Raw genomic sequence first — 72,089 nt, forward strand, 5'->3', positions numbered from 1 at the left:
ATTCTACATTTTTAATGTAGATTTGCATATGTGTGTGGCTTTTTGATGTTTAAGTTTTGATTTTTTAATCTGTTCTGTTTGGAATGCATTATCCTGTTTCAAGGGTAATGAAAGGGCTTATATTTATATTCTTTTTTAGAGATTGTAGACTGCTTGCTTCCAATGAGAGTGATTTAGTAGCAGGTCATTTGAAGTCCTGATCTGAAATGGAGTAAGTATGATTTAAAAAGACAACATCAGTAGAGTGAGGTTCAGAGTGCTAAGGAAACATTCATCACTGTTCTGCTGCTTGCATCAGTTCAGTTTCATTGCTGATGGCTAAGCAGCTGCAATGAGAAAACTTTAGGAAGAACGGGAAGAGGTGAAGTCTTTGTACTCCTTTGTAGTTTTTAAAACCTGCTGGTGAGTCAGAGCAGCAGAGGCTTGTATTTTAGCTTTGGAGCATATAACTGGTTCTCACAGCATGAACAATTTTTATTTGCTCTATTCAGAAAAAGACTTGCACTTCCCTGTTTTTCAGTAGTCTAAGCTATGCAGTAGCTCACCAAAAGAAATAACCAAAAAAGCAGACAGTGTACTTTTTTCGTATACTTCTTGAAAAATCAAAGAGGCTGAACACCCTGGGGTTTTCAGAGGTGCTCCACCAAAGATCCTGCTAGCTGCAGCATGGGCTAGAGAGTCCTGTTGGGAATGCACGTTTGCAGCTAAGCAACAACGCAGAATTGTGTCAGAGTAGCTGCATGGCTGATGGTTGGCCTCCAGTTTGTGCTTGTTATTTCTCCAGAGAGCCCCTCCCTCCTTGTAGAAACAAGCAAAACTGACATTTTTGATGGAAACAAGGAACTATGGGGACCTTCAGCCTCTGGTGTGAGTTGAGGCGGGATTCTGGTTGCAGCTCACAGTGCCTGTGGCTCACAGTGACAGTTGTCTTTGTCAGTGCCCATAAGGAAAGCTGCTTCAGCTTTGCACGGGCCAGAATTCACTGCAACAACACACTGAAATTTTGTGTTTTTTTTTCCTTTCTGTTTATAAAGCAGAAACTTAATTTATCATCACTTTGTTTTGTGTTGCTGACAGGCAGCTAGCTAAGAATGATGCCTTTTGGACAAAGCAGAGGGAGGAAGCAAATTATTTTTTCACTGCTTTAGTCTAAGAGATCTGAATTGTAAACAAGTTTGTTATATTAAATTACTTCAGTGGTTCTGTAACATTGTATGCTAATATCAAAAAAGGCAGCTTAATTATTGAAGGAATGAATGACAGTTAAATTCCTGAATCAGTTAATTTTAGTTTCATGTGGGCCAACAAAGTTGCTTAACCTTAATTTCCTGAGGTAGCCTTTATAGGTCTCTATGCTATTTAAAAATAGGTAGAGAACCTTAGAATTTCAGAAGGATACATATTTTTTTTAAATAAAGGAATAAATAGGAAAGAGTTATATGAATGCATAACTTTTGTTCCTGGATGAAATTTGTTGTGAATAATATCTCATGCTTTTGTTATAGCTAATGAAAAAACCCCAAACCTGTTTTAAGGGGATATATAAAACAGTTGAAAAATATAATTATCAAAATAAAACCCTTCACAATGATGCAGACAATTATTTGTCTCAAATATTACATTCAATATTTATCTTAAATGAGAAGAATTTACATTAAAACCATAACCCTTATCTCTGATTATATCTGATTATATCTCTTCCATAAAGGTCTGATTCACCACACTTCAGATGAGACCTTCCTGCTTCTTGCTCTCAGCTTAATGTTTTGGAAATGAAGGAATTTTAATGTGGTGCAGAAACTAATAGCAAATGAGAATCCATAGTTAGAAGGATTTCCTCAAATTATTCTTGTAAAATGCTTGTCATATTTAAGGTCAAGTTGCACATTTATAAAACAAGGAATACATTTCACTGATTGAGATGTATCATGTAAGAAAACAAACAGATCCTTTGCTTTTAAAATGCCTTCTTCCTTTCTGCAGCAGATGGTGCTAGATTGTGAATATATGTCAATTTGATTTATTTATAGTCTGAAGAATGTACGGTGAAAGACATGGCATGTACAATGTTCAGATAGACTACACAGAAAACTGATCTTTATAAACTCATTTGTTTTGGCACAGTCTTCTGTGGTGTGCATGCTTTTCCTGATGTCTCCTCTGCACCCTTCCAAGACTTTCAGAATCGCTATCGTGCTTATGAAAGATGTCAAACCTAACTGAGTTAGCCACTGAGTGACAGAACTACAGTCAGCTCTAAAAGGTACCTTCTAGCTAAAGAATAGGTAGGGTAGAGGTAATAGTAGTTTAGACCAACTTCATTTATCTTTTGTACTACAGCTTGAAGTGTCAGCAGCATCCCAAAAGCCTGGCAGTGTTCCCAGTCCAGGTCTGTGTGTTAGCACTCCTGGACTCAATCGTACCAGGTACAGCTATGCTGCTGAAAAGACAAACATCTGCAGAAGAGTGCATGTTTACACCTGCACTTAGACTACCCCCCAGCAGGTCTTTGGGCTCACCTAGAGTGCCTGTCTGCAGCCTGGCACCTAAAGCTGCCAGAGGTGAGAGGGCTGCAGGATGTCAGTGCACAACTCTCAAAGCACAGAATGCCACATGGCTTCTGATGTGATTCTGCCCTGTGCTCTCCTGCCCCCATCCAGCACGAGCCACTGTCAGAGCACAGTCAGCTCCAGTCACATCACCTGTACCTCAGCATAATTGGATTTGTTGGCTGAAGCATTACTCAAGGAGCTTGGTGTCTCACTTTTGAGGGATTACAATGGACATTTGGTGTCTAAGTTTTCAGGGCTCTTTGGAATATTCCAGATGCAACAGTATGCAAAATATGTGGTTTTGTCCCTTGGTAGTGGGAACCTTTGTTATAGTCTGTTAGCTTAGATCCTGACTTCTCTTTTACGAAGTGATAGATCAAGAAATATGCAAAGTTAGAGCTTATTTGCCTCATCCAAGACCTCGAGGATGAAAGAGACAATGTCATTGCAGCCTTTCCAGAGGCCTTTCCTGGACTGGAGAAATACCCTTTTGGGATCCTTCAGGTGCTGATTAGAAATTCAACAGAGAATAAAAGCTTGCTCAAACACAGAGAAAATCTAGTACATATTCACTAAGACATTCTCAAATGTCACCCCAGAAGTCAGGTCCTGAGGTCAGTACATTGGTAAGTATGAAGAATTATTATTACTAAATTAATGCATTAGTAATGCAGTTTCCAAAAGAGTGAGAGAATGTTTAATCCTATCTATCCTTCACTAGAAGTGGTTACTAAGGCAACTGCAGGAAGTTTCATCACTAAACCAGAGCTAGTGTCAGTATAACCAGATGTTGCTGTAATTCCTAATAAGTGAGGCTTCAACACAACAATGGCATAATTATTTAGTGACTCCACAGATGGGGAAAACAATATGGAAAATAGTCCAGAGTGTTGGATTGCCTGAGTAATTTTCTCAGAAAGACAATTAAAGTGTTGCTCAAATTCATATCTTATTAAGGCTTTTAAATATCATTGGCTCAGTTTGAATGTTTATGGAAAAAATTCCTTGTACTATAGCTTCCCACATACAGTTCAGACTCCTTGCTTCAAGGTCTTGCACAAATTACTTCCCATCTGTCTTTTCCCCCTATCTTCTGGCCCATTTCTTGCCTGCCTTGTCTGGCTCAAACCTACCCCTTTTCCTACTTCCCACCTCTGATTTCTGTCCTGGTAATAAAAAAAATATATATTTTTTTAATTTTGCAAGTTGCTTTATGGGACCACAGGCATCTTGTTTTCCCTTTTGAAGAAGATTAAAGTGTAAAAACAAAAAAATAATAAAAGAATATGTGTGTTCTGTATGAAACTTGCCTGAATATTGAGAATGGACTATATGTAAGTAACAACTCTACTTGGTAGATAAAAAGTGCTTAACTGTGCAGCATACTCATGCTGGACCATATTATATTGTTAACAATGGAAATCATCTTGACTGAGTTCTTGTCAGGGGATTGGTTGGCCTTTGAGAACAGGGAAGGTATCACAGAACCTGACTAAAGGAGAAGAAAACAAACTTAGGAGAAAAACAACCAGTAATGGTGCAGAGCTAAAGCTGGCTGGTGCAGATATTGTTGAGGAGTTACAGCACCATATGATTACACCCTGGATGTCATACATGAAAGATTTCTGAAATCTTAAATAGAAATTACTGACAGCTTTCTTCAGGCCCCTCTCAGCAGAATTAGTGCTTTTGCACTCTCAACTTGAGTTAGAATTTAACTCAAGTTTTAGCTCTTCAGTAAAAGTTTGAGTTAGCTATTCAGTGGAGTTAGCTCTTTTGAAGAAGTCAAACTGCTTTGTAGTCTTCATTTGAGTTACTGGGTAACTCAAACTTTTAAGTCCTGACAGGCAGGATTTATTAATTTGGATCCTTTTCTTGGCTAACACATAGACAGACTTACCTAAAGTCAACTTGCACTTTCCCCCTTCCATCTATTCCCAAATAATTTTTAAAGCCATTTTTTTTCATGCCAGGTGATCTCATTCTACATTTTCTATTGTGAAACACTTCAGAATGTCCAGTGGCATCAGTGTCAAGTGTTTTGCTCTGTTCTAGGGTAGGCTCTTCCGGTTTCTAAACACTGTTTAAGCAATCTTAACTTTGTTTCTACAAAATTGTTATATACCCAGAAGAATTTCATTGCAAACATGAAATAACTTGCCATAACTTTTTTGGCTATAATTCTGTTTTTTTCAGATGTCTTCAAATTTAGCCCATTCAGGAAGATGTCTTAAGTGTGCACAATAATGGAGCACAATATGCTTGAATGAATAATTTCCAGTTCTGCCCTTCTGTAGCTCCAAGCTTTGCTTTGTGCCCATTCCTGCTTGTCCCCATAAGAGATGTTCTTTCTCCTTTGTGGATTCTTGTAGAAAAAACATTGCAAAGTTCCTGGGAGAAGTTGGAGGACAATTATTTTTTTCAGTGTTCATTTTGTGTAATGGGGTAGCTTGACTGAGATCGCTTTAACAGCTTTTTTCCCCTGTCTGCCTTGCCAATTAGTCCTCAGGTTTTAACAGCTGAGAAGAAGAGATCCTGCTTTTGTGGGATTTGTTTCCTTTGAAACGAATCTCCAGCTCTGGCTGTGTTTCCCTGCATCTCCTGTCCTCAGCTCAGTGGACTAAGTCCAACTCTGTAAGTGACCGACCTCAGGGTGTTTGACACCGAGAGGCAGATCACTCTCCATGAAATAAATTAGATCATCATGGGTATTAAGGAGATATTAAGAGGGTCTGCTCTCTGCCCATGATCTCTTTGAGTAAGAATTTTGCTATCAGACTGCAGTAGGGGTTTCTGGCAAAAATAAAATATGTTGTACGTGTTGACATGTGTCTTGTCCCTTGAATCAGTGCCCTGGGGAAGGACCTTAGCTTCAGGATTCAACCAAACATGCACTAATCAGAGAAGGCCCCTGATTCCCCACCAGCCTTGGCCATGTCCCTGGGTAACAGTGAGCACTGCTGATGTGGAGCCAGGCTCACGGGCTTCCTCTGAGGAGAGGGAACTCAGGCTTGGGGACACATGCTGGAAAGATGACAAATGAACACCATGAGATGTGACAGTGTGCCTCATCCCTGCAGGAGCCTCCTCTGTTGGGATGAGCCGGTCCTGTAGAGCAATCTTTGCTGCTCTGTAGATCTTTTCAATAATTCAACATGTGGGGAGAGCGCTGAAAAGGCTGCTGATCTGCTGATCTGTATTGTTTCCAGTGGTCTTGTTCCCTAGTCCCTGGTTTATAACAAAAAGTAATCTGTAATAAAGTCTGCTATAGAGGCTGTGAAGATGCACATGGTGTGGCAATGGCTACTGAGCACCCAGGACAGGGACACTTGCCCAGTGTGCAGTAAGACCTCACAGGACAGGTGAGATGTGTTTGAGACAGCACAGATGTGACTGAGAGCCTCCAAAAGTGCCATGCAGTGTGGGTAGAGGAGGATGGTGTAGTCATGGAGGCATTTCCAGGGACAGTTCAAATGGACAACCTGCCAGCAATATTAAAGTGATTCTTCGGGTTGCAGAGAGGGGGCAGACCTTAGTGCCATTTGGGTGTGGCTAAGTTGTTACCCTGTACCATGCACATCATCTGGGGGGCATGGTTTTGGGAAGAAGAGCTAAGAACAGTTCTGGAGGTGTGTCATTTTTTGCCTTGCTCTCTCCAGTGGGAAAGCTGTCAGCATCAGCCCTGCAGACTCCATCCTTTTCTGCCTCCATCCATCCTCTCCCGTTTTTCTGAGACACAGCTACAGATGTGGTGCTGAAAGGAAAGCATCACCCATGTGGAACTAAGTTGAGATGGTGAACACCTTTCTATGGGGTACGACATCTCTTTTGAATGCTTTTGTTATTAATATTGCTGCTGTTACTGTGTGTTTATTTAATTGTTTTTTGCTTTCACTTTTTTGCTTTAACACAACATTGCTGTTATGTTATCTCAACCCATAGTCTCTGCTTTTGTACCTCTCTTACCAGAAGGGAGTGGCTTACTTGGAGTTTAATTTCTGGTTGGTGTTAAAGCACTGCAGTGACCAACAGGACTTAATATCTGTTATATTTTCAGTCTGCAACAAAGTGACTAAGTGCCCCATTTCCCAAAACTCTCAAAAATGTTGTCTTTTTGAGATCTTATCTTACTTTACCACAGTAAGGAGGGATTTCTTGACTTCCTCATTTATTAAATTCTCATTTTTATCTGTTTGTGTTCAACTTGACTTAGTCATATTTGCACAGACGTTCATCTTTATATCAGGTGCTGCCTTAATTTGTTCACCAGCTATCTGCTTTTGCAATTTATGGACTTACGGTAACATTTTCTCTGCTTTTGCTTTTCAATTCCCTGTGCCATTATTTATAATCCCTTTAAAACTTCTGCTCTGGTTCTGCAACCTTTAGAAATCTAGATGAGGATCCTCTAAGAGCTACTTTTTCAATTTTGTGTTTCTTATTATAAGTGGATTCTGAGTGAATGTTGCCATAGGCACTACAATACTGCATGTCTGACTCAACAATCTCAGCTTTGTTAAATGATAACAAGAAACCACCAGCCTGAGACTTTTTAGGAAGAAAAAACATCTAGTCTTTTTTGAAGATTTTTTTTAGGTTCTCATGTTTGTTCTTTGGGTTTCTTTGGCACCATCTAATAACTGCATTCCCTCCCCAGTGTACTGTAGGTTATTGAGAGCCTAGTGTCTTTGAGCAAATAATTGACAAGTATTAAAAAACCTCCAACTCTTGCAAACTGTTAAGTCTGCACCATTAGCAGTTCTTTTCTTATTTGCCTCTTTTTGCCTTTTCCCTTCTAGATTTATTCTCTGGCTGTCCTTTCATTCTGGCCACCAGGAACTGTTCTTTAGCAGTTGGGAAGGAGTGCTATCAGTCAGCTCACAGTTATCTGGGGCTCACCCAGAACATCTGGCTGGTGAGGCTGTTGTGAGGGGCTTCCACCCTTGGTGCAGAGGCTGCTGAGCTGGGCTGGTGCAGTATCTCAGTGATGAATGTGGAAATGTCCCTCCCAGCAGCATTCACTGCCCTCCTCTCTCCTGTCCTCCTTTTGTCCAACAGGAGAAGCAAGCTTGTTCCTTCATGGTGGTTCCCTGCTCCTCTCTGCAGCAGGAAGAGCCTAGCCCTGGGTTCTCTTCTTGGTGGGGAGCAATTCAGCTGTTTCTGCTGTAACCAAACATGTCATCATTCAGGAGGCCATCCAGTCCAGCATCCTGCACACAACAGCATCAGTGCAGGGTCATTCAGGCCAGGTTGCTCAAGGCTTGGGAGACTTGGTACATGCAGTGGAGCTATGTCTGGTCATAGAAGAATGGGAACAGAATTTCTTGCATAGCTGTTTATCTTGAGATCAGCAAGGCATCTTATACCTTCTCTTACAACATATTTATTGATGAACTGATGAAGAATGAACTAGATAAATGGAAAACCATTTAAACTGCTGGTCTTGAAAGGTTATGATCAGCAACTTAAAGTCCAGCTGGAGGCCAGTTACTAGAGGTGTGCCTGAGGAGGCCAATAATGTTAATCAATAGCATTTTAATTAATCACCTGAACCACAGAATCACAGAATAACCTGAGTTGGAAGGGACTCTCAAGGATCACTGAGTTCAGCACAGCCCTGCACAGCACCATCCCCAAAAGTCTCACCATGTGCCTGAGAGCATTTTCCAAACACTTCTTGAACTCTGTCAGGCTGGTGCTGTGACCACTTCCCTGGGGAGCCTTTTCCAGTGCCCAACCACCCTTTGGGGAAAGAATCCTTTCCTGATGTCCAACCTAAACCTGCCCTGACACAGCTTCAGGCCATTCCCTGGGGTCCTGTCACTGGTCACCAGAGAGAAGTGATCAGTGTCTGCCCCCCCTCTTCCTCTCACAAGGAATTTGTAGACTGCAATGAGATCTCCCCTCATTCAGGCTGAACAGACCAAGTGACCCCAAATGGTTGTGGTGCAGTTCAAAAGGACCTTGGCAGGCTCGAGAAACAGTCTCAAAGGAGTCCCATTAAGTTAAAAAAAATGAAATGCCATGTCCTGCCACTGTGAAGGAACAACTTCATGCATCACTACATGCTGGGGACAAACTGCCTGGAAACCAGTTTAACAGGAAATAACTTGGGGCTCCTGGTGGACAGGGAACATGATCCAGCGGTGTGCCCTCACAGTGAAACGGCCAAGAGCCTTCTGACCTCCATCAGGCACAGCATCAGCAGCATGGAGGTGATCCTTCCTCTTTAATCTGCCTTGGTGAAGGCCCAGTGCAAGAGAGACAGGGCCTTGCTGGAATGCAGCAAGTGAAAGATTATGAAGGTGATCAAGAAACAAGAGGAACATCTTGCATAGTGAAGGCTAAAAGAGCTGTGGTTTTTCAGCCTGAAGAAGAAAAGGCTCAGGAGGATCTGATCAATGCATCCATATGCCTAAGAGGAGCAGCTAAGGAAGGAAAAGCCAGGTGTAGGACAAGAGGCAATAGGCACAAACTGAAGCAGGAAATGGAATGATCATGCAAAGATTCCTTCTGAACACTCATCTTGAAACTGCAGCCTGTCAGTTGGGCTCAAAAGCAAAAATTAGCAATTTGTAATGGCCTATCTTAACCCCATTCTTCATATTCAGATACACATTATTTTGTTTGATTTGCCACCTTTCATGTTTTTTTATTTTATTATGACTTTGTTATTATATACAGCCTTCACTCTCATAAAACTTCAGTCTCTGCTTCTCTCTCAGCTCTACTCACAGGTAGACAAATGTCTTTTGTCAAACTGTAAATACCAGGTATTGCTTATTCCAGCTAAAGAAGACTGGTTGATATTTCTGTGCAAAGCCAGACATGTAAATAAGGTGCATTTTGTGACCAAACAAAGAAAAAGACATTTATTTGTAAATTCGTGTTGTGTTTGGTGTGTACCCAGTGAAAAGGGCTTATTGAAGAATCGGAGAGGTCTGTGAATACTTTTTCAGGTACTCACATACTTGTAATATCTAGCATGTGTATCACAGAACTTGATCTATAAGTTGTGGTTTTTTTCTGATTAACACATGTAAATCTGTAAGACCAACCTCTGTGCCCTACAGCAAATACTGAGGATGTAGTCACAGACAAATTTAAACTGCTACTTTGAGTTTTAAAATACAAGGTAAAAACTATTCTCATAAATCACTAAAATGTACACAGTTTTACTCCAAGCTTTTTGATGCCATTACAAATAAGTGATAGTTTCACAGAAAGTATTTAACACCGTGTGTAATCACAAGAGGAAAAGCAAGGCAACAAAATTATGCTAAATTAGGATGTTTAACTATTAGCCAGAAAGAAGCCACTTTAGTAATCTGAGTCAGCTAAGGATAGAGACCCTTCCCATCATCAGTGGAGCAAGTGGCAGATTTTCAAGAAGTCGAGTGAATGTGTTAAAAAAAGTTTATTTGCTATAATAACAAAAGCCTCCCCATCCCCTGCATTCTTTATAAAGAAGTAAAATGACCTTGCCTTAAAAATTAGGTATCTTTCCCACCCCCTCATCCCAGTACTGATGCCTTTGTTTCCCATTGTTAGCTCAGATCTAACCTGTAGCTTCCTGCTGGGAGAGAAAGAACTTCTGCCCTTGGGAGAGAAGTGAGATGCATCTGGTGTGACAGCATGGACCAGAGAAAAGAGTCACAAGTTTGATGGACTGCCATTGGAACTGGAAAGGGTCTCTGTCTGCTCTTCCACATTTTGAGTTATGTTACTTTTTTTGTTTGGAGCCTTCTGCTGCCATTGTGGCCCAGGGTAGCTCAGGACAGCAGGAATCCCCTGGACATCAGAGCCTCAGGGCTCTTGAGGAGATGTGTGTTGTTTTACATTCTGCCATCACAAAACATCTTGGGGGACTGGATATTTACCTCTGCATTTCTTGTGCTTTCTGGCTGTTTTTATCCATTTATGGAAGCATTACCAGTAATAGAAAATAATTTGCCTTAAAATAAATAAAGTTTCTGGTGGACTTGGTTATGACACGATGATATTTATGCACCCGATTCCAATTCCTCTCCCTTGAAATACAAGTCTTTCTCTCTTCTTTGTTCTCTGTATCACTCCTGCATCACTCCTCTACATTAATAATATTTAGTACTGATTTTCAGCCTCCAAGATATCTAGAACTGTGCACTGTGGTGAAGTATATATCCTAAATTAGCTCTCTAAAATCTGTCTAGGCTGTAGTTCATAGAGATTTGTGCATCTCCTAAGAGATGTTTATTCTTTATTTTTATATTCTTTCACTAATATGTTCCTACTGCTGCTTATACTCAAACATTTGAGATTGTACACGGGAATGAGTTCTTGACTAAGTGTCACAAATAACATTTATTTCATGAGTAATGACAGCAGGGAGCTGTTCTTGTTCTTTTCAGAATTTTGGTGATCTCTCTATGTCTTATTTTAGGCTTGTTGCTGGAGGTCAGTAGTTCACAGACATTTTCTAAACAAATGAGAGACTGAGAAAAGTTGAGAGCTTGAAATAATGCATCAGAGATGACAGGCATAATTTATTTCTTCATAGTAGAAAGATAGAAATTAATAATTTCTCAACACTGAAAAAGTTCAGTTTGCAGTTTTCAATAAGAGATCTTTTTCTTGCCACTTGCTTCATGCTGGACTATCAGTTCTAATAAGGAACTTTCAGTATTTGCATCTTTGTGATTCTTTCCGAAACACTAGCTCATTTGTTCTTAATAACATTACTGAAAAATACCAGTAATTATATAATGGCTGTAGAAATCACATTTTAAATAAATGAAGAGAGAAATGATTTTTTTTTATTATAACTCTCCAATTTATATGTAATTACCAGCTATAAAAGAACCTTCCTGGTATGCATAATAACAACCTTTTGTCCTTGCATGAAAAGTCGAGGTGATTTCATTCAAGGTTTTGTTCTCTTCAGCTTATTCCTGGCTGGTTGGGGAGACAGAGGCAGCTGTTTTTATGACAAGTCACACAGCCCTTCCCCAGACTATTGAAAGTGTTGGTTTGAAAACCAGCTGGGTGTATTCTCAGTCTGTCAAGCCCAGGCCATAGAAACAAGAATCCTGGGCAAACTAGTTGAAATGTGCCATTGTTAAAAGGGAGCTGTTCTTGATGTTGTTTTTTAATGTTAATAGAAACTAGAAATTGCTAATTACCTGTAACTGCTATGATTTAAGAGTAATACAATAGGAAACACACAGACATCATAAAGCGACACACGTTGTTTTTCCAGTTACTTTGGGCTCCACTAGAGATTTGATTCTCTGCCATCTTTTGTATAAGTACATATAAAATTCTACAAGAAAAAGATGCAGGGCTAGTCTTGCTGTATCAGTTGTTATGTATTATCTGCAAGATGCAGTAGAATCCATAATCAGAATGAAAAATACCTTTGTTTTTTTGAACAGAAGGAGAAAGGTTAATGTTTGTGTAGCACCACAGGGACCTTTATGACAGAAATTTGCCAGATAACTGACAGGGGATGATGATACTTTTGGCCTTCATCTTATTTGGACTGGAAGGATGTTGCTCAAGATGGAAAATGTAGAAAAAGATGGGGTCTGCAGATGATACAGTCATGGACTGCAGAAAATTGTAGTCACTGGGACAAAAGGAAAATGCTGGCCATAATTCTTGTGGAGACGTGAGACCTGGTGCTGACAGCAGCCTGGATACATAATCTCAAGGTGAAAGTGCCTCAGGTGATTGAACTTGAAGGTGGGAGGGTTCCTGTGCAGCAGTCTCTGTAGCTTACAGCTGGTTTTATACTTGACCCACATGTGAGAGTGCTCAGAAACAGCGGTCCCTTTGTCACTCCTTTTGTGATGGCATGGTATTACAGGTACAGCCAATGATGGGCACAAAAAGGACCCCTGCATCTGTCAGCTTGTCATGAACTTAACAGCGACTGAGATGAGTGCCTGCTGAATTTAGTATACATATTTGTGGAACAAAATTTGCTACCATACCAAAATTTGCAAAATATTCTCCTTCAAAAAATAGGGAAATGGCCAGATGTTTTTCCTGCTTCAGTGTCTATCACAGGTTTTATTCCATTCTGGCAGAAATATTCCCAAGAAGGTGGACAAGAAGAAAAAGTTGTCTTGCTGCAGTGCTATTTTTTCCAAATTTTAATAGTTCTTGGTTTTAATTTGGAATATGGGTATTCAGAAGAATACTGAAGCTTCACTTGGTTGTTCTGGTGTTTTCATCAAAATTTCCCCAGGCTTGGGATCTGCAAATTACTCTTTAAATCACATAAACTTTGTTTTGTACAGTGTGCTTTTTGAACAGTAAGCAATTTGGTCAATGATAGGTCTGCTTTGTCAGGGTAGACTTCTTATGTTGTGGCTGCCAGACAAGTGATATGAGTGGATACAGAAAGGGAAATTTCAGTTGAACAAGTAGCAATAAAATCTAAATGTAGAAACATCCAGTATCTAACTGTTGGTCCTTAACTGTCTTTCTACAGGTATGGGTCTTACAGATTTTGAAATTTTGTTTCAAGGCATTTTCTTAAAAGACTAAATCTAGTCCCAGATCTGAAACACAGAAAGGTGGAATAAAATGTTTAGTTTTAGCCACCACAATGGTTGAGAGTCTGGTTTTCTGTGGGTTTGGATGCTTTTCTATTCTTTAATCATCCCCATACTCTCTATTTCTCTGCAATAATTTTACTTTCACTTTTATTCTCCACACTTCTTTATGGTGCCTTCTACATGTCGCCCATAGCCCATTCCACCTCTTACACTGTAGCTTTTCTTTCAGCAGAGGCAAGCTGCCCACACGGAGGTGTCTGTCCCAAGGGAGCTGAGCTGCGTTCTGCTCCTCCTGAGTGTCATCCCTAAGCCTTGGCTGAGAGAGCCAGGGCTGAGTGCTGAGGCATCGCAAGTGCTAAGCTTAGAGCTGATTCTTTCCAGCAGCTGAAATCAGCTGATGTTAGAGGGGAAGTTAAACCTGACTGGGAATGGAATGGTGCTTTCCCATAACTATAGGTCTAAATTGCCAGGTTGGATGAGGCTCTGAGCAGCCTGGCCTAATGGAAGGTGTCCCTGACTATAATCTTAAAGGTTTCATCCAACCCAAACCATTGTAATCATTCTATGATTTGCATTTTGCTGCAAAAGCAACTCTTGCTTCAGTCAGCTCCTTTTAGCTCTGAAGGAAACACAAATCAGTCAGGAAACACAAATTACTGCAGGGGTCTGACATTTACTTGGCAAAGGCATTTTATGTGGAGTCAAATTTGAAAGGTATGGAAGTACATCAGCTGATGGTTGCTAATTCTGCTGCTAATGAAAGTGCTGTTGTTGAGGTTAGAACTAAAAACCCATTCATCAAAATATATGGGCAAATGGATTTGTCATAGGTGTTATAATAAAATCACTAAATATTTAACAGTCCTACTTAATGTTGAATTACAAATCTCTTTTTTTCACCAATTCACTTGTTTTATTCAATTATTGGTTAACCAAGTGGACTATGTAATGATCAGGGGATTTACAATATGTAATTGGCTCCTGGTGATAATGTATATCTATCTAGCAAGTAGCTGAATTTTCTCCATCCAAATGCATTACAGTTATTATTTTGATGGATGTGTAAAGATAATTAATTGAGGCAACAATGCAGTGCAAAAATTTGGCTCAGCTTATATTGGAAAAAAAAGCCTCTTCACATTTCCATATGTTTGGTTCCAAATTTCAGTGTAAACCCATTTTGTCTCTATCCATTGGGAAGATTTTATAACTTGAAAATGTGCACTGGTGAATCTGGGAGGTGATGACTGAGTGGATGACAGCCTTGAGGAGTCCAAAACAAGTGTGGTAGTATGTTCTTCACACTATGATTTTGGGTGGTCCAGACAGCACAGGCTCTCCATAGTACTTCTCTGTCAGCTGCATCTTGCTATATATTTATATTTCCTGCTTCTCAATTACTTGCAAAGTATTGAGAAGTTGTGGGATTAACAGACATAGTTGAAGTGATAAGATGTAAATGTATGTGTTGTCTGCCTACAGCGACAGGCTGTTGTTGCATCATCTCCCTCAAAGGCTTCCTAGCAATGATGCTGCTTTTGAGAGCCCTGTCCTGAAGGAATCTGCAGGAATCTGCAACCACAGCTTGTAATGACCTTCTGTGCTGGAAGAGAGTGGGGAACATGATAGCTTCTTTATCCCACCTTCAAATCTCTGAATACGGGACAGAAATAATCGCTTATCACCAAACAGCAAAAGCATAGGAACATAACCCATCTAAATAGTCCTAAAGCAGTACTTTCTTTTTCATGCCACAGAGAAACTTGTCATCTTGACCATCAACAGCAAGTGAATGGTAAATTTAATACACAGTAGTGCATGCTAAAGCCTGCAGGTAAATTACTGTCATATTTGTAATAATTTACTTTCTATTTAACATACTGGAGTTGTTCCAAGGACATCTTTTCATAGAAGAAGCAGATGTTGATGAAGTTTTGCAAAATTTAGGCTGTATTTTTTTTCCTGAAACATTTAATTAGCAGGCATTAACACAGCCAGACACTTGAAATGGCACTAAAACAATTGTTAGATATTAAACACACACACATTCAACTTGTGAATGGAGTAATACTGAAAAGCTTGAAAATATAAATAAATTGCAGTGTGTTTAAAAAAGAAGTTTTAATTTTCTTCCAAGGTTTCTTCCTGTAGAATTTGAAAGGTGGGAGAAAAAAGTTCCAATGAACACCAAAAACTAAAAGAAAATGAAAGAAAGAGAAGATTGTTTCTCTGAATGCCAAGAGCTTATTAATGTGTCTTTCACAGATCAGAAAAAGAATTGTGACCTATGTTCTATAAGATGTATTGAACTGCTGTTATTGTTATTGGAGGGAGAGTGGGACTCTGAATCATCTTGTTAAAAACTTGAATGTGAAAAAAGAACCTAAATAGTATTTAAAGAAGTTGGTAACAAGGACAAAAAACTCAGCTGTACAGTAATTTTTGCAAGTTGTTGAGTGTTTAGGGCAGTTCCAACAGGTGATTACAAAAACTTGCTTTTCTGAACTTTTCTGAACTTTTCTCTCTGCGCTGAGAGCACCTGAATGACTGAGACAGGAGCATGTCCCAAAGGGTCTTGATGCTTTGGGATATAGCTCAACGTGTCCCTTGAAGATGCTTGTTAGTAGCAGCCTCAGGTGTAGCATTCTGGATGGATCATGCATAACTCAGAAGGAAACCTAGATTTCATCACCTAAAAACATTGACTTCACACTTTTCTACCATCAGTTAGTCATCATTTCATTAGTCTTTGTCTGGAACACTCTTATATTTACATACCCTTTATAGACATCATTAATTATCAAAAAAAAGGAGAACATACAGATACATAAAAGATATCATAAACCTACTTCCACAGAACCAAAGATTTTCCAAAACATGCTGAAAAGTTTTTTATTTGTGCTACCTCTGGATGAATAAGTTTGGTTTATAACTGTTTACAAGACAAAAAGCAACCTTCCCCTAAGTGATATATTCCTAGTGATCATAGACAGTAATCATAATAATCATAGTACCTTGCCCTATTTAATCATAGTACCATCATAGACAGGATTTCTACAGAAAGTCTTTTATACAGTTACAGGTCTGTACTATGAGAAGACTAAATCCTGAAATATATTTCCCCAACACGTCCTCTGTCATTTTTGGCTCATCTCCTGACTTGACCTAACTTGCAATCAAGAACAAACTTCTTGGAAATAAATCAACAAATACTGAATGAATCTGTCCATGGCAGAACCCCATCATCCACAACAAGAAGTATATGTGCACAGATTTCAATAACTACCATGGTAAATGTATTTCACAAGGGAATCACAAGAATCCAGGAGTGTATTGCTCATATAATGCTCCCACACAATAAGCCAAATACTTTAACAGAATTCAATCCCAACAAACTAGGATTAATTAATACAGAGAGCTGAGAAACAACTAGTTACCAAGCAAACACTTTGGTGAAACAGCCAGTGCATCTTTTACATTTTAGTCCTGATTTACAAGAAGGATGTATGTAATTCTTTCAAAGCACAATTCAGGGAAAAAAGCGTATATTTTGATGGATTCTGGACATAGTGGATATGATAAAAACAAGAATTACAGGGTAAGTTAGTATTGCAATTTATTCAGTTGGAAAGAATGAAAAAGCTGGAATGACAGTTGTTGATGTGCATGTAATTCTAGAAACACAGCAAGCAGTCTGCTAGAGAACAATTTGTTTGGCGTTACCATAATTCTTTTAATCAGTTAGGCAAGTAGACAGGTAGTAGGAGTTGTTACCCCTGGATAAGGATGGGGATGTTATCAAGAGGTCAGGAAATGGATGGGCTCTCTATGACAGGCTCATGAGGAGTAAATAGTTATTTGCCACTTGTAAAAGATTAGCCCTGAATCACCGTAGGGAGAAGAGCACAGCAGAGCCTGTGTGAAACCACACAGCGTGGGATTTTCAAAACAAAGCACTCATGTGGCAAAATAAGAGAATAGTTCATGCACATATTATTGTGAGAAATTAGCATATGTAGTACCATTTTCACACTCAACCCATGGGGTTTAGAAAGAATCAATTATTGCCAGCACCTGCTTTGGATAGCAGTTTTTTTTTCAGCTGGCCAAAAGATCATGCAAATGAGTCGGGAAACTTATGATTCCCTTTATGAGCATGGTGAGATGGTGGTTGCCTGCTGGCTAAGGTGAGTTTTGGAAAGGTCACTGGGGATCCTCGGGCATGCATTTTGTAGGGGAAGGAGAAGTGTACATTTGATGTGCTGAGCTCAGAGGAGACAGCTCTGGCCACAATCAGGGTCATATGTTCACTTGCAGGTGGAAAGAGCAATGCCCCACTTAACTGTCAGATGAGGATTCTTCTTCTGCACCTCTTATTTTCTAATTTGGAATAGAGCCGTACCAGGGAGTTAAACAGCTTATTGCTGGACAATGTCAGAGCACTGCTACATCAGCCTGACCTTTGCTTTTACCTGCCTTGATGCCATTTCAGTTGCTGGCACTCAAGTAGTTAATTTCTTACTGCGCAGCAGGTTGGTACGGTGTAGTAGCTGTCCCTTACATAGCTCCTCCTGATGAATTCACCAGGAATGGGGCTGCTTATGAAGTGACCTTCTCTCGTGGCCTTATTTTCACTTCAGCAGTGTCTGAACTCTGAATAAATCTCAGTCATATTTGCTTCAAGTAAGAACATTTCAGCACAGAAAATTCAGCTAGTGTCAATCGACATATGTCTTTTGCTCTCAGTCATGATTTTCTTGTTGCAGGATTTGAGATTTGCAAATGTTTCCAGCAGTAAAGAAACCCAGGTAATTGGCTTAGACCTTCTGCCCCTCCAGAGAAAGACTGCAAATGGGCAATGAGGGAATAACAACATCCTGAGTGCTGGAGAAATGTCTTTTGAAATGATAAAGTGGAAAAGATTGGCTGTGTCTGCACCAGTAAACCAAACAGGAGCAGGGTACATGGCCAGCTGCTCTGTTGCAGCCATCTGCACTGTATTTTCAGTGTGGCCTGTGGCAGGGCTACTCCTGCTCCAGACACCCGGGGAGGGGCACAGAAGTGTCACACTGAGAGGCGGCTGTGACTCGCCCAGGCAGCCTCGGCTGCTCTGAGCACGTCCCAGCTGCTGCCACACCAGGCTGCTCTGGAGACCCGGGAGGATTGGGAGCCATCAAACAGGGCAAAGTTCTGCAGTCTGTAAGAGAGAAGCAGGCAATACACACAAGGCGGTGCCTGAAGGCTGGCATGCCCATATGAAGTCGCAACATACATTTTGATAGTTTTCAAATACACACCAGACTACTAGTTGCCTTGAATATTTTCTGTACATTGTAGGCCAGTTTTGAACAGGTGCTGCCATTTTAAAGTTGCCATGCTGGTTAGCCCCCTTTTCTACCTTTTTTGCTCGGTTCTACCTGAGGCAAATAACTCCATATTGCATAGGAAAAGATTTGTCAAATAACTTAATCATCTCTTCATATAATGACAAAACAAAATTGGCAAAGGAAGCTTGTTATCAATCTGGGGTACTGGTAAGCAGTTATTATGTATAATGAGGCTTTTGTCTTGCAGCATTCTGAAGATCATCTTGAACCCTTCCTTGTGCTTCAGCAAAGGGACCGTCATGTCAAATTTTCCTTTAACATTTTTTCTGCAGTCCCTGAAAAGAAATTATAGGTTGTTATATGGAAGCTCATTTGAAGCCTCAATTTTCTTGAGTGTCCCGCTCTTGTGGGGAGTACCAGGTGTGCTCACAGACTGTGGCCTTCAGGTTCAAACTCAACTGGCATTCTACAAGTCTTTGATTTTTTTTCCCCTTCTGCTGAAGAGGCAGTGGTTGTCTTGACAGCAAGAACAAAGCTTCATCCTTGTACTTTGATGTGTAGCAAGGTTAAAATAAATCCAAAACAGCTTTCAAGAAACTGAGTATTTTTTTTAAGACAAAGGTTGTAGTAAAGGTTTACATTAACATATATAAAAAATTGTTGATTTTATTCAAGGTATTTTATTACACTGCTCACTGTAGCACATAAAGATGCCACCCACAATAATGTATGCTCTGCAAGGTGATTTTTGAGGTGTAACACATTCTGGACTCAAAATGATGTTATGCTCTCAGAATCATATCCCAAAGGAAGACAGAAGAGCACTCAAAAATTAGGTTTGCTTAAGAGGTACAAATATTGGAAAATAACATGATTATACTAAAACCAACAAGAGGAATCCTGGAGTGCTGGAGACATAAACCAAGCTATTGAAAGAGAAAAGAAGCATTTTGCCTTTCACCATTTCATAGAAATTCCTTCATTGGAAGGCCTGGTTTGCAGAGACTCATGTTCAGCTATTCTGTATGGGTAAGAAGGTCAACATAACATTGTAGGAAGTATTAAAAAACCTGTTTATGACACTGGAATTTTAAGCTTAAAAAACCCCCAAACAATTGTTGAATGACCCACTGTTTGCTCATTTTGAAACATACTGGACTCTACAATGAAGCTGTATTTGTAGATAAAAACTTTTGGTGAAGGAAGAAGTTACATATTAATCAAGTTCATTTGGTACTATGAATTTACACATATCTGAGTAATTATTTTTGCAAATATATCTTTTTTGTTCTTTCTCTGCTGTGGCCCCCCTTCCTCCCCCCAGCTATTGTAGGTACTTCAAGAAAATAAAAATAAAATAAATGAACTAATAGTGAAAAGAACTAACCAAAATTTCATCCACCTCTCAGGTGAACTGCTGTGAGAATAAAATAATCATATGTCTTGTTAAACTAATTTCTCTATCATGTAACTGAAAAGGAAATACAAGAGGTAGAAGTCCATATTGACATTCAGATCTGCATCTGTTAGAACTCAATGAGTAGTTTCTTTATTATTTATTTATTGCTATGATATGTTGAGGGACTGTACCACATAATATCTTAGAATAGGCACTTGATCATCTTTATGTCACACCAGTTTCAATTGTTATGATGTGTATGGGATCTGCATTGGTGCAGCCCTACCTTGAATATTGTGTGCAGCTTTGGCCTTTGCAATATAAGAAAGATATAAAAATAGCAGAGAGCCTCTAAGGTGGGGCTGTGAGGATGGGAAGGGAAGCCTTGGGGGAAAGCCCTGTGAGGAGCAGCCAAGGTCACTTGGTCTGCTCAGCCTGGGGAAGAGAAGACTGAGGGGAGACCTCACTGCAGTTACAATTTCCTTGTGAGAGGAAGAGGAGGGACAGGCACTGATCTCTGTGGGACAGGAGCCCAGGGAATGGCCTGAAGCTGTGTCAAGGGAGGTTTAGGTTGGACATCAGGAAAAATATTTCCCCAGAGGGTGGTTGGGCACTGGAACAGGCTCCCCAGGGAAGTGGTCACAGCATCGCACCTGACAGAGTTCAAGTAGTGTTTGGACAATGCTCTCAGGCACATGGTGAGACTTTTGGGGGTGGTTCTGTGAAGGGCTGTGGGCTGGACTCAGTAATCCTTGTTTGTCTCTTCCAACTCAGCTTATTCTGTGATTCTATGATTCCCCCAAAAGTTGGTTGCTTTACAAGAAAGAACATTAATTTATAGTGCAACAGACTTACATTTAATATTAGTTCCTCTAAAAGTAGCAAAAATGATGTAATAAACTCACAAACACTGACTATTGTTGGAATATTGGCCGAAGTTAGGGACTGCTTAGAGAAAACTTGAGTACTGAATAATGTTACCCTGAATGCTGTGCAGATGCATAAGTCAAAATATATCTTTGGATTGCTCTTCTTGCAGTGAGGAGAACTGCTATTGGTAAGCAAAGATGAATGTGTTTCATGGCTGTGCCAGGGACCTGCACTAAGACTATGATTCCAAACAAATTGTCTTCTTCATAGGATCAGTTGTCAAGATGTAGGTCCAGGATGGTACATCTAAATGTGACAACACCAAAAACCAAAGTAAAAGATTGTATTTTACCTCCCTGCTGGCATATTATGCTAGCAGAATAATTGTGACAAAATGTGAGAAAATGTTTCCTCAAAATGTAGGTTTATTAACCTAAGAGGGCCTGAAAATCACAATGAAACCAAGAAGAAGAATGATTTTTAATGACTATTGTAGAACTGTAGACTGTTGTTAGAAAGAGGTTATGAATGATGACCTCTTTAAGTTATAACCTCTATAAAAGGCTTCATATGCAAAGGACCTTCCAGAGTAGGTAATATTTTATAACAAAGCAAAATGAAATAAGATGAAATGTCAGATGCTTGGATAAGAACACAAATTCTTTAAGTTCACAGATGTTACTTCTTGTTCACTTATTTCATAAAGAGATTTAACTAATTCCTAATGTGGTTTCAGTGGTCACAGTATATTACCAAAAGCAGAAGGGTCTGATCCTCATATTAAACATTACCCTTTTTCCAGTCATGCAAATAAAACTTGTGAGTGGTGTTGCTTGTAGCACAGAGCTCTCTCTTGGTGCTTGGAAATTCAGTGACTGGATACTGCAAATTTACGTTCTTGCTGTGTAAGAAGAGATTTGGAACACATTTTACTGTGAAATTTAGCTATACACAGGCCTGTGTGCAGCTGTGTTTGTATAGTTTGCTGTCACTGGTGGTTTTCTGCTAATTTGTGAATTGCTCAAAGAAGCTGGTGCTTGTCTTTATGGGAAGGATGATGATTTGAACATTATTCATTGTTTCAGTTGCACTTTCTATACATACTGAAAAGCTTGTCTCGTGCTTACAAATGAATTTCAATAGCACGTTTAGAAGAAAAATGAAAATGAAAATCCAATAAGAGTATCTTGAGCCTCTATAAAGCAGAATTTTCCCATGCATACCTCTGTACCAATGTGTCTCTGTTCCACCTTGCATGTTAGAAAACTTGCCAGTCAAGTTCAGGGTCTTTCTTCATTTATTTGCCACACAGGCAGAAGTAAAAGGACAAATAGGAAGGGTGATTCTTTAGATCCCTTGGTGACCTTCTATTAAGTCAAAAAGAGCATGCAGGCAAATACAAACATTAATCTGTATTTAGAAATTAGCATACTGGATGTGGAATATCTTAGAAAGAAGATTATATCTTAGAATCAATTTCATTTATCACCTGCTGAAACAAGTATAGTTGCTCGGTAGAAGCTAGATTATTTTCTAATAAATGATACTTCAGTTAATAACTGCAGCTTAATCAGATCAACATATAATTTATTTTCATTAGGTTCTATCAGTCTCTTGGGAGACAAAGGTTTAAGGAAATCCAGCAGTTGTAGGATCAACTGGCAATTTTTTTCCTTGATCTGAATTTTTAGAGTTTTCATTTGTATTACTTCAAGCAGTTTCTCTTGATGTCCACTCTCTGTAAGTGCATGCAATCATGTTGAAGAATATTAAGAGGAAATATCAGAAATCAGAACATACCATGAGTCTCTTGCATGACCATAAAGAACTGGGTCACAAGACTAAAGCTTTTTCTTGTAGATGGTCTTGCAATTTTTCCTTCAATTCTTTGAAAGCCCACAGCAATAATTTGAAGTATTCATAACTAAAAGCCAATTTGTTTTACACTAATATAGAATTAATATCCAAAGATCAAGACCAGATAAACTGTGTAGATGTGTAAGTTACAAGAAAAAAAATTAATAAACATAAGATTATGACTGTGGATATTCTTCAAGCAGTAATGAAATGAGCTAAGGTTGTACATTTGGATGTAATACCAAAGCAGCCAGAATCTGGAATTATTGCCATATAACAAAGTAATAAAATGGTGCTGGTATTTGTAAGAAATTAATGACTTAGATTTTTGTTTCCTCTGAAGAATTCATGATGGCACAAAAAAACCCCTACCACCTACCTCTACAAAAGATGTTGTTTTGTTTCTTGCTATCTTTGGAAGATGCCAGCCATGGGACACTGCTCTGTGGGAGACTTTCCAGCTTTGATGCTCACACAAATGGTTAACTTGGTGGGAGGACAATGGGCAGAGCTCAGGGAGTGCAGAGTGTGAGACTCCCATTTGGCAGGGTGGCATCATTGCCAGCCAGCTGTGCTGTGTGTGTCTGGGCTGGAAGGCCAGCTGTGCCCGTGCTGCCAGTTGTGCCCGTGCTGCCAGCTGTGCCCGTGCTGCCAGCTGTGCCTGTGCTCCAGGGCAATGGATGGCTGAAAGCACAACTGTCCTTCTGTTAGCCTCATGGATGGCCTGTCCTTGGATGTTGGGATGAAGGCTGTTTTCAATCAATTTTTTTTGAGTTTTTCTCATTTGCCTGTAGAGTCAGACTCTTGAAGTTGTTATTTTCACTTTTTTCACCTGCATTTTTTTGGGGGGGTGTCGCAGACATCTTTTCATTAAAATCCTTTCTTAGGATTTTTCCTGCTGAAAAGCTGAGAAGCTTTAGCAACAAGATGTAAGCAATGGTTATCTGCTGCTGTGGAATGCAAGAGGTGCATCTGTGATTGGCCCATCTTGGATGTTTGCAATTAATGGCCAACCACAGACCAGTTAGCTTGGACTCTCTGTCTGAGACACAAACCTTTATTATTCATTCCTTTCTATTCTTAGCTTAGCTAGCCTTCTGAGATGAAACCTTTCTTCTATTCTTTCTAGTATAGTTACAATGCAATATATATATCATAAAATAATAAATCAAGCCTTCCGAACATGGAGTCAAATCCTCGTCTCTTCCCTCATCCAAAGACCCCTATGACCACTGTCACAAGGGGGCTTTGCCTGCTATTAAATACTCAGTGTTATCTTGCTATACTCCTTCTTTAACTTACTTGAGGTTAACTGGTGGTGGTGAGTTGTTCAGCCTTGGCTGACTTACAGAGGGACTTTCTGAAGCTCTTGCCAGCAGCTGGACACCAGGCTGAACGAGGCTGCTGCCACAATGCTGGCTAACAGTGCCCCAGAGCCTTAGCCCTTCTCTCCATCTGCTTGCTGGACCTTTCCCCAGGCAGAAGCGTGCCAAGGACTGCCCTTTCTGTGGCTCAGCAGTAGATGGCTCAGCCAGTGCTGTTACTTCCACCACTTGGCAGGGAGTTACAGCACAACTGCAGCACTCCTATGGCAGGTCTGCTGTAATTGCTTCCAGTGCAGTACAATAAGCATGGAGGGGAATAAGTGAACAGTTGCTGTGTGGCATCAAACTGTAACTTTTGTTTTGTCTGTGTTCTCTTGCTAGACACCAGGCAAGGCAGACAAACATCTCCGCTCCTCTCTGACTGCCACTGGAGACTGGCTAGTCTGTGAATGAGAATTATTTTTACTAAGACTGTGAGAATGGGCCAAATTTTCTTTCCCACTCATATGCAGTGATAGTAATTTCACTGGGAACAAAATAGTTAATCTGGCTGCAGGTGGACACAAGAGGAGGGACACTGAGGCTCTTCATCTGTGTGTGTGGAAGCACTGATGCATGTTTGATTTCTCCAAATAAACAAGGAAAGACAAAATGAGGGCAAATCCTTTAACTTGATTGCTGATTTAGATGTGTGTTAAGGATACAGAATGCAACACAGGATTTTCTTAGGAGTGAATGCCTTCCATCCACATCTGGGGCCTTGTGGAGCACACCTGGGAGAATCAAGTATGAAGCAGCGTGTAGGATGCTAGCCTGAAGGCAGGGTATGTCTAGGAGAAAGTGAATTAATACTCTAATTTCCAACATAGTCTAAGTATGTGCTTTTAATATATGTGTGAAATGTCATACCAGGCAGTCTGAGGAAATCCATGGTGGCTTGGCATACTCAGTTTTAAACAGCTGAAGAAAAGGTTCCTGTTAGACAGTGCCATGGAGGACTCCTGCTTGTCACCACCAGAGAGACAGGCTATCCCAGGTTCTTCTGCAAGCAAGGAAGGGGGAGATACTTCTGTGCACAACCAACAGGCTGGTTAACATTCACAGAGAATGGGTGAAGACTTTTGCCAGAGCTCATCCTGCCTTGTGGCAGTATGTGGAGGTCACCTGTCAGGTGATACAGGTACATTTGTCAAATATAGGCACCTATGCCTGATGTAGTTGTAGTAGGCTTCCTTTGTAACTGATGGGTGGATGACTCTGTTTGGATGATTGATTGGGATGTGGATGTTTAGAGTGTAGATGTTTCAGGTTAGAGGACATAAAACCATGCTAAAGTGTCTAATTGCATTCTGCAATTTAAAGTCATTCTATTACTTTAATTAACTTTGAGGCTCCCTGTAAATTCTAGCTCTATATTGTAGGAGACTTGCCTCTATGTAATCAGTGTTTTTGGGGGACACTGGTTACGTTCCAGCTTCTTGGAACCTATTTCTCAGCTGACACCTCTCAGCCCATTGAAATGCTAGAGTATCACACAGGGAGCAAACCAGCAAACCCATCCACCCTGCCCGACTTACAGTACGAAAACTCTGCTCCCTCCCGCCCAAACCTCCCCCCCACCAGAAAAGGCTGCCAGCATGCAATGCCTTTGGGAGATTTTAACTCCAAGGGTTTCTTATCAAACTCAGCAAATGAAACTGTGCTGAAACTGGCACAAGGGAAAATCCCAGCTGGTATGAATTATATATACAATTATATACCATTCCCTGTATCTGGAGGGGCTTTACCTGAGCTGCAACTGAGCAGCCACAGGTACAGACAGAGTCTCTTCCTGCTGTTTAGCTCTCTTCCCACCACTCTTTAAGGTCACAAGGGGATAAAAAGGAAGGAGAAGGGGGCTCTTTGCTGCAGAAGGACCTCCCCCTGTTCAGCATATGATGCCTTGGGTTGTAAGCGTGACAAGCCTAATTTTTCTTTGTGCTCTAAAGATCACCCATTGCTCAAAAATTGTGGGCTGTAAAAATGCCCGTGTGTGTTGTGAACTACGCTGGACACATATTCTGTAATTATTCTGTCTCCCATATCTGTGTGAAAACTGCTCACACAAAAAAGGCTCTGCAATTATGTAGCTACTTTCTCTGTGAGTGTTCTTGTGTTCTTGAACAACTTTGCTAATTTCTCAGTGGTATATTCATAAGCAAGATAATAGAACAGAGGACTTTTAACTGGGGTCTATTATGTGTTTTTTCCATCTGTTTGTGATGAACCAGAAAGAGCTATGTGTTAGGTCTTGCCTTATGGCAAATCCTGATCTGCAGTTGCTGTTTTCCCACACTTACTTAAGCTTCCCTGCACATCCCCGCGCACAGAGCAGATGCCGGTGCCGCAGCGGGCCCGAGAGGCTCCTCTGTGCGCAAGGGGCCCTCACACAGCCACGTCCTCGGGTCTGGCCTCCAGCAAAGCCAACCAACCAAACAAAAAAAGCTGCTTTCTCTTGACATCAGATGATCTGAAACTGGTTTATCGATTGAAAAGGCAAAAGAAGCACATGAGATCATCAGAGGTCTGCTGCAGGCCTTGCGGTCTCTGTGGCCTCCTCGGCGAAAGGTTTTGGAAAAGAAAAATAACCCCAGAAAGGGCACAATGTTTTTCCTGCTTTTCAAGTCTAGCAAAAAAGAGCAGTGCTGAGGAGACCCCACAAGGAACAGATAATATTTTCTCTTTTAAAAAAGGATAAGGGGTAAAACAAGTAGTAAATTCTCTTTCCTTGCATTGATGGTGATTGCTCCCTCTCCCCAGGGTTGAAATCCTGCCATATTAAAATAATTGGGAGTATGCCATTAATGTGAATAAGGCCAGGTTTCTACACTTTTATTCAGACCTGGACTCTCTTTTTGGCAATTGGCCTCATCTCAAACTTTCCTACAGGGAGCCATTCTCTTTGCATTATTTTCCTATCCCCATCCAGTGCTACAAGCTGTCTGTCAGAACTGCAGACTATTGACAAAAAACAATGAAGCTGATAAATGCATTATTAAAAGACCAAAATAATCTTGGACTTCTCTTTCTTTTTTTTTTATTTTTCCCTTAGAATATTTCAGGATTTTTTTGTAGCCTTTTGGTGGGTTTTGAGTGTGAGGTAGCTGAAATTACTTTCATATGCAGTATCATGAAAATAAAACTCAGTTCATTTGTGGAGTTACACTTGCCTATAGAAAAATTGCATGACAATTTTTCATAAAAAGTGCATATTTATAACCATGATATAATCGACCCTATAATTTTAAACACTCTATTGTAACAACAGGTGTGATACGTGTTTTCTTACATCCTGTAATTTTATTTAAATTACAAAACTTTATATTCATACTGACAGAATATTCAGAAACTTGTATTAATTTAAAAATCTGCTCATTTTGCTTCTCATTTTTCCCATGCAGGTTTTTTGAGCCAAATTCTGCTTACATTGTCTCAACAATTAAACTAAAACTAACTTCTGTTTTTATATCTGTCTTGTGTAAAAAAAAAAATCTATATTGCAATAAATTTCTTGGCATTTTATGTCCCAAGCAACCAAAACAATAATTGTTAATAAGGGTTTTAACAAACCAATATTTTTATCCCTAACTTTTTAAATCTTAAATTTTTTTATCCCATTTAATCTACATAATGCACTTTTTAAAGACTTAAATCTCACCCCTGTGTAATCTGCAGCAAAATCTGTATTTATTTATTTCATGCTGCAGGATCATGCATAGATATTTACATATATCCTGTCTACTGAAGGGGTTTCATGGGTCAGCTTTTAATTTCAGATTGGTCTACCAATATTTGTGAGTGGATATTAATGTAACCTGTCAAGTTAATGTTTTCTTTGCCTTTTTAGAGGCCTAGTCTTGGGGTTTGAAATTCACTAAGTAAAAATACATGGCCCAAATGATATTTTTTTTTATATCTATAGATTCTTGAATATTTGTTTTTCAAATTTATCCATTGCTTGGCACTTGTTGTTAAAGACAGTATAAAATCTTTCCAGTCTCTGCTTTAAAAAGTAGCTCTAAGGAGGAAAACATGACAAACATCTTGCTTTTGTGACAACATTATTACAAGTCTAGCAGGGGTCTAGTTCTACAGTCCTGAGAATTTATTTTGTACCAAAGCTCTTTGAATACATAATGAATGCTCACAAATGAGAACCTATTCAGACGGTGTGCTATTGAGTCAAGTTCATCAAAGTTAAAGCAGCATGTATTTTCTGAAAGCTGTAAATGATTACACACTGGTCTAACTTCAATGAGTTCTGATAATCATAATTTCCTGCAATAGAGTTAATTAAATTATCTTCTGCCTTGGGGTTCCTTTTCTTACACCAGTATGATTGTAAAATACTCTATTATGTTACATTTCTGCCCAGCAGATTATACTTAAGAGAAACCAACCCAACAACCGCGTTTGTGGCATAGATGTAAAATATTTCTGTTTGGTGTACACTTACTCCTTCACTGTGTTCATCTTAAATGGCACCTGCCAAAAGCAGTGGAGAGCAGGCACCCCCTGAGTGAAAAGGGGCAGGACAGAACAGAGAGCTGCCTGCCTTATCTCTTGGGGAGCTTCTGGGGATGCCCTCCTGGCCCCTGAGCCTGCTGCAAACCAAGGGCACGGGGCAACGAGGGGTGAGGGCAGAGAGGCTCTGCTGCTGCTGTGCTGCTGCCACCCCCAGTGACACTGCAGTGCCCAGGGCTGAAACTGCCAGCTCAGGATGAGTGCAGGGACCGAGGTTATTCACTGCTTTGGGTGGCAGCTTCTAAACTTGGCAGCTTCTAAACTGTCCTTGTATCTGCAGCAGAGCTAGGGGACTCATACTTTGAGAATTCAATACCTCATTTATGAATAGTGCTGCACTCTGCAGCTTCATCATTTGAGGGAAGAAGAATGTTAGAAAAATATTCTATTTACCATTATCCCCAGGTAAATAAAAACAATGGTTAATGTAACTCACGTGGCTGGGAGAAGATGGTATAATAACTATGGAGAATTTAATGAGAAATTGATTTCCTGAGGTTCCTATATTATACTTAATGGATGACTTGCCAGTTGCTGGATTTCCTTCTCCAAACCTGATGAAATATCATGCTTTTCAGCTTTTAATTACTAAGAATAATGCAATAAAATATCGGAGTCCATGTTTGATGTTATTTTCAATCTCACAGCCCAAGGAAAAACTAAATTTTAGGTCAAAACTTGCTGTAGATTTTTATTGCAGAGTAATGTTATTAATAGTTATTAATTTTAAGAAATATTGAAGACTTGGTTTTGCACCTTTGTGATTCTAACACAAAATCCCAACCAAATTTCCTCAAGTATATTTGTCTGTATTAACTGGAGTTTCATTGAAAATTATTTTAAATTACTTGCCTATAATTGTGTTATTCTTCTATTATAATGATAGGAAACACATACTGTTTTTATTTGCATTAGAATTTGATTCTAGCTCCTGTTTACACAGTTTTAAGAAAATAATGAACAAATTTCTTTAGTATTTGCTGTGATAACAGAAAGTATTAGTAATCTTCTGGTGGGGGCTCAGTTCCATGGGCTTTTGTGGGAGCAATAGCAACTTGTCCCTTGTCAGCCATGTACTACTACTTCCACAAAATTGTCTATCTATGGAATTACACTAATACTATATAGAAAACAATGGGTAAAGCCAGATGCACAAAAAATATGAGTAAATTTCATCTTCTGACTGTGTTTAAACAGTTGATGTCTGAACTTGTGGTTTATGATATCCTTTGTCAAAATCCTATAATTGATAAATAGTTTATCTTTCTCCATCTGTTACACTTCAAGAATTCTTAGACTCAAGTGACAGTGTAATGTACACAGTAAAATACTATTTGCAGTAAAATATTTTTTTTATTTATTAACTCTATTCCTAGCTCACCTGAGGTTATGTTAAGCTGAAAATGCAAACACATAGATGTATATATGTAGTCCAGTTGCTGCAATAGAGAGAGCAAAGCTGGTTTAATTTCTGGGGCAGCTCAATTTAGCAAGAAGTCGATGTATGACTTATTTCTAAAATGCACAGCTCTCAGAAACTCCACCACGTCCCTCTTCAGTGAAAACCCATATATTGTAATATTTGTTTTGGAAATTTGTATATTGGCTGACCATATGAACATGTTCTCATTGCCTGCTCAGGCCTTTGAGCAATTTGCAGCCTTTTGTTATCAAATAAAGGCTCTCTGAGCCTCCTACTTGAGCACCGAGTTTACCAGCTGCTATCCACTCCTGGAGCTCATTAGGGGCCTGCTGTTCTGCTGAGAACCGCAGCACATGCTCTGCCCCGCGGATTAGCCTGTTGCTGCTCCTTAAATTACCTGCTACAAAAGGTTGCTCTGCTCCTCCATAGAGAACTACCACTCTCATCCTCTTTGAAGAGGCTCTATATCATGATCTCTCTGACTAATTAAGGTCTGCAGACAAGCCACAGGTTGTTATAGAGGGTTTGTCCCCATGGTTGATATCAGTGAGATATTTTTGAGTTTTGTTTGTGAAGGATTAAAGGTGCTGTTTTTCAGAATCGTGTCCTAGAAAAGCCAACAAAAACCATACATATTTATGTAACCATTTAAAAAAATGTTTCTTGATATTGTAATATCTTAATTCTTCTCATCAAGCAGATTTAATGCTATGTTACTTCTACTTTCAAACATTATTTGGGAGAAATTTTATAAACATTAAAAGTTATTTTAAATATGAGGAATACAGTGAATTAGCTTCCGTGCATCTAGAAATAATTCCTTACTAATCACAGCCAGAGATGTTTTCATGGAATTCTGTTTGGAAAGAATAGGGCATTTAAAAACCAAAATGTTGACCAGGACAGGTTAATTGGGAATTTTTTTTTTTTTTGTTTATCTGAGCTTCAGTTCTGATGGACTTATGCACACATATGCATAATTTAGAGTGCCATGTGGGAGAAAGTGCAGAGCAGACCTCCCTGCTGTGTACAGAGTTCACAGTTCCCAGTGAGTTACTGGTACTCACATACTGGACCATGTTTAAGGCATTCAGAGGGATTTTTCTCAGTTGCTTTTTGTTGTTGCTGTTTATTGTGTGACAGATTATGTCATGTCTGTTACATAATGACATTAGATATTCTCTGTTTTCATTCCTAGACATATGATGCCTATGAATAAACAGGAATTAGTTGCATCTCTAGTCAGGTAGCATGTGTTCCACAGATACCACATATTGATCTGGGACCTTGTCTGGCAACTGAAGAACTCAACACTAAGTCCAGTATTTTGCTCAAGCATCATTATATGCTGGTGCTAGTAAGGAGTTACTACTTGTCCATCATAATGGATTTATTTAAATGTAGAAAACATCAATATTTGTAATATGTATTTCTACAGTGTGTTCTTCAGAGAGCCTCAAGTAATGAATAGGGAAAGAAGAAATGAATATATCAGTAAGGAAGTAAGTTAAGGACCCTTTTTATAGGAGATTACTGATTATACAGCTTGTTTTCCCTGCTATTCAGTATGCAGATGTGAACCAGTACTGTCTGGACCTGATCTATCTTGGCACATAGTAGAATAGTTTTCTATTAATTTAGAATGGGACAAAACCAGCGTTGGAATCTTTTGGGGAAGTCCATTTATATTATCCAGTAGCAGTCAATGGCTCTATTATGTGTTCTGCCATCTGTTCAAAACACAACCAAACCCAGCCATCCCTTCCTCCAGGATCTCACAGCAGTACCATGAGATGTACCAGCAACTCTGTAGTACACATGAATATAAATGTGTGTTGAACATTAAAATGGTTGAGAAATTCTAACATATAGATGGTTGAGAAATTTCATTTGCAAGGAAATGACTTCCTTCTACATGTTTAGTAGTGTACATGGTTAGCGTTCCTGGTGATCCCAAATATCTATTAATGACAGCGTAGTCTGGCTCCTCATGTACAACATTCAAAGATGCACATACAGTCATCTGTAGTTCAGACTATAGCACTTGCTTGAGCAATGTTGTATTTTTGAGGAAGAAAATCACCCTGAGATCTGCAGGAGGGATGACGCAGCAGGACGCAATAACACAGCATTTGTGATAACTTCCTGACACTAATGATCAAGGAAGGGAGATGCTCTGCTGGGCCTCATGTTTTGCAACAATGGAAGCTTGCATGGATGAACAAGGAGCTGTTGAGCTCACAAGGTAAATGTAAGGAAGAGTTGAAAGAAAGGACAGGTGATTTGGAAGGAATAAACAAACATGGTCTGAACATGCAAAGGTGAGGTTTGAAAAAGCCAAGTCCCTGTGGAGCTGGATCTGGCAAGGGACAGGAGCAAAATGGGCTTCTGCAGGTAGATTGCAGTAAAAAGAAGACTGGGGAAATTTGGGTTCACTGCTGAAGGGATCAGGGGACCTGGTGACAAAAAGACATTGAGAACACTCAAGTCACTCAGTAGCTGCTTTGTTTTGGCCTTTATACTGGTAAGATTAGTCTTGAACTGAGATAATACAGTACTGTGTGGGAAGAGCAAAAAAGCATGCACAAATAATTGCTTTATTGAACATTATTCATCTCAAAAGAGTTTTAAAATGCAACAGTCAGTCCCATCAAGGGATGGATGTTCCAGGGAAGTAGGCACAAGTTTTATTTGCAATCACAATTTCCACAATAATATGCACAAAATGGGACATTTTAAGCAGAAATATCTGTAAACAACCATTTGTGCATACATTTGTGATGTTTCCACATGGCAGTGTATTCCTGCTTTGTGTAGATGTCATGACTTGGAACCAAGAGTGCTGGTGAAGCAACTTCTTGAATGACAGCTCTATGAAAAATAGCTCCTTGGTATGTGTGCTTAGTTAAAAGTCTCAAGAAAAGAAACAACTGGGCTGTGATTGCTGTGGGCATGGCTGCAGCAGAAATCTGCCAGCCCAAGTCACTCTGTAAATGCAGTTCTGAACCCTAACTTATTGTTACAGGTCCAGCCAACAATCCAGTAATTATATGGTTGCAGCTGGTAAAGCTGACTGACATTTATTTGACTACAGAACAGAAATGTGTGAAGCTGGTCTAACTCCACAGGCCCATGAGGATGTCTTTAAACAAAATTCACAAGGATAAATACAAAGTCAAATTTGAAGGAATGTATAAAGCCCATCTAAAACACTGTGGTTACTGGGATTTAATGGGATTTTTCCAAATTCTGAATGGGTGAAAATTGCATACCTCTGCTTTGGAAGTTTTTCTGACTGAAATACATGCTTCAGACTTTTTTACTTTTCTTGCTCCCAAGTTCTCACTACCAAAATTTTTTTTGTTTTTTATAACATTGCTTTCTTATTTGTCACTCATGCAGCTATCTCCTCCAGCTCCTGACGTTATTACTAAAAGAAGTTCTTGAATTAGACCCCAACAAACTGCTCTGCCTTATTTAGCATCTTGCTGCTGATGTAGCTCTGCCTGAGCTACATCATCAGATACCCTCAGGAGCAACATTTATTCTGATTTTTTTCCAGGTGGCTGTAAGTGGGCATGGCTCACTCCCCAGAGGTGGAAAGGCTCCAGGGTGTGCCTGCCCCAGACTCCACAGCCTGCCCTGCTGCAGGGGTGACAGCCACCAGCTGCTGGCCCAGCACAGAGTCATAATGGTGTCTTAATGACATAGCATTCTTTCTTTTTGTGCCCATGTGGGCACGCCTGTTTGTAATAAATACAGCCAGGTTGTTGGCTGTGCATTTACCTGTGGGTAGAGTATAGCATGCTCTCTTTTCTAATGGGAACACAGTCTGAAAAAATATGTATGAATTGAGATAAGGAAATACATGAGGCTTCAACTCAGAAATCATCAATGGGTTCATGTGAGATGCCTCCCCTTCCTCACTTATTGGTTAAACAGCATTAACTTCTCCACCTCAACCCCCCAGCACTCCTCTTCTTTCAATACTTCTAATATGAACAAATTGAACTGTTGAAAGTGAGTACCATGAAATAAATCAATTTTGAGTAGGGGTTAGAATGGGGCAATATCATTGATCAGGCCATTGTGCCACCAGTGGGCAGAATGAGGCACAGGGTGGGAAAGCAGCCACTGCCTTCAGACTGTCTTCACTGGCATCATTAAAGAAACAGGAGTGAAGCAGCAAGGCTGAGAGAAGAAAATTATCTTGGTCCCTGAAATCAATGAAAGTCAAAGAATGAAGTCTAAGAATGAAGCTTCATGTGGCAGGAGAAGTAGCAGCAGCAAATTAACATGTGAGAATGACAGTCAAAATGATAATCTCAGGAGTAATCTCACAGTTTTCCACAGATCTGAAAGCATCTAGTATAGTCAGGAGAAAGCTGTAAGGACCAGGCTATGAAATCATTAGAACCTGAATGAGATATAAACCCAAGTGCCATTTATCTGTGCATTGTCATGCTGTGGTCAAGAATTCAAGTCCAAGAATTCAGTTCAAGTTGTGTAACATTTAGGACAAAGATTAAATATTTCAGACAGAATGCCATAACACCTGGCTAGGATCTTGTATTGGCTGGAAGAAAGATGCAGGGATTGAGGGTGTACTTTCAGTTTAGATTAACTTGAGAAAGGCCATACAAAGTGTCAAGGTTTGACACTGGCACAAGGCCAAATGCCCCCATGAAAATACACTTTCTCTGGTGTCTGCTGTGAGATTTTGACCAGGAATAAACAAAGCAGGCTCCCACTTGAAAAAAAGAAAAATTTATTAACTAAACTACAAAAACAATTACTAAACTACACACAAAAGAAAAGAAAACACAAGGAAAATGAAAACCTCACAAAAACACTCCTCCTCCCCCCTAAATTCCCAATACAATACGTCTTCCAAAATCACCAATTCTGGGTCCAGCACCACCCCTTTAGAATGCTCAACTTTCAGTTCCTCAAGAGGAGAGGGAGTCCTTCCATGTGTCGTGGTGGCCTCTTCCGTCCTTGTTCCGGTGCTCTCACCACCGAACAGGGATCAGGGCTGCTTCCAGGGTTGTCTTTTTAAGGATGCTTTGTCCAGTTCCAGAAAAGCACAGTATCTCACCTTTGGGACATCCGTCCCCCCCATATTTTATATACCCCCTGGGGCCGAGGGGTACCCACACTGAATCTTCTTTGGCTCTGGGACATTTCTCCCCCTGGACTCAGTCTCTGTATCACACGGAAACACGGCTCTGTCCATGGCTACACAAAAGAGTCCAGCATAAAATGCCACTCCATCTTCTCCATTTTTCCAACATCTCTCACTCTCTCTCTCTCTGGTCCAGACCTTCATCACTCGTCTAGGAAGGGTTAATGTTCTGTGAAGTTTTCATTGTCCAAGAAGGGTTAAAAACTCCTCCAAGCGGCTGGACTCCTGGCTGCACCCCCCCCCATCTCCTCAGCCGGGCTGCCTGCTGCCAGCACATGCTTACTAAATTTCAAGGTAACGGCCACAAACACAGGCTGCACTCTCTTTCTCTCTGTCTGTCTCCAAGGGCGGGGGGGGGGGGGGGGGGGGGGGGGAAACAGGCTGCCCATTGCTTCCCGGCATTTCTTTACTTCTTCCTTCCACCCTTGGGGGGGCCAGGCCTACCTCTCCCAGGCCGGGCCGCATGGCTTTTCCCCTCCCCCCGCCCAGCCAGCAACTGGGCCGGGGAGAGACCCAACTCCTTCCTGCCAGAAATCCAAAGAGAAACTGCCAGGGGAGAGCCCTGCTTTTACCCTGTGTTCTCAGAGGTGGATCCAATGCCCAGTGGTTGGGCCAGATGGCAATATTCAAATCTGAGCACTCATTGGCCCTATCTACAGCATCCCAGAAATCCTGTTTCCGGGTCAAACCTTGACACAAAGTCAGCCCTAACTAGCTATACTGGTTGTAACAATGGCCAAAAGAAGATGCCACTTGGGAAAAAAGAAGTGCAACAGAGCAAGCATATGGTGATAATTTCCTGAAGAAAAGTGGAAAACAATGAAGAAAAAAAATCAATAAAAGCTGGAGGGGAATCTCATGGATTGAGGGAGAAATAGAGGGATACAGCAGCTGAGATGCTCCAATAATTGCTACTCTGTGTAATGTGGGGAAGTAAGAGAAGGTGTGTTTGAAAGGTTGGGGGAAATCTAGTGCTGAGGAGATTAAGGTGTTGGTAAGTGCAGGAGCAAGTAGAGGAAGAACAGTACATGATAATGGTATTTGCTTTCACAAATAACTATTCACTGACAAATGAAGCCATGGGATGGCTAACATGTTAATGAATTTATAGTCTTTTCAGCAAAAGAAGCTTGGAAAGGTATTTAGAACATGAAAAACTGCTTGGAAATTCCTTGAACACTTTATGTTTGGACACTTGTCAGGAAGGACATCAGAAGCCAGTCTCAGGAAGCTGAAGTAGGAGGCTGATTTGGTTCTTTGTTTTCCTAGTTCAGAAGGCAAAATGATCCATCTAGTTTGAAAACATGATTGCATGTTAGAGGGAGTTGAGTTTAGAGAAAGAAAGAAAAATAGTGGCCCAATGCATGCAGCTTTGTGTGCAGGGGCTGTTCTGAGGAGGAATACAGGGGAAGCACTGGTGTGGTAAATGTTTGTGGTTGACATTTTGGGAAACTGGAGAGTAATTGAGGATCAATACTAAGACAGATGAAGGAAGAAGGGCACAAGAATGCAAATGAGAACTGATATTGCTAGGGCAGCTGGAGGGGCTGGAATCTGGAAGATCACAGAACCAGGTGCAGAGAGAGTGTTATGAGGGTAGCAAATGTCCTCTCCCACCTCTCAAGGTGGTGAGGGTTCTTTCTCACATAATGAGATATAAATTGAAGGAGAAGAGATGACCTATTTGTGTACAGCATCATAAAATCCCAGTGTTGAAAGAGTAAGGAGCATTGCAATGGAATCCACAGGTATGCTCTTTTTTGGAAGAGAAACTCAAAACAATACTTTTGCTGTTTGAGTGAACTCTGTGACTTCTATCCATTCCTCCCTTGGTTTTTTTTCTTAGTAAGCCACATGGCAAATCCAAGGCTGGATAAGGAGACTATCAGTTATCATCACTGTTCCTGACAAACAGCAGCTTTTCACCCTGTGAGGCAGATGTATGAACACATGACTCCTAAAAGATTCACCCAGAGGTGAATTTGGCCCTTGAGGCAATGCCATACTCTGATTTCACAGTTCTGGTGTTCTGGGATCAGGCTGGAGTAAGAAGAAAATTTGGTCCTTTTCAGTTTGTAACATCTATTTTGAGACTTCATCCAGCACAGCTGCACAATTAGTGTTCAACAAAGCAGTGCTAATTATTTACAGATGCATCTATCACAAAAGCTTCTGACATTCAAATTCAGAGTTTCTGGAGCAAGTGAAGGTGGTAGTGACACCAGTTAACCCCACACAATAGCATTCAAACAAGTAACTTCAATTTTATGTTAATGCCTGCAGAGTTGCCTCCTTAGGCACTGAATCTCAGGACAGGGTACCCAAGCCATTCTATGATTTTGGGGTGTCAGTGGTCCTGATGCTCTTTTCAGGCAGCAAAAAGACCAACAGTAGAGAATATACTCCAGACATATCAGTTTTATTTATTTTCTGTGGTCGGTCCTAAACTGGAAGGAAAAGGGAAACTTCTGAAATTCATCACCAAGATACTTGATACAAGTAGACTGAATGGAGAATTGGATAATTTTGAAGCCTGACATCTTAAGGTCTGGTATGGAAAAATGTCTGAGTTTTCACAATGGTGGCTTAAAACTATGCACTGACATTTAGGATATCTTAATTCTATCCCTCTATTTGTCTTAGATAAGTAATTGGCTTCTGACAAGTATATAAGTTCTTTCTGCATGAGGTTGGCAGAATTGGTATAAGGCAGTGGACTAATTTCCCTACAAAAGTGCATTATTATTCTGCACTATAATGAAATCCTCAAACAATGAGTAAAAAGCAAATTTTTAAAAGCCCATGATCTTTATTTCTTAGTCATGTTTTGCTGGAAGATATGGAAAATAAGTGGGCTGTGGGGAATCAAACCCATTATCACTGAGCTCAGGATGGGCTCTCAAGACACAGAAAAGCAAGGTTCCCTCTAAACAAAGCCATGACGTCCTAGATTTTATTTTAAAAAATCTATCAGTTTTTGATGATTTTTATTTTGTTAATCTACACTGTTCTTGCTCTTTCTGTTGCTTTCCTTATGGGCTAGACTGAGATGGCTGGAAATTCATACTCTCCTTTTGGCCTCTGGCTGGGGGCTGACTGTCATTGCAGGCATTCCCTGTCTGTCCCCCCTGCCTGGGGGATCAGCCCTGGGGCCAAGGGGGTGGAAGAGCCCTGGCAGGGCCAGCCCCAGCTTGCCTGCCGAGTTTGCTAGCCAGCCTGTCAGTAACGCCAATGGTGCTGATGTTTGCTGTGAAGCAGACACCTGCCTGCGAGGAACTGGGCTGAGAACACCAAATTGTTTTAGGTAGGTCAGCAAATAGCTGTCTGCTTGTGTAATTTGGTCCTCCTAATTTGGAAAGGGTTCTTATTCAGGGATGGAGCTGTTTGCCTGCTGACGAGCTCACGCGTATTATGTTGTGCATAATGTGCGTGATTAACGCTTGTTTATTGGAGCAGTTGTGCTGCGGGGAGCAAGGGCTGCTTTTCTTGTGTGGCCGGGGGCAAGTGGCAGCAAGCTCTTCCCCCTTTGGGAGAGGCACTGTAGCATGATGTGGGAAACTTGGTGCATCTCGAGCAGCAGAGTTCCTCCAGCCACGTGGCAGAGCAAACATTTTGTTGGAATCAGCTCTCCGGGTTGCACACAGGTGGCTGATTCAGGTTTGCAGGTAGAGAACAAGGGCAGCTTTTATTGCTTTGTTTTGCAGTCTTCTTCCTCATATATGGCACAGACTAACTGGCCACCTGTAAAACTTGGGGTAAAAGTTCTGTAGCTACTTTCAAAATTTGCCTTTGAACCTCAGGGAGAGTCTATAATAGCATTTTCACTACTTTTATGAGCATTCTTCTTTGCCTTACACTAATTTTGCCTGTGGGTGACTATGCATACTAATGCTCTCCTGCCCTTTTATGACAAAGCTTTTGATACAAGGAAATGCTAATTGCAGTCCTGCAACTCACTATAAGTTTTAATCTAATATATCACATTTTCATGTGTTGTATTTGCTAAAAACCTGGAGGGTATTTTAGGTTGATTTCTGTTAATACAGTGTTTTACTGTAGTGCAGAACACAGTGCTCAGAATTTGCCACAAAATTAAAGAAGAAAAACAAATATTCTGATACAAAATTGCATTAAAATTTATTCTTATTTGATAAAGATTTGATTATCCAATTGTATTGTTTTCCTGTGTGAAAAATATTCAGATTCAGTTAGTAATGTCAACATCCACTCTTATATGGGCATATGTGTTTTCCTTTTTGTCTTTTCCTAGCTTTATAGGACTTAAAAAAATGGGGAAAATACTGGAAGAAGTTGTAAAAAAAGAACAAAAAAAGAGAACACATTTTATCTCCTATTTACCCATATGAGGCATCTAGCGACTCAAACCCAAAGCACACACGAAATGAAAATTCCCTCCTCTTTTCCTGCCAGAAAACAATGCACCATATGAACCATTACTCCATGAAAACACTTACCCTCCATTCACTTGCTGTTGCATTGTTTTCTTTAGCACTCCACTCTTAATTTAAATTGACCTACCCACTAATAGAATTTAACTTATTTCACTTGGCCTGCAAGATACACCTGCAATTCTCCCTCGCCTTTCCTCGGCAGGGCTGGAGAGCTTTCCACCTTTTTCCTGCCTCCCCCAGCTGTGCGTTCTCACCCTCCTCCACGGGAGCCTGTGCCCCCCTTCAGCCCCGCTCCTCCCATTGTTTTCCCATCCCAGCTCTCAGCTGGAGCTGCCAAATGAGCTATTTAAACCCCTCCAACACTTAGGAGGAGGAAAATTTTGTTTTGCTTTGCTTGGGACCGGAACGTTTGCCATACTTGGTTTAAAAGAAGTTGAATAGTTTGTGTGGCAGACAAGGTGACAATTGGGAAGGTGCTGGTGGTGGGAACGGGAGGGGAGTGGGTTTGGGAAGGAGGGAAAAAGAGCACCTTGGTGTGCTGGTGAAGGAGCAGAGCAGGAGGGGAGCCTTAGTCACAGGATTTCCTCCTCCTGGTGCAAGCAATCTGGGAACAAGTTACAGAAAGGGGCTTTGGAGATCTGGGAATTGTTACGACAGAGGTCTCCTGGCTGGGTGGAAGAGTGAATAAGGAAAAATGCAGTTTGGATACAAGGGAAAAAAATAAAAAATGAGGGGCTGGTAACATGACTATTAGCAAGGGAAAAAATAAAAAATGAGGGGCTGGTAACATGACTATTAGCAAGGGAAAAAATAAAAAATGAGGGGCTGGTAACATGACTATTAGCAAGGGAAAAAATAAAAAATGAGGGGCAGGTAACATGACTATTAACAGGGACATGATGATGATGGTAATGACGGGGGAGCAGTTTAGGAAAGCTCTTTAGAAACTTGATTCAAAGAAAAAATATTTGCTTTGAATTTTCCTGGCTGCTGATTAAAATGAAATAAAAAGCAAGTGGATTTTTTAGCAGAGTGGATTTTTTAGGTAGCAAAAGGGATCTATGGTTGATATCAGGAAAAAACATCTTCCAAATCTCTAAATCTGGAAAAATGAAACAAACCATGCCGAGAGCATCCCCAAATGTGCTTCTGACTACTCTCCCATGGGATCATCCCATGGGGGACAATTGGACCTTATGTTAGACCTGGTCACAGGCTTTTTTGTGGTCATGGGAAAGAAGGTTCAGTAACCATGCCCAGATGTTGAAGACAAACATGCTGACAGCTCTGCTATGGCACCTTCTGAACAGGGCAACTCTCTATCTATCCCAGCCGAGCTGCTTGCTTTTGTAACTGGTTACCTGTTGGTTGAAAGCCAGTAACGTAGGGTGGTCTGTTCTTAATACCAGCAGTTAGATGGGCTCATCTGACTTCTGGGAAGTTGAATTCTTCCCCCACTATTTATTCAATTTGTTATGTAGGTTGGGAAAAATCTGTTTATCTAAGTGCTGGTTCAGACTCAGGTAGATGTTGTTAATGTGGTATTTTCTTGTCTCTCAAGTGTGGTCCAGAACTTAGGACATGCTTCTAGGACAACCCTTCTGCATCCTATCTTGCTCTTCCTTTCTTACAGCAGGTGTGTGATCCAGATCTGGGTCCCACTGCAGGCCCCTGTACAGGTGATCTCCAGTTTGTGGGGTTCATTGGTTTATGGGCCTTGGCTGGCTGCAGCTGTGGGCAGTGACATGAGAACAGTTGCAACAAATGCTGGAAATCACACAGGAATTGCTGCTCCTGAAGGACAGGGACACCACCCAGTTTGCATGAATGCTGCATGTTATGTATGTATTTTCTGAAAGGAATGAACTGATTAAAATCAATGAATGTGAGTTCAGGACATACTGGTGGTCTGTCACACCACTCATATCACTTCATATTCTTCCAAATGCAGCTGAATGGTCTGCCTTCTGTGAGGATGGATACTGAAGCTCTGCGGCTCCTCAGCTGCACGTTTTCATTGACTATGGTGGTTGGGAAGGGCACACAAATCTTTCCATGGCGCCACAGCCCTTCCAAGCTTACAGTGAGTTTCCTGAACCAGCTGCATTCAGCTAATGCTGCATCCAGCCTTTTAGCAGCTGTCCCACCACACCTGCATCAACTGGGCCTGGTGGGAAAAGAAACCTTTTTAAAAAGATGGAAGTAAAAAGCAGCTTAGCCCTTCCCCAAGCCATAAGAAGCATTCCCTGGGTGAATTGAGGACAATATTCTCACACATTTTTCAAGGTACAGCCTGCTGTATTCTCAGGCTTCCCAATGCACAGCTTGCATGTGTGCACACAGCTGCTGCTGCGTGGCTTGCTGCAGGTTCAAACCTGCAACTTTGCTCATGAGTTTACAGCCCAACTGCTCTCATGTGGTCTCCATCTTTTATGACCCCTGGTTTTCGTTTTTGTTTTTCTTTGCCAGCTGCCATGGGTCCCTCTGTATTAGGCAATCCTGCCTTAATTGTGTCTATTTTTCATTTGTTATATAGAACACTCCCTCTTGCTGTTCTTTCATCCTCCCAGTCCTTCTTAATTCTAATGTCCAAGCTGTTAATCTTAAAATTATAGTCAGTCCCTTAATAACCCCTCTGTTGCTGAATTTTACTGAAAGCTTTTGAAAAAATCCCTCCCCAGTTTTTCTTTTTAAAATTATTCAGTAGTTCTTTATTGTTTAATTTAATTTACCTGGTTCTCATAAAATGCTCTATTCTCATCCCAGGATGTTCTTTTAGCTCTAAAACTTACTGTAGCTTCTTCCCAAGTTCCTGTTTTAAGAAACAATCCCTAATATTCGCAATGCATGACAGGAGAAGTGGAGACAAGGGAGAGCTCTTTTCAGCCTGTGTCGCCAACTTAGTTTTATATTTCATAACTTTGGTCATTAAGCAGCATTTGATAGAGACAAGAATATGAAAATTTAAGTGTCACCATCTGGCCTGTCACCTCAGCCTGTCAAAGGCTGAGTGAATCCCATACCACCTTCTAGATCAGCAGTAGATATTTAAGGAAAAGTGTACCTGAAACACTAAAATTTTTATGGGCTGATCCCATCTTTTGTACATCCTCCAAACTTCCAGAAGATTCTAGGTTAAGGACTACCTCAGTCAGAATCTGGACCTTTCTACCTAATAGCCCTGGTGGACTTATGTCTTTGACTTTATGTGAAAAATCTTGGGAGCAGAGTGGGAACACTTCTGTGTCCAGCCCTTTGTTATAGTAAACAAGATCTTCAAAACATAGCTTGAAATTATGTAGCCTTCTTTTTTTGGGCCTTTGTGTCCTAACTCTTGATTGCCTTTATTGAGAGAGAAGCCTGGACCTTTTTCCATTCAGTGCCAAAATGAACAGTATGGTGGTAGGAGAGCCAGCCTAAGGCCTCCAGCACCAACTGCTCTGAACTAAAGGCTTCCCTTGTCACTGATTACCCAGTGTTTGGCTATCTTGTGGTGGCTTCAAATTGCCAGTTTATTGTCAGATTAGTAGTTGTGAGACTCCATTGTTAGATCTAGGAAGGACAGAAGGTGTTAGAAAATAATACTGAAATTAGTGTTTGGGGACAGGGTGATTTAGATTGTGAAAAAAGATCACTGAACAGCTGCAGACTAACCTCTGTATGTATGTGGAGAAAATAAGTTTGCAGCCAGATCAGCTATATGGTTCAAGATGGATAGGTTGGAATAAGTAGCCAGAGCATGGACAGGTCTGAGATGGGGAAAGAAGAGCAATACAACATACTGCAGTTGGATTCTTTGCATGTCTGGATGGGACTGGAAGAGTGGTCACAGAGTGTTCCCATCTTAACTTCATTCTCTAAAGTTGGACATTTGTGTTGATATTTCGCTTAAAAATACATGTGCTTCCAACAAGCAATGTCTGGTTTGTTTCACTTTTGCACCCATGCTTCAGGGCTAGTTCAGATCAATAGGTTTGTTTTTGGAGTTTCTGGCTGCAATAATATTTTCCCCCAGCATTTGGCAACTGCAGATGGCATTTTAGGTAGCTTTTCTAACACAAGGATCTTGTGCCTTCACTGGTTCTTTGTACAGGACACTAGACATATAATTGCATGAATTCCTTTGTGTATTATTCATTATTATCAGTCACACAAACATATAATTTCCTCCATAAGCTATCATGTGATTCAAAATAAGAGTCAATTAATTGCTATTTTTACCATGGCTGAAGTTCAGTCTTTATTACTGAATGATCTGTAAACAAAATAATTTTTCAGCATGATTACAGGATGTTTCAAGTTGTTAGTTCATATAATATTAGTTAGACAATTTAAAAAATAGACTAGAAAAGGAGCCTAATGTTCTTAGTTCAAATTTAGTTTGAAATTGAATTTAAATTTAAAATAACCCATAAAAACATAGCTGCTATTGCATTGCTGTATATTCCCTGCAGTTTGGAATGTGAAGTTTCACCCAATTTTACATCAATGTATTCTCATTTAGATAAAACTGCATTGGATAGATGCCGTCTGATACTAAGAGTCCAAGAGATCTGAAAACTGGCTTTTCCCCCCCTTTTTTTGCTTCTCATCCAAAAGTATCTCATGTTTGCTCAACAGGTTGTGGATAAGATTTATGCATGTGAAATGTCAAGTAGCTTTTGTAAAGTCTTTGCAAACCATGATTAAGGCAGAAATAAGAAGGATACAGACATTATAATTGCATCCTGAGCAGAAAAATAATTTAAGTTATGGTATACCTGAGTGCTTTAATTTATAAAAAAAACAGTGAATACCTATGTCAGCTTCTAGAAGCTCTTCAGTGATGCTGGAGTCTTGTGCTCCTGAATATGCATGTCTAATACTGGGAGCCCTTAAACTCTTTTGGAGCTTATTAAATCACAGTTTTTTGTTTTGTTTCTTCCCCCCTGTACTGAACATCAGTACGTAGAGGCTTATGTTTTGGATCTCACTTTATTCCTAAGTCCTTTTGGGATCTGCAAACCATAGCCCAGTGCACAGACCAAATGCTAGAGCTCATGGAGGTTTCCCAGGGCAGAGGCAACAGCATCCTCATACTGAGTCCCACATTAATCCAGCAGCAGCTGGTTTGAAGGAATATCACCAAGTTCAGCAAAATAGAAGTTGTGGTTTTTCCTTTAGACAGAGGCGCTCAGGCACATTGGAGAGAACCTATGTCCAATGGCTTCTTCTTTTGTCTGCTGATATAAGCACTTACATTTCTAATCAGTCCTGTCTCTTTCTGTTTTGCCTAATCCTTCTTAGCTCACTGACTGGATAAAAGGTTGAGGTGCTTCTCTACAAGTCTTCATAGCAGTGAGGTCCCCATGCTCTGTGAAAGCCCCTGGCTGTGAATTGAATGAGAAACATCAACCTGTTTGTGGATATAACACTTCATCTCCAGTGTTAGTCTCACTTAGTCTCAGCATAAACTGATATTTCCAGCTTGTCCTGGCAGTTTGCTACTCGTGGAGCAATCTGTTTGAACAACATGTATTGAGGTAGCAAAGACTATGTGCAGAAATGTTTTCATTTTTATCAGGAGGGTGTTCTTGAGCTGAATCTCTTCCTCATCCCCATTGACAACAGTTGCTTTGTGTTGCAGAATGCTCTCACAGTGCTCAATCAGGTTTCTTCTGCAAGAAATGAAATCAGGAGCTTGCTCCAGGAGGACACATGGTGTTCTCAGACCAGGCTGGGATGCTGTGATGTAAGCCCACAAAATGCACATCTTGCAGTGACTGGGTTACCAGCATCAACTCTTCCAGACTGCAGACTGGCTCCTGTTGGGTTGAAATACAGACATAGCTCATAAGACCTTGTAACTGTGTGGAATACTATAGACCTTGCACAGGAATGGGAGAAATTCAGGTGCCTTGAAGCTGCACCTTGCAGAATTTAGTGTCAAAAAACGCCTCAATCCTTTTTAGCTGCAGACCTAAGTACATGTTCATTGGCACCTACCCATATAATTCTGCTATTCAGTTTACCAAATGGAAACATTTGTGATAAGCACGTGAAAGAGAGATTTACAGTCTACATTAAAATCTTTCATCAGGAAGAACATGCTCATTAGTGCAATATTCACTTTAATGCATCATTTTCTTCTGCTGCTGCACACTGCTCTTGCATCAGCACTGATTAGCAGCTAGAAATCTGGCCTGCTTTTTTCTTACTTGAGCATCCTGTGGGTGGGGGATGGACCTGAACTGTTGGTCAGCGAGGCTCTCTCTGCATTATGCTAATGTTGTCACTCACAATGTTTTCATTACGAGCTTCATTGTTTAGAGTTAATTTCCTGGCTGTTACAAATTCTATCAGGATGAATTGTAGCAGAAAGGCTTGTAGATTTGATTTGATTTCCTTTGCCAGAGAGGGTGTAAAATTGTTCCCAGTTCTGTTTTTGTTTAAATGTAGGCTTTCAGATATTACTTCCCAGATCATTTATATCTCAACAGAACTCTGATCAAAACAAAAGAAAAAGAATTTTTTTTCCATTGGCTGCTTAATCTTCCAAGTGTTTTGTTCCTAGAGTTCTTGGTGAAAATACATGGGAGATCTTGGAAAGCCACTTGCCAACCCTTTCTTAACAGAGCTACTGATTTTCTCTCTGTGTGTGCTTGTGTGTATGTCAAAAAGGAGATTATTTTTTTTTTAAACAGGAAGGCACTTAGTTCTTATAGGTGGTTAAGCTACAGAGCTCATCAGCTCTCAAACATTCTACTATCCTTTGTGACAAAATAAATTATTTAGTGCTGTAAATCTAAACATCCAAGTTTAAATCTGGAGATAGTGCAGATTCTCATCTTTTAGAGCTGATGTTCAGTGGGCACCTGTGAAAACTATCTGTTAAACCACAAGTTAGACACTTTCAGAGAGGTTACTCATCTGTGAACGTGAACATAGTAACAGACAATAAAATGGGATCTGAGAATGACTGCTGCATGTTTTTACAAAACAATGGGAATGTATAGACAAAAGCCCCAAGTTTCAAAGCTGTCATGGAAGGGTATGATTCTTTCCTGACTAATTTTCAGTATAAGCTGAGATTTGCCCTCCAACTAAATTCTACTCCACTTATCTAGCAACTTAGAAACTATTGTAGAAAAGGCATTAAGGTTTTTAAATTATTTCAATCATTAGGTTATTTTGTCTTCCTTGGCCTCTTAATTTTTAAAGGAGACGTTTCTATGCTTACATGTGAACTCCTTTAGATCAAAATGCAGATATAAATAGTTGTGATTAATTTTCCTCATTAGCTGAATGCCATCTTTTGCAGCTGTTGATTTAGGACACAATATTACATTAAATGAATTCCATCTGCCCTGGGACAAGCCACAGCAGTTACACAGAGATCTCTCAGGTTTGAATGTTTCTTCTAAGTGAAAGCACTCGGGTGCATGCCAAGCAAGATCTCCCAATGCACCACTCTGGCTGTGTCCCCCAAAAGCTTTCTGTAAGTCACCAAGCTGCAGCATATTTCTTTGCATGCAGAACCTTTTTTCTTACATGGCTTTCAAAAACTTTATGTAAAAATATATATAGAATCAACTGGCAGCTGACTGGCTGCTGCACATGCCACATTTGTGATTGTAGGCGAATGCAGCGCTCCAGGAAAGAAAACCCACTCATAATTTTGGCTACTGCCGGGCATGGCTGGGGCATCACTCAGACTTGGCTGTGCAGCTCTGTCAGGCACATCAGCCCTGGTTTGCAGCACTTCTGGTCTCCCATCCCCGGGGCAGTGTGGAGCCCATGCTATGGGTTGCAAATGGGTTGAGATAGGTGCATAGAAAGGAGGGGAATGTCACCAAGTTTCTGCTACTACTTCACTGCCTGAAACCTTGATTTTCCCCCTCCCCTTTCTTTCCTCCTTTTTTCTTTTTCCCTACAAGGCAGAGGAGGAGACCTTTATATTAACAATAGCATTTTAATCAATTGCAATCTGATCTATAGTGAATGTGCTTTGCAGAGTGTTCTGTCTTAAAAAAATTATTTCCATCTACTAGAGCCACTGGAATAAATGCATCACATAAAAATGAGCTCAGTGCTGATTTCAATATTTTCACAACTTATAACACAAAATTTACCCACAGGAAATCTCATCTGAATAAATATCAAAGTCTTTGCCACACAATACTGAAATTAAGAGCAATAAATTTTCAGAGGAATTACTATTTAATAGTTAGAGATCAAAAGTCTCACAAAAGGAGAAACAGATTTTACACAGGTTCTCTGTGTATTATTTAAGTAATTTAGGGCAAGTCCAGAGCTGGGCTTTACTTGATCATTGAAGTCTTAAGTTTGTTGCCCATCCAGGTGTTGACAGCCCTGTTTTGTGGGAGGTGATGAAGTAAAACCATTTGACTTAAAATTTCAATGCAACACTTCCAAAAATGATATACATATATTTAGGCATAAGTACAATGAGAGAATAGTGGGGAGTAATGTGTTTTGGTGTAATCACAGTAAATTGTCTCAGATCAGTGTCATATTGATACTTTAAAGTGTGAACTCCTTGGTCGGAGAAGTATATAATTTAAGAGTAGAAAATAAGGTAATTGTGATTGCCGCTTTTTCCTTCTAATTCTACAGAAAATCTTGCTAAAGTTTAATGCCATATAAAGGAAGAACTGTCATCAAAACAAAGAGAATGGTCATTCTGCTCTTAAAAACCAACTATTTTTTGTCAGGTTGTAATGATTATAACCTTATCTTTGCTACAAAATTCAGTCCTCTCTCACATGTAAACATTTATTAATTCCATGAGAAAATTTCTCTGTTTCAATTCCAAGAAGAATTTTGTGAGCAGATAAGAGCATTTTTCCAGGATTCTTTATATACCCAATCTTTTCGATATGTGATTTATTAGCCATCATCACCCAATTTTTGTAAATGATCAGCCAAATCAGCAAGGATAGCCTAATCTGAGTGTGTTCCCCTACCACAGCTCTACCTGTGCTATTGGTACTTTTCCTTCAGTTTTTTTTCCCTGTGAATACTTTGCTCTATCTCAGGTGCTTGGTGGATTTAATTTCATTTATACATGGTGGACGGAGTTATGGGAAGGCAGTGGGCAAGTGATGCAAGCAATGATCCAGTGAGCTTGCTGGAGGCTTTTTTCAGTTTGGATAAGCTTGTGCCCAGGGTTTAAAGGTGTTGGTCATGTTATAAATGACATGTTTGAGGGCTTTGGCTGCACAGACAAAGGACTTGGAAAGAGCTGCTGCAGGAATATGATGTAGATCTAGAGTGCAGACAATGTGTTAGGTACTGGTTGCAAAGTATGGCTTTTTCTAATTTTTGTTTGGACTGCATATCTCTTTGTAACCCCACAAAGAGCTCAGAACACACCAATAGTCAATGAAAAACTGCTAATACCTCTTGTTGACAAATATGTTCAGTTTTCATTCTTTAATACACAGGTGTTTTGTTTGCACCTTATTCTTGACTTTCTGGTTTAAAAAGTTGTGGTCTCATATGTTAGAAATTAATCTATCCACAGTCTGTGTGAGCTGACAGCAGATTTACTAGGGTTGTCAGATTTGGTGACAATTTTTTACTGGCTAGCAGTTTTTTGTTTTTTATTGTATACCACTTGATGATGCAAACCATTATTTTACAATTTATTATCCAAATATCTCCTTATGCACTGGAAAAAGTGAAGCTCAAATACACATGTTCAGGCTAGAACTTTGGATTTACTGGCTTCTTCTAACATACCACACTTAGTGTTTGTGGAAACAGTGGAGCCACCAAGGAGGAAATAATAGTGGTGCCCATCAACTTCCCTTTCTAATGAAGAACAGAGAGAAGGATGGCATTTATGGATACAAGCAGAGGGGCATGTGAAAGCCTCTCAATTAGTGTTTTGATAATGAGGCTTCCTCCCCTTCAGTGACTTCCCTGAAAATGGAAGTGCAGCATGAGACAACAGTCTGAAAGCTGTAGTGCCATACCATGTAAAAAAATAGCTTTTTTTTTTAAAAAAGAAGGCAGGACATATTGCAATACTGTGCATGCTGTCCATCCAAGTGCATCCTTGCTGGAACCTGTGTCCTAGTGAAGCAGCCTGACTGACTTGTGAGCAGGCTCACAGCCAGTGTAACAGATGGAGGTCAGTGGAGCCAGCCAGGGGACCAGGCACTGACTGCCCATGCAGTGTGCTGGGTTCCCACACACAAACATCCACAGGCAGGGTTCCCACACACAAACATCCACAGGCAGGGTTCCCACACACAGACATCCACAGGCAGGGTTCCCACACACAAACATCCACAGGCAGGGTTCCCACACACAAACATCCACAGGTCTCCTGGTAACCCCATGGTCACCTACTGGGACAAGGCAAAGATCAAGAAAATGGCTTTAGCAAGAGAAGCAGAAACAGGAAGATATTAGGAATGCTTTCTGTGTGGAATACATCAGCAGAGTAGCTGTAGTGTGTGGAATTACATTTTAAAAAGTGAGTTGTGTTCTGAAACCACTGTGAGAACTAGGCAGGCAGGGGAAGGACTAGCTGTCTTCAGAGGAGATGCATCCAAGGTCATAGGGTCTGTCTGTAACATATTAATGAAAAGAGCCTGATTTCCTGACTGTCTTTTGCCCAGGATACGAGACCAGTAAAAGAAGACCGATCTTTTGGCACTCCCACTCTTAATAAGCTGATCTTTACTTAATGCTGTTGGTAATGGGGACAGACTTGTGTTTGTAAAAATGATTTTAAACACATGTGATAACCAAACAGCAGTAGAAACCAGCTGAACTATCATGCAAGGAACTGAAAATGAGGATCAAGATAAACTGCCACCATAAAGGGAGAATAAAAATGCAATCTGTATAAAGGTCAGCTAGTTGCTTGCCAGACTCACTTGGTGCATCCTGCAATAGCAGGATCTTGTCATTTGCAGAGCAATGTAATAAAAAGCAGTGTTATTTTGCATTTGAGATGCTACACAAATACAATAAAAAATAGTCAGCATTTCTTCTTTGACTGGCTTTTGAAGGGCTTAGAATTGAGCCATACACATTCTCCCTGATGCAAAAAGGCTTTCAGGGAAGCAGAGTCCAGCCATTGCATTTTTAGAAATTCTTGTATTGTGAATTGCAAGAGTCAAAAGAAAAGAGCAGATTGAGTTGTGTTTGACAGACAGAACAGTCAGGACTATGAAGCTTCAGAGTCACTGTAGCTTCCCCTGCATCATGCACTGGAGAATGGGCAGAAAACTGACTAAATAGTACCAGTGCTTCACCAGGCAGATGGTCAGGCAAAGGCCAAAGCCCTCTGTCCCTCACTCCCCTGCCTCTTCCAGTTCCTAGATGAAAGTTGAACTGGCACAGGGGTTGCTGTAATTTGCTGCTGGTATAGACCAGCAACAAATTACTCCCCTGAGGAACAAGCAGGAATAGGGAAGAGCATCTCTGAGGCATAAGACCTCCAGCATGATTCCTTACGCACCACCCATCTCTCAGGGCTATGCCCAGAGGCCCAAACTACCCTGTGAGGATACTTCTGAAGCCACCAGAGAGAAGAGAACCTTTCTCCCACCTCCCGAATTTCCCTCTCCCCTTCTGAAGTGTAATCAGTGTAGATAGATGTCAACTTGATTACACTTGAGAAAAACTATATTGGTACGTGTCTTGGACCTCAGTGTAGGAGAGACGCACTCCAAGCTTGCTGGCTTGGAACAATACCTTTAGCTAAGGAAACTTGCCTCTTTTTGCATTTTTACATTCCCCAGAACTTTGGAGGCAAAGGGCCACCTTCCAAAAATGCTTTCTGTGCAATAACTGGTAAAGCAAGACATTACTTGGTGTGACTACCAGGGTCATGATTAAATCTCAGAGGTAATATATTCAAATAGGCAGCCAAAATAAAACCCTGATGGTAAGCTCTTTTACTATGAACTTGTATTTGCATCACAAATCATATAGCTTTAACTGTCTGGAAAAAACTTTCATTTGTATTTGAACATAGCCATACTTAAGGACAGACCAGTGCTTTTTTTCTTCTGTTTTTTAAAGGGATTTATATGCTACATCACCAAGGTCAGGGATTCCCACATCTCAGAATCATTGATGCATTTATGATCACTGTTTCCCTGTTAGGATAGGATACACAGTAATTTCCCACTGAAAAAAAAACAATTGGCAGTGGGGCTCATCTGAGCAAATGTAGATGCTTGCAGTGTGCCCAGTAAAGCATCCTCTGCACTTAAGGGTTAGTGGAGAAAGATAAGCTTTTCTAGGAGTGATTTATTTTGTTTTTAGATATTTGTAAAATATCAGACTTTTGTATAAAATAAGACTTTTTCTTAATGTGCTATTGGCTGCACAGAGTTCAGGGTGAGCATCTGAGATGTTTGCATTACAGTTAAATTGCCACCCTACTCAGGGAGATTAAAGATTGCAGAAGGATTTAGGTGTTTACATCTGAAATGCAGATACTCAGAATGCTTTTTTAGTTGCCATTTCTCCTTGGGGATACCAAGAGTTCCCGAGGACCAAATCTCTAAATTTGCTGAAGGCAAGTGTGCCTGTCTGTGAGGCACCTTGACTCCCAGTGACATTCACTGCCCTAGGCTTCCCCTGTTCAAATGAAGAAAAAAAGCAAAAAAACATCAGTCAGGACAGAGTTTAGCTCTGAAGTATTACACAGTATAGGCAAAGACAGACAAAATATTGTCTGAAAATCCAGAGACAGAGGTTTTTTTCGATTTTTAAATAATTTAATTTTTTTTTGATTGACTGGAAATTCCTCAAAAGTAGAATTTTGTGGTGATATTTTTGTTGTGGCTCGTTTTGTTGAAGTACATGCTTTCCCCATGTAAGGGAAAAAGATCAAATCTTTTATTTATAAAGGACACTGAATATTGTGTATTTTAGCTACAATGGCATTTGATGCGTGTCCACACATATCTGTGTATGTATATATACATATAAAACCTGTAAATATTTCCAAATGCTAAGGACATTATAAATGATAAGAAGAGAAGGACAATATTGCATTGACTCCAGTAAATCCCTGGTGAATATAGAAGCCTGGGAAGGCAGGTTTAACAGGTCTTAACCACTGTTGTTGGTAGCTTGTGGAGGGTAGCAAGTGTGGAAAACGTCACAATATGATGACCATGTGACTATTCCTGTTTCCAGGCTCCATGACAATTTTTAAAGATCTCTAACTTCCTAATGCCTTTGCTGGCTTACTGTTAAAAATGGTATTAAGTAGATAGTAGGACTCAGACTCTAAGAAGGAATTTCATGCCTAATTCCCGATAGAATCTATTATCTCTCTTTGGCACACAGCAGAGCTGTCTGACCTGTTAGATTTCTTATTTATACTCCAGCAGCAACTGTTTCTCCTCTCCATCAGCCTACTTGAGAGAGCTAGAGAGTTCTTGCTGATGGCTGTATTCTTACTTTGATCCAGACAGGTTTAGTGGGAAAGTGACCATAAATCTCCTTCTTTTACCGAGTGGCCTACTTTTCCTTTGGGGTTTCCAAAGTATTCTGAATTTACATGTAATTAGTCAGGACTTTTTGTTTGTTCCAATAAATCAAACTCTGATCAAGACGCAGTGCTGCTGTGGTGACAGCTGGTCTCTGATTAGGGTAAACAAAAGAGTGAAATGACCACTTGGTGCATGGAAATGTTTGCAGGGAAAAGATGTTCTCAAAGCTGCTTTTTGTACAGTACATAATTTTAGACCCTGATATTTTCCCGTGATTTTACAAGGACAAGGGAGAATGACTTCAAACTGAAAGACAGTAGGTTCAGGTATAAGGAGGAAGTTCTTTGATGTAAGACCTTTGCTGTAAGTTCTTTGCTGAGGCACTGGAACCGGTTGCCCAGAGAAGTTATGGATGCTCCACAGATGGAGGTGTTCGAGGCCAGGCTGGATGGAGCTCTGAGCAACCTGATTTAGTGAAATGTGTCTCTGCTTGTGGTAGGGAGCTTGGAACTACATGATCTTGGATGTTCCTTCCAACCCATTGTATGATTCCATGATTCTATTATTTTCCCATTTCATTGTGCCTTTGATAGATTTTTTTCTAAAGCAAGTAGAAAGAAATACTTCTGACTTTTGATAAGACAGTACAAAACAGAGGGTCTAAATTCTGCCACTCTCAGTTAACACAAACACCACCCACCATGCAAATAATTCTATGTCTTTTTTGTAAAAGTACTTTTTTATTACCATTTAAAGCTAATTTTTAATTAGAGTGAAATGCAAATTGAAGAAGATAAACATCACTTTCCTTGAGGTTAAATACAGTAAGATTCTCCTCCTGCAACCTTTCCTCTATCTCCGCTTTTATTTTTTGTTTCACATAATTTCTGCTCTTGAAGTCGTCCTCTTCTTGTGCATGAACAGTTCTCTTGTAGGTTGTGTATAGAGATTGTAGAAGTGGCTCCTCAGAAATGTCAGGGTGGAAGAGCAGTACTGGTTTCCTGGAATAGGGAACAGTCTGAAAAATAGCAAAGAATTGACTGAGGGAGAGGTGAACGAGGAAGACAGGGTATGACAGGGTATGGAGGTTCTTCAAGGCTAATGAGAGAGGACTTGAAGCTTTGCTGAAGAATGTCAATAGAGGGATGTTGTTGTGCCTTGAACAGGATTTTCTCTTTGTCACAGGAAGCACTTACCTACATGGGCTGGCACAAGCACCTTCCTAACTCGCGTCCCTCTGGACTGCAATACCGGCCCTCAGCCCAGTGAGGCAGACTTGGTCCTGACACCACCATTTTAAGGAGGTTGTGGTAATCTCCTGACTGAAAGGGTCTTCTCTTACACAGAGAACAAGATGAAGCTGAGTCTCTTTGCCTTTTCCTTCTCCAACTCAGAGGAGAAAAGGATCAGAAACAGAATCAAATCCACTGAGTTCCAAAACTGGTTGTTTACCTATGTGATAGTCCTTCTCCTTTTTCTCTTTTTCCCTGTGAGTCTGCTTTGCCAGACCAAGTGCGTCTTTATTGAGACAGTTCAAGGACAGCATTTGTGAGGGCTGGAGCTTCCTGACCTTCCTGACCTCCTCTCCTTCCATGGCATGGAGTGAGATCTTATTGCTTATTCCTGGATGGACTGTCTGGGGGAAGGAAACAGGAGTGTTTCTGAGACCGGAGGGGAGGGTGTTTTTGACTTCTTAACAACAGACAAGAAGCAGGATGAGAACCTATGGAAAAAGACGATTAATGTGTCCTAAAGTGGACTGTAATAAGAAGGAGACAAGAATTGAGCTCCTTTACGTGGATGGCCAAAGGGTGATGTAGTAGTTTGGGACCCAGAGAAGTCAGACACATTTGATGCCTGACCACAGCCTGAAAGTGGGAAGAGTGTCATGGGACAAGAAGGATGAGTGGGAAGAGTTCAAGTGTTTGCTGCCAGCTGAGCTCCATCTCACCTGCTGGAACATGGCAGACATCAGGCAGCCAGACATCAGGCAGCCAAGGAGCTCTCAGAAAGAAATCCTTTTAGTTTTTCTTATGAAATATTTTCACTTTAAAGGCATGATAAAGTGAGAGATTGTTTGTGAAACCAGATGCAAAGTTTTTTCTTTTTCTTGGTTTCTCTCTAAGAATGACATTTGCTACAGTTCTTGTTGAACACACAACTGGGCTAGAAGCAAAGATTTACTTATTTATGTATTTATTTAAAATTCCAAATTAAAGATGAAATTCTCATGAGAAGGCTGAAAAAAATTGTCATGATTTCCATTAAAAACCCAAATTGGTGGAAATCTCACTATCTAGGAGTTTTGTGAATAAAATCAGTAAAGTAGCTGCAGCAAAAGAGTAAATAAAGTCACTTTAATAGCTGCACTTCTAGACATTTAAATTACACGACATTATCCATGTGTGAAAAGCTGTATTGGTATATGCTGGCACTACTGAAACCTTTATCTGTTAGAATCCAAGTGCTGCTGCTGTGCATAAAGTCCTCTCTGAGGTACACCCATGTGTTGCCAAAGCAGCAGGAACGTGTGCACTGATGTTGATCCAGAGGAAGCCTAGGGGTTCTTCCTCTCCCTCTTGTACGCTGATTAATTCTGCCAGGCCCAGGGAAATGTGTGCGAGCGCGCGGGGCCGTGGCTTGGTGACAGGATGTACATGCAAACAGATAGCTTCCATGATGCTCAGAAGTCCTTTTTTCCTGAAGGTGCCGTGCAGCAGCATCTTTGAGTTGTAGGAGAAGACAAGCATGGGGCAGACGGGAAGGAGCCGGCCCCGTTGCTCTAGGGCTGGGGTGGGTTGGTGCATAGCGCCCCGCTGAAACGAGGCCCAGAAACACTCCTTCTCAAGCCTTACATCCTGGATGTAAGGATGTCAAAAATAAACTGTGTAAATATGCCAGAAAGAATGATACTTTCATGTTTTTATGCTAAAAATGGGTAAGGGAATTGTCAGGACTCTTGTGAGCAAAAATGATAATGTATGACATTAAATATTGACTTAAAATATCTGTTTTGCCACCCCTTTCTATTATTTTAGTATGCAGTTGCTTGAAGGTAAAGTATGATTTTTCTGTCCCCTCTGTAATAATATATAATACATCAGAACAGAAGTACATTTTCTACATTTTCTAAGTCTTGTAAAAATCAATCCACTTTCTCTATTCAAACGCAGATTAAATATATCAGATCTTGTAGCAATTATATTTCTGATCTTTTCATTGTTCATTGTTTATGTCATGGAGGTTTCTGGGAATGTTTTTCAGGCTGAAAACCTGATTGGAAAATTGTGAGATATGAGGTGTTTATTTTGAGTGTTTAGTAGTATGCTACGTAATGAAACTTCCATAGTCAAATCTTTAAATTACTAAAGAAGTGATGATGTTGTGGGGATAGTATTTACTGGTAGGATCAGTAAGATGCTGTATGTGTTAATAAGAGATATCTTATTAAGAAGAGATATCTTCTATCTTGCACTGCAAATTGCACAGTTAAGTCAACAGTGAATGAGTTTTCATGGTAGATATCCTGTATAATGTGTTCAGCTGGGAAATGTGTGTCACAGCCCAGCCAGATATGGACAGAACTTACTTAGCGTATGGTAGATGCAGTTCCTTACCTGATATTTTGTTTACTGAACTGGTTGGTCATAGGAAGTGACTAGGACTTATTCAAAATAACACATTCGACATGCACATGCTCATTATTCTATTTAAAACACAGCACTGAATGCATTCTTGTGCATGATGATATCTTCTCATTCAAATGGTTTCTGCTACTCAGTTGGTTTTAAGGTAATAGTTATTTTTACATAGAGCTGCTTCTGTTGACAAAAATGCTCTACCTTGGCTGTGAGGATGTGTGCCAAGCAACCTTTAGGTTTTACCTGAAATAAGATATTAGGACTTGGAGCTGTGTGTGTGCTGTCTGTGAGCATATGCATACACATGGGCACTGGCATTGTGAAACAATGCAAACACCACAGGCGCAGGCACAGACAGAGAAAGAAAATTATTCTTCTCCTGCTTATTTTCTTGGCACTTGCAGCTTGGTTAGATGTGAGATAGATGAAACATTTGCATCTTCTATCTGCATAATGAGTTCTATACAAAATGATTGCAGCTAATGCAAAAGACAGGGTGGCATGTTTTCAGTTTTAATGGGGACACTCAGAAAACTTCCAATCTTTCTTGACATTTCTTATAGCAAAATAAATGTGGTCTAGGTTGGAGTGTCTATTATGAAAATAAGAGAAGAGCAAGTCAATTATATTTCAATGACTGAATAGCCAGGGGTCCTCATTAAAATGATCAGAAAGGCTGCAGTGTTGCTTTCTTGTATGTAGGCACTGATTAAGTTGTATAAGAATGACATGGCCTTTTTGGGAGAAAAGCAGAGGATGCCGTGGTCTCTGGCCAGCCAGCCAGAAACCGTTGACACTTACAAAAGTGAGATGCGCACTCCATCAAGAAAGGGAAGTTACTACTTATGGGGTCATGGACTCCTGATGTATTTAAAAATAGTTGTGGCTGTTTTATTGGGCACAGTCAGAGAAAGCTCTGAATTTGCACTAGGCTGTATGAAAATGCCTGCGGTATGGTGGTGATATGGTATGTTTTCCTTTCCGCTGGCTTCGATGAAGTATACATAGCTTAACAGAATAGTACTATTATTGCAACCTCTCAGGATTTGAACCTTTAAGCAATATTTTAGTTATCCGTTCATTACTATTCATTTCTTAGAATTTAAATTCTTCTTATTTGCCAATTATTTTTTTGGTATAAAATGTTGGGAGAAAAAGGCTCGGTAATTTTTTCCCGGGAGAGACTCTATCCTGAAATGGTAAAAAAAATATTTGCTTAAACCTCCTGAGGGTTTGCAGTCTAAGGAAATACAGTATTGCCTAAGATCTGCTAATCCCAGATCAAGTGGCTGTAGAATTAAAAAAAAAAAAAGTATATTTTCCCTTTCATGTTACTTAACAGACCTTATATATTTGTTTAAAAATAATGCTTCTGCAATTATATTTTATACAATTTCACCTCTTTTAATAAGGTGATTGCTATAAAGAGATATATACTTCTAGTAAGGATTTATATACCTTATGGTTTTGTTTTTTTTTAATTTGGAGAGTGCTGTAGAATGTTAACATTTTACATTTAAGAGTGACACGAAGCAAGACAAATCTTATGTGTTAATTACACTGTCATGGTTTAAGTTTCTTCCCCTTTAAATTGCATCACTGACAGTTTCCAAAGATGAATTGATTAATAAAAGGCAACATTTAATAGTGATCTTATATCTATTAGTACAGTGAAGTTTGAATCAATATTCATCTTCTGCCAAGCTGGAAATACACCTTAGCATTTTCCATTTTACTATCTGATTCAAGTAAATACTAATGCAACAAATAAAACCAAATAAAATCTCTGCTATTTCTAATTGCAAGTACTAGCTAATCTAAGCTTGTATTCTAAGTCAAATCACATCATACAGTGCTCCATCATTAAAAATGATGTTTCATTATAAAAGAGGACAAATAGAGTTTTATATGTCTGCTCACATTTTGATTAAATCATTTTTAGTCTTAAGAAATCCAATAGCAGGATATACGGCAAGCTAAATACATTAACGTATCAGGTACTTAAAACTAATTGGATTTACTAAAATTAGCTAATAATGCAGCTAAATAATGATGCTCTTCATTTTCAATTCAGGAGCTCAGTAATGGACAAGGGAAACTGCAAGTGCTTGCAGTCAGCAATAAAAGAATTGGTAATTTTGCCAATTATTATGTAGCACAAGATGGCTATTTAAAAAGTTTTCATTTTTATTTACATACATGGCATATAAAGAGGCAAAAAAGTGTCTCTGCCTTATTTACTTAAAATGCATGAGTGACTGATTCATTTCCATATAATTTCTGTGATATTTTCAGTCTTTAAATTGTTTTAAATGGAATTCACTCAGCCATTATTTTTTGTTTAGTAGATGAAGAATCTCATTGTATTAAAAAAAGTCTGCTTATTTTTCTTTTTACCAATTAGCAATATGTAATAAAACTATAAAATTCATATGCCCTATTTTTTTTTCTTTTGCAGCAGACATATAATTCATAAATAGCAACCAACTGATGAGTCTGTTTTTGTGTAAGGAGAGATACAATTATTGATGTAGTACCCTGGGTATTAACACATGATTATGGTGCTTAATACTTGAATTTGGTTTGAAACACCTAGATGTCTTTTCTCCCAATGCTTTAGTGGCTGGTTTAATATATCTTTTCAGCAATATGCAGTACTAGAATTCTGTAGTGACTGAAGAAGACAAGTAGACTTATTTTTTGAATAAAACTATGAAAAATTATGAGTCAAAATTTTGAGAGTAAAGCTTGAGATTTCTTAGGGTGCTCCGGTTTTGCTCTTAGCATACGTGAACAAATTAAAAATATTCTTCAGAGTGATTGGGGAGATATTTTTAAGAACTTTGCCATTCATCTCTAATTTACTTCCCTAAATTTATGATTTGTGTGTATTTTTTTTAATGAAAGCAAAGAACTAAAGTACTACAGGTCTTTGAATGTAATTAGTGCTATAGCCACTGCTCTCTGAAAGTGAATCAACAGCAGCAGACCACAGATGTCAGGTATGCAGGCTGCTCATCTGACTGATAAGTCCTTCCAGACTGCTTATAGTCATCTAAAAAATCACCTTGGGTTTGATGTTTCTGAAGGGAAACATATTCCATACGGAGGACATGGTTGTACTCTGTATGTAGAATTTTCAAGAGCAATTTGCCTTCTTTCAGAAGCAGAATTTCCTACATGACCTACTCAGTTCTCTACAGACATGCTTGAAAGAAAAAGAGGTTTGCAGGAAACATTTTGTGTCGTTATCTGCTTCTTTATTTAAACCATATTTTTTCTAGCAAGAAATGTAATTCAGTGCTTGCATCATGAGAAGTGTGGTTTGAGTGTTTAACAGGTTTAAGCAAGATTAAGAGATTGAAGTTGAGAACAAGTTACTGTATGTGAATTCAAATGCAAAATATCCTCATTAGAATAATTCACAGGAAATTCAGCCCCACTGCTGTGGAATCAGAACTGGCCAAACACGGCCTAATGTCAGCAATGAACTCTACTTTAACCAGCCTTCCAACCTGGGTATCGTCAGAGTAATTGGTCTTTTAGTTGATTTGACTAACTGACAGCCAAGCCACTAATAATTACCTGTGGCAGCATTTATATATTTTTTTCTTTTACACTGCAGCACAACATCAATGAATATATTTTAAATATTCATGGGAGTTGAATGTTTAGATTATAATTTAAATAATTATTTATGGAAATATAATTGCATGTCTGTGCCTCCAATGGAGAGATTCTGTAATTTGATTAAAGAGAGAATAACAGCATATCTGCCCATCTAATTTTGTGGTTAAACTATTCATGACTTATAATAATATATTAATTTTGTCAATTTGTTAGGGTATCATTTCAACTTTTTGACAAGCTTTCATCTTTATTTAGCTGAATTCAGGCTCAAGACAGTGCTTACTTAATAACTTATGCTTTATGAAGCTCTTCAAGAGCATGATATTCTCACAACCATCCACAATTTCCTTACGTTGTGCTGTTGGGGCTCTTGAACATAGCATATTTCTGTGTGAATGATATACATAAATATAAAGCATATGCATGTTTGTATGGCCTCAGCAGAGTAGAAATGTGCTGCAAAGACTTCCAAGATTCACATATGCTGGAGAACTTATTTCTGAGGTAAGCTAGAGACAAGGACCCACTAAAACCTAAATTGATACTGCTCTATGTTCCTGTGCAAAATAGTGGTTTGAGTACTGTGTTTTGCTCTTTACTAAGGAGATGTATTTGCTTATAGGCATTATTATGGAATATTTTAGTGATGAATGAATAGAAAATAATAGACTGATTAAAAAAACACAATGTTTTAAAATTTAAACTATTTAAAATTACTTAAATTTCCAAATAGTATGTTTTGGTTATGGAACTATTCTAGAGATAGAATTTTAAATATAATGTTTTCATTTCTGAAATATTTCTAGTATGTCTATTTATCTCTTGAGCTACCTATAATTTGCCTTCTACTGGAAAAAGAGCATATATATTTTTCCTGTACATCTTTGTGCTATCCTTCTATTCTATTGTCCCATTTTTAGAACTAGTGAAATGTAGTGATATTGGATCATTACTTGTTTGCCATGTCTGAATAAAATGTCAGACTACTTATTTCCTAATACTGGTTCACAAGCGGTAAAAGTGTTTATAATTCTAAGGTATAGCTATACAAATTGCCAACATCTTAAATATTTTAGTGTTTAAAAATATTCTCTGAAGTTTCTTTTCAGTAGTATTTTGTTACTCCTGAGAGTATGTTGTTATATTTTAATTACAAATATTGATTAGTTGATTATATTAAAAAGTGAAATTTTGTTGAAAAGTTGAATGAGATATTTAGGATAAATGAGGAAAATTATTACCATATATTTTAGTGTTATGTGGAAATATATAAAAAAAAATGGACTGAAAAACTATAGGTACTTTATCTTGGAGATATTTAAAAATCTAAGATGAAGACTGTTAAAACTGTTCCAGTTACTGAAAACAGCAACTGAAAATATATTTAATATGCACAAGTGTGCATAGATTGCTTCAGTGTTTAGTTTGATGTATAATAATGATTTTTATCTACTAATATTTATTTATTCAAAGTCAGAGAAATGCTGCTATTGAATAAGTATAATTCAGGCATAAAAGCTTTGTTTTTCTATCAATGCATTTCAAAAGAAGCCTGATTACATTGTCCTTATAAGAAATATTTCCAAAACTTTCTTGAACTATAAAACTTTAAATGGAGAAAAATAATTTCAACTATATGATAGCTTTAGTATAGGAGAGGTTGTGTGTGTTTTATTTGGTTAATCTATTTGATTGGCCCAGCCTGTCATTACAAGTTTCTGAGGGTAAGTTATAAGATATCTTCTAGCATGTATGAATATGAGAAGTCTGTGTTTTTCCCATTAATTTCAGAGTATTCTTTCAAAAATATTAATAATTTAGGTATATTTTACATATTTTTATAGAAGAGAAAGTTATTTAATCTTTCAGTGTTTTCAAAGAACAATTCATTATAAACTTACATCTTATCCAAATGAACTTACACCAGAGTGAAATGGCAAAGTTATAGCTCAGTTACCTAGATAAGAAATGAAATAAAAGCATTATCTTTTCAGTATATTCACATTCCAGTGATAAATAATTTTAACTAGATGTATAAAGAGAGTACATCCAGACACATAATAACTACAATATCATAATCTAATTTTTGTGTATTGTCTCATTGTCCCTAAAACATAAATTACACCTTAGATACTCAGAAGGTCAAAAATTAGAATTAGTCATGAAATACGTAGGTGTTTTCAAATAATTACTGCAAATGTGATTTTTAACTAAAAAACAACAGAAATGCCTTACTGCCAACGGTACTTGACTTTTTATTGTCCACTCAGAAGAAAACCCCAAGATAGCTGTTGGCTGAACAGAGACCATTGTAGTAAAATTTAATTCAAGTGTATGATGTAAAAATGAGAGAATCTTTAAAACAAAATTCAGGTAACTCACCTGAGTTTGTTAAAAGTAAGCATATGTTTGCAGGTCTGTTGTTGACATTACTGAATAATTCTAGTAGTTTTCAATTAAAGTCAGAAATAGAGCTTGTACAAGCAGCCTGTTCAAAGCCATTTGCAAAGGTTATTTAGAGTGTTTTGTACTCTGAATGGTGGGTGGAAATGGGCTAAGAAATGCTTAGTGAAATATCAAATAGGTAAATTTTTCTTTCAGTTATTATTGTTGGGCTTTTTACACATAAGTAATTACTTACGTTCAACACAGAGCCCTGCTGTTTTCCTGGGATTCCTGCTAGCAAGAGCAAAATATGGATTATGGTACTTAATGTGTATGTTAATTACTTCAGCTTTCAGCCCCCAAAACATTTATCACTTTATTTCTTCATTTCAGTTCCTGTAATTCAGGAATAGTCAATTCCTGTAATTCAGGCTGGTCAATCCACCAGCCACATATACATTTCAATCTATCTGCCATCCTTCAGCTGCTTAGCTAAACACTTGGTATTCATGCAAAATCAAAAAGTATTCCAGTTTCCACATTTGCCAGGATTCTCAGAAAATTTACTTCACATGTAAATAATATTCTTTTCTACTTTCTCAGTACAGGGGACTTTATAAAGTCAGGGTCGATTTATGGATACTAAAATCTCCACCCCTGCCATGGCTCTATTTCACTGTAATTCTTTGGAAAGCTTCCTCATATCACCTTCAAAATAAAATATAGATTTTGAGAAATAGACCTTGAGTATAAATAGATTTGAGCTGTTGGATGAATGGACAAAACAAGAGTGAAGTGACTAAAGGAGTCCCTGGAAAACAAGAACAACTGTGAAACTTATCTCAAGACAGCATGCAGCTCATAATTGTTGATGTCCTAACTAAAGAAGGTGCAGCAGCAAAATGTTATGCCCATATTGTACATTACCTTCTTCAGTCTTACAAACCTTAATTTGGGAAAGGGAGGCTCAGTAGGAAAATAAGTTTCTAAGGAAACCTAAAGCGTTTGGCTATAATTTGGACTAAGAAGGAGATAAGAATCTCTGCTTAAAAAAAAAACCAAAAAAAAAACAACAAAGCAGCCCTTTAACCAATGTTTTGGCACTTATTTAAATTTAAAAATCTTTTCTGACAGGAGTACAAGGCTGGGAGCAAGAAAATGAACTCCAGAATAATATTTTTTTTGGAGATTTTCCTGTTACATGAAATTCTTTTGCTTTAATTAGTTAACTATTATGTTGCCTGAATTTTTCTTTCTTCAAGAACATATGTTGTGCACCTGGAAAACAACAGATATTTAAGAAAGCTGTCTTGGCAGTTCAGCTACATTCGTGTCATATGGGACTTCCTAAGCAGCTTGGATTGTAAAGGCCTTTGTAAGCAACTGAAGCTTTCAGAAATGAAGAATCACAGAGATGTTTGGTGATAGTTTCTGATTAATGTTATTTAAAAGTAAAGAAATTTATATAAAGTGGCTGGTTATATATAAAATAAACCAGAGGAAATAGCTGTAATGTCTCAGGCTACTGAATTGGCTTATTATGATGGTGAATTTGGGTGTGGTGGGAATGCCATTTCTGGTCCTCTGAACAATGTCCCTGTTCAAGGTCAGCTGGAAAGCTCCTTGCCCATGTCTCAGCTCCCAGAGCTCTTGGTAGCTGTGGCTGACAGGCAATTTCTACCCTGCTAATGACCTGGTGAGAGCAGGTGGTCACACACCAGCTCTAGGACCCGTCTCTTCTCTCTGAACATCCCTACCCTCGGATTTCTGTAGGGATCTGTACGGCCCTGCCTCCACTACCTCAGGAAAAAGCAGGAGCCATGATGTAGTTCCCAGCTGCAGCAGGTGACTTGCACAATTCTTCCATCACCAGTGCACCTGCTGTCACTGGCATGAGGACATTGTGTCTGTAAGAAAGCAATTCTTGAACAGAAAACACCTGGGTCAGCTGGGCACAAAGGCAATGGAGATATGCTTCTCTTTATGGTTGATAAAGAAAGACATTCTGAAGAATAAACTACATAGCTATGCCACAGTCTCATGTTTTTTTTTTTTTTCCTTTTTTTCATTCCTTTTAAAATATGCTGATTATCAGGCTTTTTTGAAGACTGTTTGATATTTTGCTAAATACAGCCAGATAAAAATGGGCAAATTCTGTAAAAGAACATGGGAGCATCTGTGTTTCTCTAGTTAGTGTCCTGTTTATGAGAGTAACAGAGGGTACTGTGGGAGGAGTGTAAGTACAGGGTAGTCCTTCTCCCAGAATTTTATTTTCCTTCAAGAAACCATTGAAAACCATCTTTTTTCTTTTTTTTTAATCCTATCTGCAGGCTTGGAAACATAATGTCTTCTTCTCCAATTTCGATGTAGCAATATCTGTCAGTGCAAGGCCAGATTGTTTTGGTTGACTGCATCAGCAGTTACAGGTGAAGACAAGCCACACATTTCAGAGAGGCCGGAAGTGTCTGCCTGTTGTAATCTTAGTTCAAAAGCTCCATACCTTCTCGGTGATTTCTCATGGGGATCTCCTCACAGCACTGACTCCTTCTTCACAGCACAGCCAACAAACCCCAACACTCTCCTCACCCAGCTAACCCACTCCTCTATAGCAATCATCATTCTTGGACTCAGCTGTGGCCTATTAAGGGCAGGCCGGTTCCTAATCTTTGGTGATCAATACAGCTGCAGCTCCTCAGCTGTGAGATTACCTTTGCACTATCTTTATTTTCTTACATTCTAGCCCTCCATATCTGCCTGCCTAAGACTGGGGGGAAACCTCTGCATGAGAGCGTCCCCTGCCTTCCATTTCTGATGTGGATGTTGAATACTTTGGTGCATGTGGCCAGTGAATTGAGCTGTGAACACCCAATAGTGTTGGATGGATCCAGGATGGCCAAGCTGGTGCTGTGAAAATTACTGAACTCTTGGCAGCTTCAAAACTGCCTTCAAAACTCCTGCCAAGGACTGTACAATTTACTGTTTGAGCTGTCAATCTGCAGTGTGTGTCTGAGCCTGTCAGCCACTCAGAGCACAAAAATTCTCCACTGAGTCAGAGCAAATACCCATTTACCATAGTTCTTTTCAGTTGTAATTTATCTGGTTAAGAGGGTGAGGAAATTTGGTACAGTGTTATTGTCACATGGAATTCTTCATTCTTCAGTGGTTTGTAGTTCAGAGAGTGCCAGAAACCCAGAAATAACATTTAAGAATAAATCATAAACTACTCCAAATGGATTTGATTGATGGATTTATTTTTCTAAATTGCTAAATTGCATCTTGCAGCAGGGATTTCCATAGCTTTAGAGTTCATTTTGTAAAGATCTTTTAGTTTTGAATTTTCTAGCTGAGATTTTATGTGATGTTTTTTAATTGAAAAAGGCAAACCCCTACTGTTCCCAATTGACTTAGATTGCTCATACTTTTTTACCCTTCAGTAATTTCTCTTTTAATTTTCTCTTTTGGAATCTGTAGAATCTTAGTTCAGTTTTTCCTCCCAGAGAAGCTGTTACATTTTGTTGCTTGTCCTCTTTTGATCCATCTATTTGTTTGATTTTCTCTCTGCAGCTTTACCAGTCCTTCTACACTCTTTTGCTACCTGGGATAACAGCACAGAATCCATTAATGATGTGAATAATTAATTTCTAAATTGGCTGAATAATCACTCTGTTTTCTAATCCTTTCTTATTAATTCAATTTTTTCAAATTAATTCAAAAATTTCTACTTAGCATTAAACATTTTTTTTGACAGAACTATTTGTTATAATCATTTTCTAAGAGGTACTAGCAAGATCAAATTTGCTAAAAACACAAAACATTTCCTAATGTAATTAGGAAGTTCAAGTTTATGGATGCAGAGGACACAGGACATTTCACTGTATTATTGTTTAAAACAATAATATGGGATAATTCCTTGGTGAGAATTCCACTGTGGTGAGTTATGACTTGATGAGCTGGTAATGAAAAACACTCGTTAAAATAAAATACTTGTGAATCCAATTCACTCATGGCAAGGCCACCAGAATATGAGGTGCAGATTTGGTAATAACTTTTGCAGCTGTTTGTCACAGTGTTTAAGAACCCTTAATACACCTGCAGACACTGACCCTAAGCTGGAAGATTAAGCCAGTTTCTTAAAAACTTTTAAAGTTGCTTTTTTAACATAATAAAGAAAAGGTACACCTACACAGTTGGAAGGGATGAAATTTGCCACCCGTGATAAAAGTTCTGTGTTGAGCCTTCAAGATTTGCATTTCTGGAATTTTACTAAGTTCAATTCTTTTGCATTTTCTGTGGCTATGTGAAACATTAAGAATCACAAGCAGTAGCAAAAGGAATATTTTAAGTATTTATTAAAGTATGCATGACAGAGCAAAGGGATTTGTGTAGTGTATGGTCTAAAAAAATTATGGAACTCATCTACAGTGTAAGTGGCATAAATTCCTATTAAAAGGGGATACTGTAGATGAATAAAAAGTTGTTGATTTGACCTGTGTAGTACAGCCCTATGGAAGGAAGACAAATAAAGAAATTGCTGGTGTGGAATTTACATAATTTCTAAATTTCAGTTTACAGTTACAGAAACCTCTGGTTTTCAAAATGTGTTTCATGGTAGTCTAAAAGAGCTTTTTTCTTCAAACTATAAACAAGGATGAAATTATCTTCTGCCTGATTGCTTGAAGATCTTTGTTCATCAGGTTTCCTCAGCTTGTACGTCTGCATGCCAATACCTTGATTGAAACCCTTGATATTTTTATTCCACAATGTTATTTAGATGGTATAAAAGAATGTCAATGATCTCTTACTGTTTACATTGCTCCTATAAGAATAAGAATTTACTTTTCAGTAATTTGCAAAGATGAGTACTTTAACCGAAATCAGTATTTATAAAAATATAGTATTGTTTGAATAACCTGAGCTCTAAATTTCTAAATCCAGTTCATTTTTTTGCTCATATATGGACAATATTTTTTATTAGTTTTGATGATGAAAAATATTTTGGAAGCTATTTATTTTCAGAAATATTTCCTCTTCCTCTTATTTTTTAAAATTCTTGAGTACTATCTGATTATTCCTTATGCTCAGAAAGACATAACACACCAAAGAGATAAAAAAGCCTCCCTGGACCAGTAAACTTATTCCAGGGAAATTCAGGCTACAAAACCAAGTTATTTTAAATGCTCCCCACTTCTCTGAAACTTTCTTAAAGATCCAGGTAATGCTGACTTTGCATCAACTATTTAATTGATTTCTGTTATAGATGAGTATTATTTCCTTAATATTTAGCTTAAGTTCTTGCTCTTGCTTTAAGACAGCAATATGAAAGACACTGTTCCAGACCTTGCCTTCTCTTAAGAGATGAGGAAGCAAGGTGTTTGAAGGAGGAGGATATTAGGAAAAGAGAGAAGTGTACAAAACTTGAGGGCTCTTGGTAAGCTTTAGGAAAAACTGAAGTTCTCTGTCTGCAGCAATATTTTTCTTGACTTCTTGGAAACTTTATTCTCTCAAAGAATTAATAAGATATAGTTACATAGAAATTCTGTTCAGCATATCTTTAATGATTAACAAATTTGTGACTTTTTTAAAAAGTGCAAAGTGGTCAGTCTATTATACCAGGCTGCAGACGTGTCACTTTAATGATATCTTTAGACTTTGGAAACAAAATTACACAGCAGAAGGATGACACATACGGAGCTGAGCACAGAACAGTGGCTCAGTAAAGTCATGACCACATGATCTGCCAGAAGCTGACCTCGTTTCTGAATGCTTTTAAATTATATTAATAGTTTTGAAAGGAATTTGGAAAAATAGCTATATGCATATTCAATTTCTGTTGCCTTTTATTTTTACATGCTTTATATTTTTACTGATTCTATTTTTTTTCTTAAATGAACTGCCATGCATTATATTTTAGAGAAATCAGTTGCAATTGTTGGTCTTTAGATGATGTGACCTACTGTTAAATCACACATTTGTTGTGCCCATAATGTCATCATGTAAATGATAACATAACTCTTAGATCTATTAATATACTGAGCAAGACATCTCCATTTAATAATAAAATAAAATTTTCTGCTTGTATATTTATATTTTCTGGGGAAGAAGTAACAGCTATCTTCCCATTAGTTTATGACTTTCCTCTTTTCTACTGTGAAATCCTGACAGCCATAACACATAGCCATAATTGAAGAATATTCAGGGTCCAAGTGGAATCTATGTCCTGCTCCTTCTAAATTTAGATTAAAAAACACAGCTGCAGGAAGGGGTTTTTCCACCTTTGGGCTATTCAGCAAACCTTTGTTATTTCAGTAGCATTGATAGATGCAAGTTAAAGGGAATGTAACACGCTATAAAGAAAATATTCAAAACCCTAAATGAAGGAAATAGTTACTTAGAACAGCTCTCAGCTGACTGGTATGTCAGATTGCTTGGTTCTTGTCTTAGTGTTTTGAAGAATGTTTCTGGATGAAGCAGAGCCCAAGTGACTGACCTTGAATCAAAGCACAAGGGAGAGGAACTGCACCTCTTCCTACTGCCCTGCCTTTCTCCTTGTGCCTGCAGCCCCAGCCCAGCACCCACTGTGCTCCCAGCAAAATCCAAAAAATCCACACTTACACCAGTCTCTCCTCACTCTCTTTTGTGTCTTTAGCTTGCCACTATACAAGGAATGAAGGAGGGAAGGGCACACTCTCATGTGGGTGCTGCCTCTACCTGCTGACCTCAGGGAGAATTTCCTAATGCTGCCATGAGCCACTTTCCTATTGATCCATCTGCACTGCCAGGCAATGCTAAAAAGCTGATTAAATCTCCACGTCATACCTAGATTGGAAAAATTGACAAATTCCAACTCCCATATATGGGTAAGGCTGAGGCCTTTAGTAGGATTCCATCTCATTCAATACTTTGGAGAGGAAAGGTAGGAAATAAAATTCATTGGAGATCTTCAGGAGTGTTAAAGTGCATTAGAAACAGAATTAAAGGTAATTATAATCTGTGCTTCTCATTTCACTCACCTACCTCAAAGTCCAGACTGTCATGTTGTACAACCTGCTGGAGGCAGATGGTAGTGTTGACCTGGAACACAAACAGCCCAACATTTTTTATGGTTTAACAAATAAGGAAAAAACACTTGAGAAAAATTAAAAGCAGTCATGAAAATTCACATTTCTCTAGTCAACATAAGCAGCTTTTTTCTTTCATCCTTTGTGATTGTGTCTTTGCAAGTACTTACACCTGCTTGCAGAGATTTTTTTGGTAATATATGGTGGAGACAGCTGGGACTAGCAAAAGCCTAGATTGAATGATTAAATAATTAAATCCTTTAAAAAGATAAAGAACTGACTGGGGTTAATGGCATGTCTGGAAAAGGAGTCTTTCCATGTTGTGCCCTGCCATTCCAAGTTGCTGGTTTTTGCTTCTACCTTCTTGCAGCTTCAGTTCAGACAAACCTATTTCTGTGCCACCAAAACTGTGCGGTGAATTATTTCTGATTTCCCCTTTTACTGGTTTTGGCTGGGATAAAGTTAATTTTCCTTACAGCACTTCCAACAGGGCTGTGTTTGCACAGAGTTGGGTCTTTTCTGTTTCTGCAGCTGTCCTGACAATGAGTAGGCTGGGAAGGGAACATTGTTGGGAGAGCTGGCCCCAGCTGACCAAAGGGACATTCCATCCAGCGTGGGGTCATGCTCAGCATAAACAGCTGGGGGAAGAAGGAGAATGAGAGGGACTTTCATAGTGGTGGATTTTGTCTCTCCAAGTCTAGAAGGAAGCTAGTGATCTTGAAGATCCCTTCCAACCCAAACCATTCTATGATTCTGTGATTACATGTGATGGAGACCCTGATTTCCTGGGGATGGATGAATGAATTCCTTGTTTTTCTTTGCTTGCATGTGCAGCTCTTGCTTTACCTGGTAAACTGTCTTTCTCTCAACCCATGAGTTGTCTCATCTTTACACTTTTGATGCTCTCCTCCATCCCACTGCAGGGAGTGAGCAGGCATCTGTCTGAGGCAGAGTTTCCAGGTGGGGTTAGACCACAATACCTTTTAAATGCATCATAAAAACCTCATGGAAAACAGGCAAAGAAACCAACAAAAACATGTGCAAGTTTCCTCCTTCCCAAACCAGGCTCAAAATGGTGTTCTTAAATGTGCTGAGCCAAAGGAATGAGTGAGGTGCTCAGGGAAAACAGTTCTTTGCAGGCAAGTCTGATTGATATTATTCATCCAAACCCATAAGTTAACCATGCAAGCGACTCATTAGCTATCACAGAGGAAGCTTTTCTTCCTGCTCGTACAGAACAAGTGCCTGGGGTAGAAAATGCAAAGACGGCAGCTGGAGTCACCCTTGGGCTGTGTGGGCTGGTGCTGTGTGTTCTTCTCTCGTGGAGCCCTATGAATCTGCTTATCATTGCTTACTTGTAGTCTGTCAGGAGCATTAGAAAGCCACAGAAAGAAAAGTTCAGCTGGTGGGGGCAGTCCAAAGCGTGTGGGTTTGCTATGGGAATTCATGTTCATCCCAGCCAAGCAGGAATGATAACGAATTACCTCATGCCCTCCATGGCTGTTAAAAGCAAAAGAAAATGACTCTTTTGAGAAAAGATGGTTGCAATGCATCAACCATGCTATAAAAACAATGTAGACCCTTCCCTGGAGGTCTCACTTATCTGTAATCTCCTTCTGAATGTTTGTATGACCCAAGAGGCTGTATTTATATCTTATTGACACTCTCTATAAGGTGCTCCTTTCTATCAGAAGAAATATTATCTATATGGAAGCCTCTTCAGCTTCATCCTTTGTGCAATTTTGCAGAGGTTCTGAAGGGTATTTTGTGTAATTGTGACAACTTCAGAGCTTCCTTCTCATACCTGAGGGGATGCATTGCACTTTTAATGCTAGGAGCACGGAGTTTCTTCATCTGCATTCTCTGATTAAAAAAAACCCAACATGTTCTTAAATAGCATTCAAATGATTCCTTGCAAATTTAGATGTGAATTGCGTCATCTTTAAATTTGGTGTCAGCTTCCATTTAAAGGTTTTAAATAATCTTAAAAACTTCAGTAAAATAAACGGCACAGCATTTTTTTTTTCAGTTAGGGGTTACTCGTGTTCAGTTCCCCTGGTTGGGGGAGTGACAATGCTCTCCTGGAAATCTAAAAAGACCTCTACCTCCAAAATTGGTTGCAACAAAGTACGTCAGTGTTAGAAGCTGAGCGTACCTGGAACAGAAGAAACTTCCTCCGAAACTTCCTCTGATTCCATCCCCAAATGCAGCAGCATAAAGAACATTTTTGCTTCACTAAAATTCTGTTTCAGAGTTTCCATCTTAACTCACAGAAGATTCTCTTAAGTTGTCACAAAAGACAGATCTGGTCACATTTGCATTATTTTACTGTATCCAGATGATCATCTAGGATTTAATATGCTCCAAAGGAATCCCATGCTTCTTCCCTTAAGCCACTCTGATACCCTCTCATCTTTATTAAATAAGCCACTCTTATTAAAGATGG

This window comes from Ammospiza nelsoni, chromosome 3, assembly GCF_027579445.1.
Source record: "Ammospiza nelsoni isolate bAmmNel1 chromosome 3, bAmmNel1.pri, whole genome shotgun sequence".
In the NCBI taxonomy this organism is placed as follows: domain Eukaryota; kingdom Metazoa; phylum Chordata; class Aves; order Passeriformes; family Passerellidae; genus Ammospiza; species Ammospiza nelsoni.